This window comes from Homarus americanus, unplaced genomic scaffold (genome assembly GCF_018991925.1).
Source record: "Homarus americanus isolate GMGI-L3 unplaced genomic scaffold, GMGI_Hamer_2.0 scaffold3806, whole genome shotgun sequence".
Classification (NCBI taxonomy): Eukaryota; Metazoa; Arthropoda; class Malacostraca; order Decapoda; family Nephropidae; genus Homarus; species Homarus americanus.
In genome coordinates, this window is record NW_024713295.1 from 1 (window position 1) to 55,359 (window position 55,359).

The window sequence follows — 55,359 nt, forward strand, 5'->3', positions numbered from 1 at the left end:
CACCCAGGAGGTGCTGCACCACACACCCAGGAGGTGCTGCACCACACACCCAGGAGGTGCTGCACCACACACCCAGGAGGTGCTGCACCACACACCCAGGAGGCGCTGCACCACACACCCAGGAGGTGCTGCACCACACACCAGGAGGCTGCACCACACACCCAGGAGGCGGCACCACACACCCAGGAGGCGCTGCACCACACACCCAGAGGCGCTGCACCACACACCCAGGAGGTGCTGCACCACACACCCAGGAGGCGCACCACACACCCAGGAGGCGCTGCACCACACACCCAGGAGGCGCTGCACCACACACCCAGGAGGCGCTGCACCACACACCCAGGAGGCGCTGCACCACACACCCAGGAGGCTGCACCACACACCCAGGAGGCGCTGCACCACACACTAGGGAGGTGTGCACCACACACCCAGGGGTGCTGCACCACACCCAGGAGGCGCACCACACACCCAGGAGGCGACCACACACTCAGGAGGCGCTGCACCACACACCCAGGGAGGCGCTGCACCACACACCCAGGAGGCGCTGCACCACACACCCAGGAGGCGCTGCACCACACACTCCAGGAGGTGCTGCACCACACACCCAGGAGGTGCCACCACACACTCCAGGAGGCGCTGCACCACACACCCAGGAGGCGCTGCACCACACCCAGGAGGTGCTGCACCACACCCAGGAGGCGCTGCACACACACCCAGGAGGCGCTGCACCACACACCGAGGTGCTGCACACACCCAGGAGGCGCTGCACCACACACCCAGGAGGCGCTGCACCACACACCCAGGAGGCGCTGCACCACACACCCAGGAGGGCTGCACTCTCCCAGGAGGTGCTGCACCACACACCCAGGAGGCGCTGCACCACACACCCAGGAGGCGCTGCACCAAACCCAGGAGGTGCTGCACCACACACCCAGGAGGTGCTGCACCACACACCCAGGAGGCGCTGCACCACACCCAGGAGGCGCTGCACCACACACCCAGGGAGGCGCTGCACCACACACCCAGGAGGCGCTGCACCACACACCCAGGAGGCGCTGCACCACACACCCAGGAGGCGCGCTGCACCACACACCCAGGAGGCGCTGCACCACACACCCAGGATGCGATGCAGCACACACCCAGGAGGCGCTGCAGACACACCCAGGAGCTGCACCACACACCCAGAAGGCGCTGCACCACACACCCAGGAGGAGCTGCACCACACAGGAGGCGCTGCACCACACACCCAGGAGGCGCTGCAGCACACACCTGTGGGATGCAGCACACCCAGGAGGCGCTGCAGACACACCAGGAGGCGCTGCACCACACACCCAGAAGGCGCGCACCACACACCCAGGAGGAGCTGCACCACACACCCAGGAGGCGCTGCACCACACACCCAGGATGCGATGCAGCACACACCAGGAGGCGCTGCAGACACACCCAGGAGGCGCTGCACACACACCCAGGATGCGATGGCACACACCCAGGAGGCGCTGCACCACACACCCAGGATGCGATGCAGCACACACCCAGGAGGCGCTGCACCACACACCCAGGAGGTGCTGCACCACACACCCAGGAGGCGCTGCACACACACCCAGGAGTGCTGCACCACACACCAGGAGTGCTGCACCACACACCCAGGAGGCTGCACCACACCCAGGAGGCGCTGCACCACACACCCAGGAGGTGCTGCACCACACACCCAGGAGGCGTGCTGCACCACACCCAGGAGGCGCTGCACCACACACCCAGGAGGCGCTGCACCACACACCCCAGGAGGTGCTGCACCACACACCGAGGGCACCACACACCCAGGAGGCGCGCACCACACACCCAGGAGGCGCTGCACACACCCAGAAGAGCTGCACCACACACCCAGAAGGCGCTGCACCACACACCCAGAAGGAGCTGCAGCACACACCCAGGAGGGCTGCAGACACACCCAGGAGGAGCTGCACCACACCCAGAAGGCGCTGCACCACACACTCCAGGAGGAGCTGCAGCACACACCCAGGAGGCGCTGCAGACACACCCAGAGGAGCTGCACCACACACCCAGAAGGCGCTGCACACACACCCAGGAGGCGCTGCACCACACACCCAGGAGGCGCTGCAGCACATACCCAGGAGGCGCTGCAGCACACACCCAGGAGGCGCTGCACCACACACCCAGGAGGCGCTGCACCACACACCCAGGAGGCTGCACCACACACCCAGGAGGCGCTGCACACACCCAGGAGGCGCTGCACCACACACCCAGGAGGCGCTGCACCACACACCAGGAGGCGCTGCACCACACACCCAGGAGGCGCTGCACCACACACCAGGATGCGATGCAGCACACACCAGGAGGCGCTGCAGACACACCCAGGGAGCTGCACACACACCAGAAGGCGCTGCACCACACACCAGGAGGAGCTGCACCACACCCAGGAGGCGCTGCACCACACACCCAGGAGGCGCTGCAGCACACACCAGGATGCGATGCAGCACACACCCAGGAGGCGCTGCAGACACACCCAGGAGGCGCTGCACCACACACCCAGAAGGCGCTGCACCACACACCCAGGAGGAGCTGCACCACACACCCAGGAGGCGCTGCACCACACACCCAGGATGGATGCAGCACACACCGGAGGCGCTGCAGACACACCCAGGAGGCGCTGCACCACACCCAGGATGCGATGCAGCACACACCCAGGAGGCGCTGCACCACACACCAGGATGCGATGCAGCACACCCAGGAGGCGCTGCACCACACACCCAGGAGGCGCTGCACCACACACCCAGGAGGCGCTGCACCACACACCGGAGTGCACCACACACCCAGGAGGCGCTGCACCACACACCCAGGAGGCGCTGCACCACACACCCAGGAGTGCTGCACCCAGGAGGTGCTGCACCACACACCCAGGAGGTGCTGCACCACACACCCAGGAGGCACCACACACCCAGGAGGCGCTGCACCACACACCCAGGAGGTGCTGCACCACACACCAGGGGCCACAGGGGCTGCACCACACACCCCAGGAGGTGCTGCAGACACACCCAGAAGGAGCTGCACCACACACCCAGAAGGCGCTGCACCACACACAGAAGGAGCTGCAGCACACACCCAGGAGGCGCTGCAGACACACCCAGGAGGGCTGCACCACACACCCAGAAGGCGCTGCACCACACACTCAGGAGGAGCTGCAGCACACACCCAGGAGGCGCTGCAGACACACCCAGGAGGAGAGCTGCACCACACACCCAGAAGGCGCTGCACCACACACAGGAGGCGCTGCACCACACACCCAGGAGGCGCTGCAGCCATCCAGGAGGCGCTGCAGCACACCCGGGAGGCGCTGCACCACACACCCAGATGCGATGCAGCACACACCCAGGAGGCGCTGCAGACACACACCAGGAGGCGCCACCACACACCCAGGATGCGATGCAGCACACACCAGGAGGCGCTGCAGACACACCCAGGAGGCGCTGCACCACACACCCAGGATGCGATGCAGCACACACCCAGGAGGCGCTGCAGACACACCAGAAGGAGCTGCACCACACACCCAGAAGGCTGCACCACACACCCAGAAGGAGCTGCAGCACACCCAGGAGGCGCTGCAGACACACCCAGGAGGAGCTGCACCACACACCCAGAAGGCGCTGCACCACACACCCAGGAGGAGCTGCAGCACACACCCAGGAGGCGCTGCAGACACACCCAGGAGGAGCTGCACCACACACCCAGAAGGCGCGCACCACACACCCAGGAGGCGCTGCACCACACTCCAGGAGGCGCTGCAGCACATACCCAGGAGGCGCTGCAGCACACACCCAGGAGGCGCTGCACCACACACCCAGGAGGCGCTGCACCACACACCCAGGAAGAGCGCAGCACACACCAGAGGAGCTGCACACACACAGGAGGCTGCAGCACACACCCAGGAGGCGCTGCACCACACACTCCAGGAAGAGCTGCAGCACACACCCAGGAGGCGCTGCACCACACACCCAGGAGGCGCGCACCACACACCCAGGAAGAGCTGCAGCACACACCCAGGAGGCGCTGCACCACACCCAGGAGGGCTGCACCACACACCAGGAAGAGCTGCAGCACACACCAGGAGGCGCACCACACACCAGGAGGCTGCAGCACACCCAGGAGGAGCTGCACCACACACAGGAGGCGTGCAGCACACACCCAGGAGTGCTGCAGCACACACCAGGAGGCGCTGCACCACACACCCAGGAGGCGCTGCACCACACACCCAGGAAGGCTGCACACACACCAGGGAGGCTGCAGCACACACCCAGGAGGAGCTGCAGACACCCAGGATGCGCTGCACCACACACCCAGGAGGCGCTGCACCACACACCCAGGAAGAGCTGCAGCACACACCCAGGAGGCGCTGCACCACACACCCAGGAGGCGCTGCACCACACACCGAGGAGAGCTGCAGCACACACCCAGGAGGCGCTGCACCACACACCCAGGAGGCGCTGCACCACACACTCCAGGAAGAGCTGCAGCACACACCCAGGAAGAGCTGCAGCACACACCCAGGAGGCGCTGCACCACACCCAGGATGCGCTGCACCACACACCCAGGAGGCGCTGCACCACACACCCAGGAAGAGCTGCAGCACACACCCAGGAGGCGCTGCACCACACACCCAGGAAGAGCTGCAGCACACACCCAGGAGGAGCTGCACCACACCCAGGAGGCGCTGCACCACACACCCAGGAGGCGCTAGACCTTTACTCCCGCCTCTCACCTGCACTACACTGCTCCTTAAATAATTTATTGTCTTTTCCCAGATAAACTACCACACAAAGTCACTACACAAACAATGATTCGTTGTTCATATTGTTCACATACACTGAACAATACTGGCTTAAGTACTGGGTTTTATAGCGCCATTCTCACCACTTCACTCCTACAGTAAGGTTTTATCCCACAAGAAATAATTACTTTCCATTTGTAAGTATTAGTAATTACTGTAACTTTATGAGTGGACTTGCAACTTAAAATTATTTGTAAGATCTACGAAAAGAAATTGATCAACTCGACATACATTATTTTTCAGAATTACAAGACAACTCTGATTTTTTTTTTGGGGCGGGGGGCGTTTTTTTTGGGGGGGCGTTTCTGTAATTAGGAAACATGAGAGTACCGGGACAAGATGTGTGTCGTATGTGTGATAAATCCTCGCAAGTGACAGCACGAGCCAGCAGTAGTACTTAAACCCATAGTCACATTAATCCTATTATATTATCTTAATGACAGGAAATTCTTTGTTTAGTATGTAATGTTTGCGAACTACCAAGAATTTTTTTTTTTTATGTTTTCAGAGAACGAGGTGGCGCATTTACTTCTGGTGGATGAGTGTAAAATTACAGTCATTGGCAGCCAGGAAAATGTTGTTTCTTGTTTATCTGTTTACAGGGACAGTCGATAGGTGTTGCTGATGTAGTGTTTCGTAGAACTCTCGTCGTTTTGAGGAAAGGAGGATTACCAGAGAGTAGACCAAGATTACCCTCTTAAACCGTTTCTTTGTTTACTGTCGTAGCATTCATACAATAAACACAAAATGTATCTGTATATTTTTTATTATTCATATTATACATTTTCATCACCAACGGAACTAGTTCAGAAGACGGGATCAATATGAAAATTATGTTGACTTTGATACTGTGTTATTCTTCATATAACTTTCACCCTCCCTCAGTGATACACGCCTTGAATAGCTCACCTGTTATTGACTTAAGTTTTGGACAATATGTTTATACTTTTTTTATACCAAACTGGAAATGTTCTGGCTGCCTCCTGAAGCCATGATGGACTTGTTACCTTATATTCGTGATTATGAGTCCTTCTCATTCCTCAAAATCTTCGTTCCTTAGCCAAATAACTTGGTATAAGAGCCACCGAGGGAGCACATCACGTACCATAGCCCGGATGTAAGAGGTAAATATCACCTTTTTTTTCTGATGGATGGAAGCAGAGGCCAGCGGACATTGCCCTCTCCCTCAGTAACCCAAAACCAAATAAACAACTCACTAAACACTCGACAGTCGGCTTTATATTCTCGTGTACACAATTAGCTTACTGTAGAGTCCCTCGTCGCCATCAAGACTGAGGAGGCGGAAGCTGTCTGTCACCCCCCCCAGCAGCTCACACACTAATATACTATGACTTGGAAAATCCCGCTCCGGGTTGATGGTGAAGGTGTGTGTGTGTGTGTGTGTGTGTGCGTCCTTCCCCACACTGACACGTATCAGGTGAACTCCATCACCAGTCTTGTATTTATCAGCTAACCTTTCTTCATATATTTTTCTCATTAATAGATCTATCCATAACACACACACACACACACGACGTTATAAATCTTGCGGGGATATCGTTCACTCTGTCAGACTAATTGTAAATTCTTCAGAAAACCGATGAAGCAATTTCTCATAAGTGTCCATCTGTGCCAGGTGTCATGTCAGGCAGGTGGTGACACAGGAGAGGAATGGTATTAACTTATGTCCTTCATACACCCCCTAAAGGTATATGTTTTCTTCGATGTCATCAGCCGCTGCGTAGTTCACATTGTTGTTGATGGTATGCAGGGTGATGTGACTCAAGGGCTCTTCTCTGTTTGCCTTGATATCACGTTGGTCAAGGAGTGTTCTGTGTTTGTTGGCTTCATAGACTCGGATCTTGAGATTGTTTGAATATAAATCTAAGTTTTTGATTTACCAAAGATATGTGAGTAGCTTCGACGAGTCACAGTTCGAGATAAACTGCATTATTTTAGTATTATGATCACAAGAGATTCCAATTAATTGTATGATAAAATGTTAGTTTGATGTTATGCTGGAGTAATATCTAATAACTGTACATCTGAAGCAAGAACGAATAAATTAAAGTTTGACTCCCCTACAGGTGCTGGTGGGGACGCCGTCGGAAGGTGTACTGCTGAAGGGAGACATCATCACCAAGATCAGTTGCACCGAGACCAAGAACATTACACACCAGCAGGCCGCAGATCTCTTTAATAACGCAGGCAACCAGATCGCCGTCCAGATCAAAAGGTAAGGCGGTCCTGGTGCGGGAGGGAGGAGAGGTGTGATAAGATGGTGTGGGAAGGCAGACTATATACTACTCAGGAAGCCGGCGGTCCTTTCAACTGATTTAATTTATCGAGTCAGTCGCTGGTGAAAGTTACACGTGACAGGGGAGCGGTAAGAGGAGGGATGGGGAATGTAAAGGGAATCAGACACCTTATAAGAGAGCATCTGAACTTTTTGGGGGGGTGGGGGAGGGGGGGGTTGGCTAAAGAGAACAATAGAGAGAAAACGATCAGGTACTTCTTTGTTGACGACGCGAAAGAATGGGAAATATAATGGGAAACTGCCTTTGTTTCTCTTCAGTGGTAAAGGTAACTTATACCTCACTTCTTGGCGAGATATAAGACGACAGACCATCAACGGGAGACAATGATAGGGGCAGCCAATAAGGAATCAACACTAAAGGAAACGAATAAGTGATAGAAGAAAACAAAAGACGAATCAATGATATACGACATAAGGAGTATATACCTATTGTATATCTATTTGTCATTTTGTTACAAGACTCTAGAAAACAAAAGAAGATCTAGTTAACGTAATCAATAGGTGGTTATGAACAGGTAATATAATTATTGGTAACAGTGAAGAATAAACGGCTGGTATACAGATGATATATATATATATATATATATATATATATATATATATATATATATATATATATATATATATATATATATATATATATATATATATATATATATATATATATATATATATGCTCGATAAAACAGGATACAACAGCGTCAGAAATGGGTGTCAGCGGAAGAGGAGGTGTCATAGAGCCAATGTCAGCAGCAGGGGGTATGAGAAAATCCGAGAAATAACACACGAGTCTATTATCAGCAACAGAGGAAGCATGACGTGCACAGTGTCAGCAGCAAGAAGGAGGAATGAGAGGAATATATCAACCGCAGAGGAGAAGTGACAATGACAGTGACAAAATCAGTAGTAAGGGAATGATAAGAGGGAGAGCGTCAAGAAGAGTACCCCCCTTCCCTTCCCTTCACTGTTAATGGTCAAGGAAGGGTTTTCAGTCGTTATTCCGTCCTGCATTAGCGTCTGGGGTGCAGCCAACTCCCTCACCACAGCACGCGCCCGGGTCATGTCATGTTCTCTATATTTTTACGCACTAAAACCCAGAAAACCCAATAATGGTCCTAAGTTTAAGCCCCACACTACGAATGTGCTGGTAAACAGGCCAAGATGGTGCCAACAGGTTCTTCCAAGAATCTCACCTTAAGACGAGGCATTCATATTGATGTGGGAAAATTTAAATTCTTTGCTTGTCCACCGTATAAGATTAACATTTCAATTTAATATTAATGCACACGATTTCTTTCCGCTGGTCTTGTGTATAAAACGCAGAGTTTATATTCAGGTTTAAAGGTCATGTTTTCCTACCAGAGTCCAGAATTTTGTGTCGAAATGTTCTTAAATACGACACTGCTCCGACACATGTCTGCCTTACCCTAGCGACCCTCCTCCTTCTCCTCCTCTTGCCTCTTATTGCTTTGCTTCGTCACAGGTGGCTGGCAGTGGCTAGGACACAAGGGAGATGGTAATGCCTTGTCAGGGCCAGGTTATGGGACACCACGCAGCGGTCCGTGGTAGAGGGGGAGGAGAAGGGAGGGATGAGGTGAGAGGGAGAGGAGAAGGGGGGGGGGGGATGAGGTGAGAGGGGGAGGGGAGGTCGTCATCCACCCCACCACCACACTGTCATAGAAGACGTCATTTGTCAACTTTATCAGGGTGTTCAACATTCGCTTAATTTACAATATTATATTTTTTATACACTCCTTACATATTTCATGCTCTGACTTATGATAAAACACTTATGTTATTTTCGCTTGTCAGTTGTGAAGGCTTAGGTATTGACCTATAATGGTAGTCAATGTGAGGTGGATTGAGACGCAGTTTGCTCCTGACGTTATGAGACGAATTTATTACAGGTGCTTTTAATGGTAGTACGTGAGGACAAGGTTCGGGGTTTAGGAGTAAAGTGCGTAACAGGGGAACGTGACCACCTGCATGCTTAGTGATACGTTCGTTGTCCCTCACGTTCTGAAGCCATGGCCAGCTAAACCACTGAGAAGAAGAATAAGACGCAAAAAAAACTCGCATAACCACTCAAAAATACAAAAGCACTCACAAACAAAAACATAAACAAAGCTTAAACACACACACACACACACACACACACACACACACACACACACAGACACACACATTTTTTTTTAATATCTTACAATTAAATTCAGTACATGGATAATAAACTCTACGGACGTTGCCCACCACGTTTCAGTATTTCCCCCTCGGTATCTGGCTATTAATCGATGAGGAATTAAAAAAAAATAACCAGTTTCATAATCCATGGGAGTTTTCTTTTACTATCGTTAAATAATAATAGAAATAGATAGAACCTTTTGAATCTATATGTATTTGTGTATAAGTGACGTGGCGCAGAACAAAAGAGCATCACAATATGACTTAATCACTTCACGACCAATGTTAAACGTCATGAAGTAAGGGTACTATGAACTTGTCGCGGAGCAGGTGTCTTAAAGAACGAATTATGACGCAAGAATACTGTAAACTGGTTGTGACGCAAGAATACTGTAAACTGGTTGTGACGCAAGAATACTGTAAGCTGGTTGTGACGCAAGAATACTGTAAGCTGGTTGTGAAGCAAGAATACTGTTAACTGGTTGTGACGCAAGAATACTGTAAACTGGTTGTGACCTAAGTGTCTTTGGTAGCTGGTCAGTGACAGAAATGACTTCAGAGTTTGCCATAAATATATTCACACTCTAGTCTTTTTCTGAAACCCAGCGTGTTGACTATCTGCTATGGCCAGTTCTCTCCCCCCCCCCCCTTGAGCCGTCTATCATTGTTTACAAAATACTATTACATTACGCTTCATTTGGTTGCAGCGAGTCTGGTCAAGTACTCGAACCCCTCTGCCTGGCCTCTGACGACAAGATGTGTGACGATGTGTTATTAAAGAAAATTTTAAGAAAAGATTATACAGAACTGAGTCGTCTTTTTGGAGAACATGGATTATCAACTATGGGTTACGCTATAAGAGAGGCATATGCCCTGAACACTGAAGATAAGTTGTAAATAAACACTCGGGTAACACTATGAACCACAGACTCGTTCACACATAGATCATCTTGCTGACTGACCAAGCTCACGCGGCGGGTTAAATAAACTGGTACTATACGTTTCCAGCGTTTTAAAAGACATAAAATGATGATAAGTTTCTTGATAACTGGCTAAGTCTTACAGTCATCTAACACGAAGCAGTTTATGATGTTCAAATATTTGGTTGCCGGTGTTATGGGTGATAAACTCATTTTTAAATTTCTCTCAGTAGCGCATAAACTCAGCTGACTCCTTTCCTCACAGTCTTATGTCGCCAATAAATGTCAGGGAGAGTTACAGGTGAATTAAGACTAGTATGCAGGGAAGAGTTTATCTTCCTGACGAAGTACGTTTGTCTCTTGACCGGTGGTTGATGCATGACGGGAAACAAAAACAAAATGGCAACGGACTTGCTTGTGACAACAGGAGGCCAGCTGGTGTCGAACCTGCTGTATGACTCATCACTATGGTCAGGGGACAACACACAAGTTTATTTCGGCCACCAAATATTCTCCCTGGCTGTGTAGTCGTCACCATATACAGACATACACTTGTGGCTGAGAACGAGAACACTACCTCATATAATACGGTGTGAGGATAATCAACATACAGACGATATAGAGCATAACAGTGTGTCGTGATTACTGACGGGAGTAGTGTAAGTGTAAGTGTAGTTCCTCCTGTCTGTAGCAACCAGGACACTAGCCACTGTCAGCCTTACAGTATATTCAACAAATCACATGAGACGTCCTGCCGAGTACTGTCACCCTTTACCCCACTCGCGTAAACCACATTGATGGGGGCTTGATTAAGACATGTGGCTGAGTGTTTAACTATCAGAATACTAAAACACCATAAAAAATACGACTATACCTAATTACTTATTGGAGGCAGAGATAATACCCCCATAACTTCTAAACAGGTTTTTGGTAACAGAAGTTCAAAGATTCATTTCATAGTGAGAATTTGTGCGTCTGTAGATCTCCAGCCAACACCCGGTATAATCCTCCCACAGATCTTAGGTAAATAAATCTCTTTGCTGTAACCTATGGTGAGCCGGAACACAAAAACAAACCTCAGAGTGACATACCATCTTCATTTTTTGTTACACTGCTCTGTCTTCCTCTCTCTCTCTCTCTCTCTCTACCATAACTCTTGCTTTTTTTGTCTTTATTCCCTCCTTTGTTAAACATTTCTGTCTCTTTCTTGCCTCGTGTTTAGTTGTTATTTATTTCTCTTTGATCATTCTTCTACTCTCTCTATCTCTCTCTCTGTATCTCCTCCTAACTCTTACTTTACCTTATCTTCCCTCTCCCTCATCTCAAACTCCATAACGTAATATATAAACAGATCTAGAATCAAATACCATATACAAATTCTCGCAAAAAAATAAAATAAAATCAATACTTTCTTTACTTTCTATTCTTCTACATTTCTAGGACTTTTGAGACACAATGTATAGATGCCAGGATATATCAGTGATGGTAAAAAGTGTATGATGCTATTGTAATGTGTTCTGATCCAGTTACTTGAATTTATGAATCTGTAATTTCTTCCTGTGTGTGTGTAGGTAAGTTACACCTCAGTACCAGCCTTGTATTAGGTGACAAACAGACCTCCCACACCTTTTCCTCCCACTCCCCCACCCTTCGCCCACGCCCCCTTCCTCCTCCCACATCTCCCTACTCCCATACCTCCTCCTTCCTCCCACGCTTGTGCCATCATCCTCTTTATCCACTGTGCATTTCTTTGACGCCTGTTTCAGTCATTTGTCACATCCTCATCAGATTCCTTTCATGTCAATCCTCCTCCTCCTAAGTTAAATCCACGAACGTCCTGTACCCTTCCTTCCTTTCTTTCTTCTTTCCTTCCTTCCTTCCTTCCTAATAGTCTCATCCATCAGCACCTTCCTTTTTTTTCTACTTTTCTTCATTTCTCCACCCCACTCCTGCCACCTGTTTCGGCTTGGCACTCGTACCATCACCGCCGCCAACGCCACCGTACTGCTTTGTGGACATACGCCATGATTAATGATCTCCGAGCTCCGTCCTAAGCCACCATGTCTATTCCACATCTTCGTATCCAATCCAATCAGTCTTACGCTTTTCTTTTACGCTAATGTCTGTGGGCATATACGCATTTTGACGTGTTCCAGCTACCATGTTGATATCACGACACATAAATATGGTTTGGTTTGTATCCTCACTCACATCCACACCTTCATTTACGCTCACACTCACACCCACACCCACATCTACACCTACCTACGTCTACACTCGTTTCCACAGTAAATCATCCATACTCAATCTAACACCCACCTTGTTTCACACACCTATAACTCTGATCGGTTGTGTTCTGATAGTCCGTGTTTAAGGTGAGGATGTATCAGATTACCAAAAGCTCTGGAGGATCATATCATAGGTGGAGTATGGAGGTGTTAATACTTCTAATTTTCTTTAACAGTATTTTCTAGGGTGAATTTATTTTGTGTATTAATTTCCCACTCTTCCATAGTCGTGGTTCTAAATATTAACCTGACTTACCTTTACATCTACTTTTATCATTACTATCATCCATTACTAATCTTACATTGGATATTTCTAATTTTCTTCAACTTTATTACATTATCAACTCTATATTTACGCTTTCATCACCACTTTCTGCTCTATAACCATCACCAATTTTCTTATGTTTTGTTTTATTCTGTTGTTTTTTGTTTGTGTTTGTGTCTCCGTCATTCCCTCCTCCAGAACTCCTTCTCCTTCACGCCCTTACCTGGCACAACACACCCCTTTACCATCACCCGCTCACGAGTTGCATAATTGGGGGAAAGTGGGAGAGTTGGCAGCGGCACCAGGAAGCCGTGGATGGGGCAGGGCGAGGAGGCGGCGAGGCGGAGTGGGGAAGAGCAGGGTGAAGTGGGGGTTAGGTTAGGAGGAGCAAGGTGGGGTGGGGAGGAGCAGCATGGGGTGGGGAAGAGGAGAATGGGATGGGGTTAAGAGGGGAGCATAGGGTGGCTTTGGGGTCGGAGGGGTGGCAAAGGGTGACGGGGTGGGTCGAAGAGGTGGTAGAGGGTGGCGTAGGGAGGGGGGGGGTGACATGGTGGCGTAGGGGTCAGGGGGTGGCAAAGGGTGGGGTGATACGTGTGCCCGAGGTCGTTCAGGAGGTCGTTCAGGATGTCGTTCAGAGGGCCGTTCAGGAGGTCGTTCAGGATGTCGTTCAGAGGGCGGTTCAGGAGGTCGTTCAGGAGGTCGTTCAGAGATTCGCTCAGAGGGCCGTTCAGGAGGCCGTTCAGAGATTCGTTCAGAGGGCCGTTCTCTCACATAGCAGCTACTTATTCTCTTCTTCTTTTTTCCTACATTGTAATTTATCGTTTTTTTTATTAGGGCTTTTTTTTTTACGTTTCTTCTGGCCATCTCTTTCCTCCCACACCATCACTCCCACTCTTCCCTCCCATATTTCACATTTTATACCTTTTCTCCCCCACATAACTTCCCTCCCTCCCTCCTTCCTTCCTGCTCCCCTTGCCTTCTTTACTACGGTTTTCCTTCTCTTCCATACCTTCCCTCCCTCTCCCACACACTTCTGTACTTTCTCATTCCTCCTCCTACATCTTACATTACACACAGTCTCCTTCTCATACTCCCTCATGCCCTTCCACTCCTCCCAATAACAAACTCCTTCCTCCATCCCACTCTTCCCTCTCTCATCCCTTTCCTTTCTCCCCCTTCCCCTCCAATAAATCCCCTGTTACACCCTTCCTGTCACACCCTCCCTGTTATACTCTACCTGTCACGACCTCCCTCTCACATCCCCATCCAACCACACCTCCTACCCACGCCCTACCACAGTGTAGTATCACAATAACACTGTAAATGCATCAACGAGTGAGCAGTGTTTCCCATGTTTGTGGTCATCACTCGCTTGTTGACGCTAGAAAAAAAACGACCTAAATCCAAGAGCGAAGAATCCGGATTCCTCTCCTTCTTTTTATATATGTATATATATCTGGTTTACGTAAACATTTGAAATTCTCCACACTCGGGAATGCCTGAGAAATGCGTCCAAACGGCATATTGGACCTCAATGATTTTCTAAATATTTCCGCTTTTGAAGAAGGAAATACTAAAACTATTATATTATATTAAATATTATATTATATTATATTATTGTTGATGGACGAACATTTTTACGCGTTTAAAGACCTAAGTAGTTGAAGGGCAATAATAACATTTTTTTTTAACGTCAGCGTCAACACAGTGTATATTATATGTGTAATTATTTTTATAAATTTATATATAATGTATACAGTATATCTTTCTCTCTGTCCTCTTATGTGCGGGTGTGAAAAATATTTACTTGAAATATAATAATATTCTAATTTTCATCTAATACTCGTATCGCATTTTCTAATTTAAGTTCCGTCCTAAAAAAGTCCTTTATAACTACTAACTAAACCCCACGGTATATAATTTATTATCTGAATTAACTTTGGTCATACAAACATCCAAATTCAAATATGTAAACATAATTTTATTTTCTATGCAATATTGTTTAAAAAATTTCATTCAGTTAATTCAGTGTTGAATATTAACATTTACTTAATATGTTTTCTTTATCTGAGTAATATTTTAGTCCGTTAAATTCGCCCATTCAAAAATCGCTAAGAAATATGGTATTAAATTCATTCATTCATTAGACTCATTTATTTCATCTATAATATATCATTAAACTTAACTCCTTTATTTCTTTATGAAAACTTAATAATTCAAAATAATCTCGTTGAAACTGCAACTCAGACGCATACATTAACGTCCGTCAATTTAAGTCCTTTAGTAAATTCCTCGTACTCGCGCGAACTTTAATCCTAACCTTTAATGCGAACTTTAATCCCAATCTTTAACGTGAAGTTTAAACCTTACCGTTTAACTGTACTTTAACACATACTTTAAACCTGACTATTTAAGTTTGCCCCAAAAAACAAAGAAAACGAAACTTTTTGGTAATTAAAGAAAACTGTAAAAAAGTTATTAGATGGATAACTAAAACATTGTGGATCCATTTGCTGTTGACTAACTCGATTACCATTTCTATGAGTTGTCATGTTAGGAAGAATGTTGGTGACTTGTTCAGAAATTTCCATTGTTATTTTTGAGTTTTTACTGAATTTTTAGAGCTTTAATTTACTTTACTTTACTGTTAGTAGTTCCATATGTCTGTCACTCTACAAGAAACACTTATTTTAGATATACTCGTATCTTGTTCAAATTCTTGAATCAAATATTACCTCTTCTAAAAAAAAATATTCGCATCTGATGCGAATACATAATATAACTAAAGTAAATAAATGTGATTCATTATCAAATGTCTCTTCATCACATCAGTCCTGTATACTGGAGGGCCGGGGGAGGCAACTAATATGCACATACACTATTTGAATGAGGCTAAGTAAACACAATCTCAGGATAACACACACAGAGTTTTTTTGTAACACCACTGTCACGTATCCATACCTCAGTCGTGGGTGGGAACCAAAACATGTCACATACTTATGATTGATAGAAAACTTTCTCCAGGTATATAAATTTAAAGGCTAAATTATCGTTTTGTTTTATAAAAACATGAAAACAGTAAAATAACAGAAAAAAAGAGATATGTAAGACAAGACTGACACACGCATTACTCTTCTAACAATTTAAATACCGTACGTGCAATGCTTTAAACATATGCTGGTCTGGACTCTGAATCGTTACCCAACGAAGCCCTCAGCTCGGTTATATTGACAGATCATAAACAACAACTAATATTTTACAAATGAACAGATGCATCTCCAACAACCGCATCAGTCATCACAGAGTCTGGACTAACTATACAAAGGATTTGATTTATGACGAAGAACTTGAGTAACTGATATTACGTATTACATCAAATTTACTTATATTTCATTAATACACAAATTTCTGTTCTCTTACTGGTACAAGTAAATGTACAGGTACAGATATCTGTAGAGGCTAACATTACACACTATATAGGATCAATGTCCACTATTATGTCATATTATCAAATACACGAAGAAAGTATAAGTTCATTAAATTCTTCACGTCGAAATCCACGTCAAAAGACCACCTCCTATTCCGAGGCTTCAACTATCCCTGTACACCCATCATCTAACACTTGAACTGACGGGCGACGTTCAACAGGGTTATTTAAGCCTATTTGTTTTTACCCAGGAAAACACGTCATAAAACTCCCTTTAGCAGTGGGTTTACGCCAGCTGCGTCGAGTGAGAGGCTTCCCCTCAAGGTGTTTACACGAGACTGACCTGAAATGGGTAAAAGGCGAGAGTTAGCGCTCCTGATAGAAAATTAAAATAGTGTAGATGTGACCACCAAGTTGCTCTGCTATTCTAATTATTTTTTTCTCCAACATTTGTTTTTCACTTATTCTCCCCAAGTTATCTTAGATCAAGTTCCACGAATTTTCACAATATCTTAACAGCTTTGTTTTCATGTGTGAGTGACGCTTAAGTAACATTATTATTGCTTCTGTGTCAGCTTTAGCAAGATAGGAGAGAATAAAATAAGTCCTTCTATCAGCCTACAGTTCAGTGTGTTGATATATCACGTTATAGGATATAAAATTTCAAATTACCTCCAGTAGCTCACCATTCACTGGATGAATTTACACTGAGGAGAGAATGTAAAGTTTTTATGCCACGCGCGGGACCATCTGTCTGTTGAGATTTTGTGAACAGCACGTAAACACTGTCAGAGAGACGGGGATCTGTCAACTGTCGTCAGTGTAAACATTTCTAAGTTGGCCTGGGAGGAAGCTGAGAGTCACGGTTCATGTAAACAATGTCACTGGAGAGCATCTGTCTCAGTTTATCCTGTTTACATTACGAGTACTTGAGTGGAGAAGCTGAGTAGCGAGACACCGGCGACGACTCTGGAGGAAGCTATACTTATATATGGTGGCTCTTAAAGTATGGAGATAATATGTCTTAAACAAGGCGATAGACTTTAAATTACCGTAACCCGAAGCTGTGTGCCAGAAGAACGGATACGAGTGTTTTCATGAGGTCCACAAATCACTAGTGTTAGGGATCGATCTACTGGATAAACAAACAATTATATTCGGAACAAGAACACATTGTTTGCCTACACCTGGCGGTCTAGTTTCCCCTAATAGACCGGAAGTAACCACCGCAGTCAAGCCACTAGGACACCTTTTAGAATGTTCTTACTAAAATATACTTAAACTTACTATTAACACTTTAAAATAAACTTCCAGGTTTGAATTAATTCTACATGTAGATTTTATTTTCCATCCACTTTCTGCCGTCATTATGTGTACATCTAAAATGGATTTAGAAGAAAATAAAAATACATTCTATGATAATCTCTTTTTATGAACGATATGACTAATTTATATCACCTTAACAAATACAAGAGAAGAAACCCACAATGGCAAAGGAAAAATTTATTCCAAACAGTTTCGGTGACAACTGTTACCCTCCTCAGGTGAGATATAGGCAAGGACTCTCCAGCCACCCTAGCTAACCTAATCTAACCACAAACCATATTAGTGGGATATCCTCAACACAATCCACCAAAGCCAACCTCCTATATTGCCCGAAGCCCCCTCTCTGCTCACTTACCACCTTACCCACCTTCTACCACGACCCACCAACCTCCTCTACCCACCACCCACCATTGTCCACCACCAACCACTACCCACCGCTCTACTCCCCCACCACCAACATCACCATCAGTTGCATATGACGTGCAGCGCCACCTCCAGGCCAGGATTCATTACTCTAATGTTTTACGACAACAACAACCGTGACAACGAGTGTCAAACCAGGTGTGTGTATGTACAGTATGTATGTATGTATGTATGTATGTATGTATGTATGTATGTATGTATGTATGTATTAAACAACACTTAAGCGTTATTAAGGTTCACAGAGATTCGTAGGCAACTAAATCTCTTTTTGTGTATGTGAATGAACGATACTTAAAAACGAAAGGAATGGAGAGCAGAGACGAGGAATAAAAATCCTACCCAAGAGATCCAGGAAATAGTTATGTTCCAGTGACCAGAGTGTTAAAGGTTCACAAAATGCTGCAAACAAATACAAATATAGTAAACTAAAACACCTACTGTCTCAAAACCGCATCAAAATGACGCTGAAGCTTCAATTACACGTTAAAATTAACTAATGAATAGAATCTTACCAAAAATTATCTATGTTTTATTTTGTCTAATGTTAAGTGAATGTCTTCGATGAAAGTTGTCTCAGTGTTGATTCTGTATTTTGACCCACGAACACATGAGAACCTGTACCCATTACACTCGCTATGCTACACCGAGAAGGAGATAAAGTTCTCTATTTGATATAAAGTAATTGTTTCACTGTGATTTTTATGTGTAAGCAGAATAATCGAGAAAATAAAATAGAAATGAACTCTAAATTTATGGTTGATATAAAATGCATTTCTAAGAGCTATATACTGCTCTGAATGTACTGTACAGGGGCGGATCAAGTGGGGGTGGCTGGGAATCCGGAGGCCCCCCTTTTCACCAGAAAATTCCAAGACTTGTTTTTTAATGAAGTATTGCACTGCGGTGTTTTTGTAATGTAAACAGTAATTACTATTGACCTCAGAATATATCCTCATTTCAAGTGCACATGGCATCAAAATGGCCTCAAAATGCCCATGATATTGATCAGATTTAAAAATAAAATTGTTGAGGGGCTTACTGCTCCCCCCAAGATTCGCCCCAGCTGGTTGGGCTCCCTGTGCTTGCTATGTTCCTCCACCCACAACTTCTTGGACCCCCTCCTTCTGATATTCCTGGATCCGCCCCTGCTAAACGAACCAAGTTATTCTTCTATCACCCAGTCTTAAATGAATAACCGTATGTATATTGTTTACATGTACGGTATGCATACATGCTGAATTTTATACCTCTATTATCTATACACATGTTGAATCATTGTAAACTTTTATGGCGAATACGCAAAAATAAATAAATAAATAAATAAGTTATTAACTGAACTGAATAACAAGGCGAGTCAGGTAGATCTAAGAGAGTATCCCCAAAAACGTGCGAAAACGTGACAAGATTCACATTTTCTCTGGACCATTTTCTCTAGTGGAAGGTTGGCAGGATAAACTTTCTCATGTCATGTAAATGAAATTATAGTGTTTAAAACTATGCTCAAGGCAGAGCATTCATACAACGGATGGTCAAAACGTCGGTATAAGGAGTTTTTAAATGAAGAATATTCCATTTTTCTATTTTTTGAAAATAAACATGACCATAAATAGACTACAATGTAGGATATTTATTGGCCCTACATTATCCTTTTTGCCTGGCAACACAACCTCCTGAACTACTGTAGAAGTATATCCCTGGTCAGTGGATTATATTTATTTACGCAATCTCTGCCAACGAAAGAACCTCTCATGACCACCAATAAAAGTTTAATTCGGTCACGTGAAAGTTGATATTATACAGCGGCTGTCACACTGCTTATTTGCCAAGATAAAGACGTTGGGAGTTTGTGTCAGTGAGGGAAGTGGTCTTTGTTTGTCACTTTGATAAAGGTTATATATTAATGTAGATTCCTTACAGAATAAACATTTAAACTAAATATTCATCTCGGATTTTCCACCTGCATGTTCTTAAAGCAGCGTCAAATGAAGTCTAAGCAGGTGGGTGAGTGGTAGTGAATGTTGCTCTTAAATTTCGCCAGCTTTGTTATCATGTGAGGTATCAGAGGTCGACAAAAGTAGGTTGAAGGGTCCGGCTGGTCCGAGCTCCTCGATTACGTACGCATGGGCATCCTCGACTCGGTCACCAAATTGTAAGTTACATCACGTTATTCGGATCTCTAATACTTATCTTACGTGACAACTTACATAGCCAAGTGCAGTAATAAGCTAATTTCATGTTCAATAAAGTGTTAGTTCTGAAATATATATATATATATATATATATATATATATATATATATATATATATATATATATATATATATATATATATATATAAACAGCTGTGTGTGTTTATCAGCATCACTAGTGCTCCTTTAATCATGCAGACGATACATAATACAATTATGACAACATAAAATCATAAGAATGGAGGAAACTGCAGCGGGCCTATTGGCTCATACCGGGCAATCCCGTTTACACCCAACCCACATCACTCATATATCCATCCAATCTACATTTAAAGCTATCCAGCGTGTTCGAGTTAATAATGATCTATGGTAACTTGATCCACTCTTCCACTACTCTATTTCCAAACCAATGTTTACCTATCTCGCGCCTAAATCTAAATTTGTCTAATTTAAAACCATTGCTACGAGTTCGCTCCTGGTTGGATAATTAAAGTACCTGTGTTATATCACGAGCAGCTTAACTTTACTTTTATAAAGATGGATGTCAACAAATGCGTCATGTTTTATGATATAATTTGTGAGAGTGAATCAGGTGATGGTGAGTGACGCCTGAAGCAGTTTCTGCCTTGTGAGGGGAGAGAGACGAACCCTAATTAGCAAAACCCATGACGGGTGTTGCCCAGTGCTGGCCGGACACACGCTGACGTAGGGCTGGCACCATCACCCCCGGGCTATTAATAACCACAAATGAAGCTAAGAATCTAACCTCCTGTTGTTTCTGTCCCTGGATCTTAACATCTATTGTTTTTTTTTATGTATGTCAAAATTATTAAAGTATTGCTTTATATTTCAATCGTACAGTATATACAAAGTCTGAATCTAACTTTTTATGTTCCTATAAACGTTATTTTTGCAGTAACATTCCTGAGTCACTCGTTCTTCATTTTTCTGGAGCGGACGCCACTATTTCAAGTTTATATCCTGCTCCTCTCTTGGCTACACTCGAGGTTCAGTTTATGGCGAATTTAAGAACCATTTTATGGTCTGTGAAGACGTGCTTAAAATTTCCACTTGGAAGGGTAGGAAAGTAATAAAGAGATAAATGTTTTAATTCTTTTCTCTTCGTATTAACAAACAAGTATTTAATGTAGCTATAAACGTAGGTGTTACTGTTGAATCACGTCACCCTGAAGATGTTTAACTGCTTATGAGTATTTCTTGTATGTCCTCCTACCATCTTCAACCCAAATTCACTTTTTATGAGTTTGCAAGAAGTTGAACACGTTATTAGACTGGTTGGTATTCAGTTCCCAGAAGATCCATCCACCCCTCCAGGAGTTATGACGTGGCGGAGGGCAGGATCCCTTGATATTCCCCAACGCCTTTGGGTATATACAGAGTAATGAACTGATGTGGAAAGTCTTGTGTTAATTAACTGTTATTAATAAGGATACACATATATACAACGTGTAGCTGAGTATTTGGCTTTATGCGTAGCCTATTAACGTCCCATGATTTAAGAAACATCTTTGCTGTCATAACAATTATGTTTTTGCAAGTGTCGCTGATGAATGGGAACAGGTGGCGAGAACATGTACTGGCAGAGGACGGCCAAGTTAGTTCAACTTTAGTAACACTCACTTATGTCTCCAGTGAGGACGTTAATATACTTATAGTGCTGTCTGAGTGTTGGTGAAGTTCTGCCACAAAAAAAGAGATAATGTACACAGATGTTTGATACATGAGTGTTGTGTAAAGATCTAGTCAAACGTCACACACATATACAGACGAACAAACAAAATTACGGAGAATAACCTTATTCGTTCCCTTGGCCCCGGTCATCCATCCCCACCAACATCACAATTCCTGGTAAAGAGAAAAACAACTTTGATCAGCTGTTGTTCATATATTGTGAGGAACCATTCATAAATACTCACACTTTGGAATCATATCCATTTCCATATAAAAATATTATTGCTAGTTTTTTCCGTCTTTACAATTTGAAACGCTGGAGAAAATGTTTTGGTATATCCTCCAACATTGACCGTCTTCCTCCCTTTCTATGCAACAAGATGTAAAGAAAAGGAAATATCTTTAATTCTGTGGAGGAAAATACTTACAAATAACATAATGAAACTTTTATTATTTGTCTTAGAACTTGTGTGTTACCAAAGGTGGACGACTCAACATAAACACCGAATAGTTTTAACTCATTAACAAGGTGTTGTGTAGACCCGCCCCCCTCCCACCCTCTATATCGTCTTGGTAAATGTTGTGTTGTGGTCACGACAGCGTTTATTACCACGAGACTGGAATTTTTGTCAACTAAGTCAAATGTTATTACTTGCGAAGGACTGAAGAGACAAGAAATGATTGGTGTAAGGATTTAGATCTTTTACTATCATAATATAAGATAATGATTTCTGAATGAGGTTAGGTTAAGTTAGGTGGTTTATTATGATTTGAATAAAATATATTACATAATATATCACATTATTTGGCAAAAACGAAGTATGTGTGTGTGAGTGTGTGAGTGTGTGTGTGTGGAGGCCTAACACTGCAGGCTCCACTTATCACACCGTGGCAGCCTCTTTATTTATTGGTCTATTTACCGCCCAGCAGGACACAGCTGAGCCACAGTAAATACTCACGTGCTGGTGACTCATGTACTGTTGTGCTTATATTAACCCTTGAACACACACACACACACACACACACACACACACACACACACACACACACAAACACACTCACACACACACACAGAGAGAAAGAAACACTGTAGCCTTGAGCGTCAGCCACCCTACGCTGACAGGAAGAGTTACTCAGGTCATGTGAAGGAGATGTAGCAACAAGGTTACTACTGTTCCCCAGCCAACACAAGTCTAATGTGTGATGCTGTGTCTGTCATTATCTTTCACCAAGAACACACCGAGGATTGAATTTCATTTCTACAAGTGATATTTCTGTTCAGGACGAATAATGTACAAGAAGAATGAACAATGAACACTGAAGTAAGATAACCCACAATAAAACTTGAGACGATAATCAAATTGAGACCTGGGGGCAGTGGGGGGGAATTATTAATATTAACTAACTCTGAAACGACTTGTACAGTAGCTTTTCAAAGTAACGGGATCCTCGGCCAGTCACCTCCACCCAACTGACACTTTTGGTAATAAATTGTCAGAGAGGTTTTGTTTGTTTGTCAAGCGGAACACCCAGCTGCTACCATCACTAAAGTGTCTAGTCAGTCATTCTAGTGTTAATATGAAAAGTTCAGTTACCGGGGAGTCAGTGACGTGAGCAGTGACGTAGTGACCTTACCCACTCTGAAGAATGACTCACTTCTGTTGTCTTGACTTCCATCCTCAAATAACGGTGAAAATATAACTACACTAAACAATAAACATACATATTTAAATGGGTTTTTTTCTTGTATCAACACCTATTTGACTTTGTAATTGGGTGATATTTTCATGGTAGGAACGGAAACTTTTCATTTAGCCCCAAGGCAGATTATGTTACGCTTTCACAAGGGTTTACGATGTATGTACTTTACCTGAAGAATTTGTTATAATGGGAGATTTTTTTTGTCTCAGTATGACGGAAGAATGTCTTTACTAATGGTGAAACTACGTCCTGGCTAAGGCTTGTCATTCTGATTTTCTTTTCCCGTACACACAACTCACACACTGGCAGCCTGACGTTTTGTAATACAGCATCAACAGTCATAGCTTTTACACACACACACACAACAAGTAGTCAGTCATATTTACGTACACACTCTGCTTTACACACTCACAGGAGACCCTTGTATACATAGGCACTAACAAATACTTATATACATTTATTTGCAAGAGACGACCACGACCACGACACACATACACAACAGCGTCACCATACACCTTGACCACGAGTACTGAAGACCATAATATCACTTACCATTGTTATTCACGCAGTAAATCCCCCCCTTACCCCAACCTCATTGTATCTGAGTCGCAAGGCTTCTCCACACGTCTTGAGGAACATCTCGACACTCTCTGGATTATTTTGCTGTTTAAAACTATTATATCTGACATGAGTGTTTATATATCTGACATGAGTGTTTATATACCTGACATGAGTGTTTATATATCTGACATGAGTGTTAATAATGTCACCCAGAAGGAAAAGAATATCAACAGGGTAAAACTTTATGATGGAATATTTTGTCTCCTGAATCGTTGTTGGCCTCCTCTTCCTCCCTTTAAAAGACTAAAGATACAAATACGTGTTTCCCGTATCTAGGTTGAGTCTATTTTAGCTCGCCAACCCTACAGTGTTTTAATCTCACCCTCCAAGGAAGAAAAAAAAATCGCCTCCTCATGAAATCATAAAATCTTGAAAGATCTTGAAAATTAAGAAAATGTTAAATAAATATTACTTAATTTAAAATGTGAAGTAGTAATACAACATTAAGTAGAAAACAGATAAAATAAATAAGAGTCAAATATATAGAGACAAAAACCTAAACGAACGACCGATGCGTTTTTGTTTGCTTTCACCATTCTTATACAACACAAGTATATTTATGTGTTTCTTTGGTTAGATTCAAGTTATATTTATACTTATTTTTTACTTATACTTGAGGTGTGATCTTTTTTATTACTTGAATATGAGATTGTGGCGTCATCCGTCCACCATGTGCATATATGGGTAAACATCAAAGTGGTTTAGGGTAAATTGGGGCCAGTTCTGATAGGTTTGGGGCGTCGTTATGGCCTCTTGGGGGTGATGGTAGGGTAGGAGTAGTATCTAGAACGATTGGATTCTCTTGGGCCTAGAACCCACTGTACATGAGACTCATTATTAGGATTAGTTCTTCATTCTCACCTCCAAGTACTGTACACACACACACACAGATTTCGCGTAATGTTACCTGGACAGAATGGCTCACCAGGGTAAAGAGACGGGTTTTGTAGCCTAGGTGTATCAGAACTTAGTGTGATCTAAGATATGATTGAAGGCCAAAATATTAAATGGTTACGTATTAAAATCTATGTGTTCTTTTTCGATGACCCTGTATACTGTATATTTCACTGGTATTGTCTGTGTGCCTTAGTGTTTGTTGGGGATTGTTTAAACATATTCATTTATATTAAAGTTGTATTGTAATAGAATAATGATTTTCTCCCTAAAATATATAAAATAAGAGCAAAAAAATAATAATAAACTTGGCTATTTAGAATCACTTCTTAGAATAAAAATTAACAAATGGAATTCAAATATCATCTCATTAACACTGAATTCAATTATAAAAAACCCAGTGGAAAAAACCCCCAAATCAACACATCTCCATATGAAAAAAAAAAATACTAATTTCCCCAATTAGTATTAGTGTAAGGTGAGTGAGTAAGGCAGGGAAGAAGCTAGGAGGAGAGGAGGTGCTGGCACGGGGGACACTCGCTATATATAAACACACCGAATGTCACCCGGCAAGTGTTCCTTCAACCACATCTACAGCCAATCAAAACTCACCTTTTTCTATTTACTTGTTTGTGAGCCGATGATGACACATACATCCTTGTCAATCATGGAGGTATATATATATATATATACTTAGGTTATAGAAATATCTCATGGTTGAATTTTACGTAGTATGTATGTGTGTGTGTGTGTGTGTTTACCTTCATCTGTGCTTGTGTGTTTGTATTCGTGTGTACGTCTGTGCGTGTGTAACTAAGAGAGAGAGAGAGAGAGAGAGAGAGAGAGAGAGATACTTTAACCACCAATCACCTAATACACAATTGCCTCCCTAATCTTCACCCCTATCCCTCCCTCCCTCCCTCCCTTCATTTCCGTATCCCAAACGTCATCTCCCTTCTCCCCACTCCAGTGACGCCTCTTTCCCTCCCTCTCTCTCCTCAATTTCTCCCCCCAAGTGCCATCTCCCTGCTCCTCCACCCAGTGTCACCTCCCTCCACACTCTGTAATGCTTGGCCCATTGTAAATTTCACAGAGCAGAAATTTGACCTTGAACTGTGAGCTCCGTCGCTAAAATAAATGTTTCTCCTGTGGACTATTTCCAACACACACACACACACACACACACACACACACACACACACACACACACACACACACACACACACACAGGATAAGGGCGCCCAGGTAAAGTGACGAGTTAAATTCACCATTCAGGCCTTGTAGATGAGGTAGTGAAGGGGGGAGGGAGGACGGAAGGGGGGAGGGAGGAACGGGAAGGGAAGGGGGGAGGGGCGGGAAGGGAAGGAGGGAGGGAGGAACGGGAAGGGGGAGGGAGGAACGGGAAAGGAAGGGAAGGGAGGAACGGGAAGGGAAGGGAAGGGAAGAAAATATCAGCACCCTGTCAAAACCAAAACAGATGAACAACTATTTATTTACCAACACCAGGGATCACTATACACAAACATCTGGCCTAACCCCATAATAGATGAAGACACAAACTCGTTCCAAGGAAAAGTCATCAAGCTCCTGGGTCTTCCTCTTGCCATTACTCAATTGGCTTCATCAATTCTTGTTTTTAAGATTAACTGAGACGAGATGCGATGAGCCACTACACTCCCAGGAAGTCAAATAATCCAATAGCTGTGAGACTAGCAGGATTGTGTATCGTTTTGTATTGCTTTGATTATAAATTCGAGTACTATTAAAAGTCAGTGGAATTTTGTAAAAAGTAAAAATAAAAAAATAAAAATGTAATCATGAGTTTTTTTTTTTTGTGTACCCGGAAGAATACGATGAATATGTTTGCCTGGTGGTGTGTGGGTTGGATTGAGTATGTCATTGGCAGCCCTCCCCCCCCTCCACCCCCAACCACTCCGGACTTAGCCTCACATCTCTGCTCTCTAAATAAACTTGATTTTAACTCACTTTTTTTTTTTATTAAACTAAACTTCAAACAACATTTTTTATTACGTACCTTTAAGAAATAGAAAGACACAAATATTCTGATTCTGAAGTAATGGAAAAGAAATTGTTGTTGTTCGAATCATTGCTTACTCTCTCGGCTGTGGTTTCAGACATTACGGGAACAAATGACAGTCGCGATCCGCCAGTTAGCAGTTCCAGCAACAAGACACAATAAACCCGCTTTACGCTATGGCTAGAGGGCCGCACACCCACACACAATACGGTAGGCAGTATTATGGTGACCTGAAAAAGAACTACCAAAATATAACAGGTGTGCTCAACCTACACCTGTCATTCTCATTGCCACAGGTGTACTGTTGCCATACGTCATATTATCCCAAATTATACAGGCCATTAACTTCCATTGTGTGTGTGTGTGTGTGTGTGTGTGTGTGTGTGTGTGTGTGTGAGAGAGAGAGAGAGCTGTGTTAGGAATGCCCTCGCTCCCGCGTGACAACAGTTATACCCTTCATACAATAAACACAACTATTTTGTTTATTTCGAGTCTTTACTCCCCAAATTATTATCAGGTAATCTCTCTCATAAGCTCAACCTTCTGTGTGTTTCAGTCGCTCTTCTAGTGGGTCAATCTTCTCTGTTTGTCTTACTTTTTCTTAACCTTTCCCTTATACATATTACTAAAACATTCTCTTAAAAAATTATTTCTTATTTACGGTTTATTTTTAATTAATAAAAAAAAAATCCGAGTGTATAATAATATTTTAGACACGAATAAGATTCCTGGGTAAGTCATTTTATTTCTTCCCTTTGTAATATTCACTAAATAAATGTATCAAAGCTGTGGGTTTATTTAATACATGGGAGTGTGACTTATGAGAGGTAGTCATATCGACACTAGATTTTTGCGCTTCCTGTATCCGGTGATAAGAGCCACACACAGTTACAAATGCCTCCCCCAACACACACACTTCCAGTCACAAATGCCTCCCCCAACACACACACTTCCAGTCACAAATGCCTCCCCCAACACACACACTTCCAGTCACAAATGTCTCCCCTAACACACACATTTCCAGTCACAAATGCCTCCCCCAACACACACACTTCCAGTCACAAATGCCTCCCCCAACACACACATGCACTTATCGTATAATATGCAACTTTGAACATCTGAAAAAATGCAATTATTTCTAAAAAGTAATCAAACTTAATTCTATATATAGTTTATCAAGTGACGTAGCTAGTACAGGTTATAACAAGCTCATCACTACCTGTCATAAAGAGTTATTGGCTCGTTCTTAAGGCGCCCCCAAGTCCACCCAGCTGTAAATGGGTCCCTAACTTTACAACTGGGGACGTGAAAACAATACGCTTCCCCCTTGTGCCCTAATGGGGTAAGAATCCGACTTTTATGGGATATCTGTATCACGATGTTGTATTGGCGAGGGAAGGAAGTGGTAAATGAAGGGGAAGAGGTAGAAGAAGAGAAGAGGGAACGGGAAATAGAGGAGGAGTAAAGGGAAGAGAGGCGGAGGGTAGATGAGAAGGAGACGAAGAGGGAGGAGGGGAAAGGAGAAGAGGGAAGGGGAAGTAGGGAGAAGAAGGGCGGGGGAGGAAGGAAGAGAGAAGGGTAGATGAGGAAGGGAAGAGGGAAGATAAGAGGAAATGAAGAGGAGGATAGGTGAGAATGAGAAGAGAAGAAGAGAGGATAGGAGGGGTTAGAGGAGGGTAGATGAAGAGGGGAAGATGAGAGGAGGGTAAAGGGTGAAGAAGAAGAGGATAGACGAAGAGAATGATAGAACAAACTTCACCTGGTCTCACCTGGTCTGGGCACACAACCCAACTACCCCTCCCGGAAATAGATCGCCTCCTTCCACACTCCCTCCGCTCATCTCCACACCCCCTCCACCCATTTTCACACACCCCCCCACACATCTCCACCCCCCACATATCTCCACACATTCCCACCCCCCCACACATCTCCACACATTCCCTTCACACATCATTAAAACTTATCTCACAAGCAAACGCCCATCACCCGTTTACATCAAAGTTCACAGCACACACAAAAATCTATATATTCTTCATCTGTTTTTCACACGTAATTGTTTTTCACACACTAATTCTACATCACACGTTAACCTTACCATACCAAATAACTGCTGTTTTCATCACAATAAACTGATAAATAACAGTCCAGCATCAAAACAAAAGAAGTCATAATGATACCACTATGAGAAACCACTTTTTTTTAGACAAGAGACCTGACATGGTATAAGCTCTTTGACTAGTCTGTGAGCGTGAGAGAAATAGTGGACACATCTGGCTCTTACCTCAGGCTATGGACGAGGTAAAGTTTCTCCTACTGGATCTTTGCCTTGTACAGTTATAAGACCCGTCTGGCCGACCTCAGTCACTGCACCAAAACAAGGAGTTTATTCAATTTTTTATATGTAAATTTTCAAGTATATATTCTCGACGTGTGATTTATTTATTTGTTTGTTTATTTATTTATTTATTTATTTATTTATAAGTGAGTTTCATTTACTAGACAGGTGATGAAACCGCAGAGACCTTTGCCTTAACCCGAGGACTTTGATGATAACAATACTAGAGTAACCACCACACATCTCACACATCCTTTGCACATCTCACACACCCCCACACATCACTCACACCCTCCCACACATCTCTCACACCCTATACACATCTCACACACTCTCCACACATCTCTCACACCCTATACACATCTCACACACCCCCACAAATCTCACACACCCTCCACACATCTCACACACCCTATACACATCTCACACACCCCCCACAAATCTCACACACCCTGTACACATCTCACACACACACCCTCCTCACATCTCACCATAGTTTCACTGATTTTATTGAAGAGTTAATGTCCCCCCCTAACCAAACCCAACTCCGTCAATCTAAACATGAATTCAATGATAAATCCCGAGTTATAATCCCTTACATATCTGAAATCGCTAAAGGAATCCACCATAAATCACTCTCTAATACACGGTTGGGGGAGTGATGTTGGTAGGAGTCAAGGTAACGTAATTGGAATCCTGTTTGTCTCGTGTATTGGGGAAACTATCCTGGCTAAAAGGAGGTGATAAAGAGTACATGGAAGGAAAGAATGGATGAAAGACACTGAGATAAAGATGAATAAGGATAATAAACAAATACGGTATAATTTTGCTAGTGACTTATTCTTAGAAACATTAAGTACTGGTTTACATTATTTACGTGTCTTTAACTTCTAATACACCTGAGGATGTTGTGTAATATCACCTGTATTTCCTTTACGAAAAATATCAAATTTATTCTTAGCCGTTCTTAAATTTCTTGAATATAAATAAACTCTCTAAAATACTATACACTGTTAATTTAGTTGGTGTTCTTATTGTGTATAAAAAACGTAATTTTCTTCCATATTGTGTCGATAAGCCAATGACATGTTTACATTTTGTCACTTGGGGGAACAAGAAACACGGAGAGAGGTAATGGTAAGTAAGCGTATTACCTGTCCGTGTGTATGCTTGGTCATTCTGTTTATAGTCAGCGGTAACAAGATGAGGCGACAGTCATGGTAAGCGAATTGTAATGTGGGTCACCTCATCATTGCATAAGAGTGAGGAGCGAGGATGTGACAGGGCGAATGGCTGGCTTCGCATGAGGAAGTACGTTGATTAATACATCAGATATTCCAAGGACAAACAATATTACATCTTGTTTTGTAATATGTGAACTGTATATAAAAGAAGGTCACCACTACACAACCTTAATACGCTTTAAAAGACACGAGAATATGTCTTTGATGCGGTGTGAGGTGCAGGTATTTCACCAACTCGAGTTTTGTGTCATACGGCAGTCAGTGTGGTCGGCAAATACACTCTATCATCAATCAACCCTACAGTGGCTTCCCTTACTACGGCGGCACCTGCTGACATTCTCCCACACGTTATTGACCTTGACTCGAGTAAAGTTCCTTACCAACATTAGCCGTACAATACGTGTTATCATTTCAACATTGTAGGGATGTATGTTTTAGTTAGGTCCACAGGTTAATACGTCAGACAAGGCTGGAGGAATGATCACAGACTGTGTACCAAAGATTCGTGTCGCTCCTGATCTTGACAACACACCTGAGTATATACAGTGAACTGTTATGAATGTTTGTAAATCCCCAAGAATGTTAAAAATCCACTTTGTACACTGTGGCCACGCGTTAAAGGCATCGTTCACTGTGTGGGTGTGTTTAATACGTATTCTGGTTCCCTCTCTGTCGCTATCAACACTTGTTATTCACCATTATGCCTATTATCACCTTCTTATATCAGGGTTTCTCTACTTTTTGAATCACCTCACGAATAGCAGGAACATGTAGGTAATTACTTCTTGATCAATACACTTAAAATAATATACACTACAATATATTCTGTAAGTACTTGATAAAAATCCCCTATTTTCCTGTGTCACTACCGGAGACTTTAAACTCGTCCCTTCCACAGATCTAAGTTTTTACACCCAGAAAACACTTTATCATTATATAGAGTTCATTTCCAGAGATAAATTTTAACTGTTGTTTTAGTATCTACTTACCATTGTAGTCTTCTCAAAACAAAAGATGACTTCGCTGTGGAATTCAATACACGTGGCTCATCCTCTCATGTATAAAGAAAAGTTTATATCACACACAGTTTCCTCTTCTGTTGGTCCTCACTTAACGGCAGTAATGAACACCGCCTGTTAGTTGATCACCCTCACACATACTGTCCTGTCTTAGTACTGATCTCTACCTCTGACTTGCTTCAACTTATGACCTTGGATAGTCAGTAGTCAGTCATGATGAAGCCTCAGTTCCGTTGCTTCAAAGAGTTATTCGTTTTCCTGAAGCCTCTTAGATATGGATATTGTTTCTGCATCTTTTAGTTATTGTTGAGGTTAAAGTTATTTACGTTTTATCATATTTACGCTAACGTTGTGTTTACTCGACTTATTCGGGTAACTGTTCTGTCATAGCGTAATTATCCAAGGAGTATTAATGTTGTTGTGAACTACACCTGAGACCTCGAACTACAAGAACGAGTCTCCGAACAATTTGTCTATCCATTGATGGTACTGTTGTATCTCGTCTGAGTTCGGTACAGATTCGAACAAGATGGTATATGAAACACCAATACTCGAGACTACATACACCTGCACGGCCTTGTGCTGGGAGTCACTTCTCACTGAATAAGAATAAAATATAATAATTTACTTTTCGTGAGACATGAGACAGAGGAGGAGGAGAAGGGGCGGGAGAATTATACACAAAGTCGTTGGCAGACCTGACCAACTGCCTCCTCTGGTGACTCACGGGTAATATGAGATTACTGTTTGTTTGTTTGTTTATTTGTTTATTTACCAGGATAACTGTTATATTTGGTTATCACTTGTGTTTAATATTTTTTGATAGATATATTGTTTTAAGTTTCACACACACACACACACACACACACACACACACACAGGTAAGCTTCAGCCGTCACTTCTCATAATTAATTAGTCTACTGTATGTAGTACCTGACCCGCCATTCACTACTTGGCGCCCACCTCCTTATGACTTATGTTCCTCCCAGTGGGTATGAGGAGGATCACTGAGCTAGCGGGCGTGGAGTGTGTGTCACGGGTCCCTCCTGTCAAGTGATACCTGTAGCTTCCCGTGGAGGTAACCTGGTGGGCGGCCTACTCCTCCTCACCTCACGTTGTATAATTTGCTAATACAACAAGTTATCATATACGGGAAGCTCTTTTAAGAGATCCAAGAATCACGGACTAACAAAGAACTTCACTCTTCGACTTTAAACACTAAATTTGTCTGTATAAACATGAAGTATATCTGAGGGAGGCAGCGGGACAATGCTTGTGGTCTAGTGTTAATTAATTTCACAAGTGGGACAATTATTTTAGTTAGGTTTAAGAGTGATCCCTGGCGGAGGTGGAGGTAAGAAGTCTAAAATGTCTGCCAAATATTGTTAAGGTATTCTGAGAAGAGCCGTGCGTCAACCCCCCCCCCCCCACCACCCTAACAACCCGAGCTCAGCTAGACCTAATTATAAAAGCATCACCGTTTGCTGGGGTGAGGCAAACCCTTCCATTACGGCCTATGATATGAGGAGCAGGTGATGAGTCATATTGGCCAATATGTGAGGAATGTGGTGACAGTCTGGTCACTCCCTGGTCCTGGTTGTGAGACTAGTGGGGACCTCGCCGCCGGGGCACACCAGGGATCAGGGGGACATGGATGTAAATTTTCCTTAAAACTGTTATATCAATGTTTATAATATTCACCTGAAACTAATGTGTGTGAGTGGCTGCCTTAAGGGTTGTGTAGTGAAGGATGCTGTAGAGAGGGCGGGTGAGGGCGGGCCAGTACACACACCATCCAATACTTGGCACACATTACCCGGGCTGGTTCTTAATAACTGCCAACTGGCAACCCTCCGCCATACATTCACTCTCCCACAAACAGTTGGTTGACGGACGACTCACACACCAGGTTGACCACGCCCACACTGCTCTCTGAATAATCATAAAAAGAGATTCCATCGATAGATTATCTAATGTTCGGCGGGAGGAGTGAATAATTAATGTTGGTTACTGTTGCAGGGCGGGCGTGCAACCCACTCCGGCGGCAGCATCCACCGCGGCTCCGCTGGTCAACGGCAGCCCGGTTCAGCCTCCCGTCTCAGTGCCAGTCTCAGGCGGCGTGCCACTACCAGGCATCACTAGCAACACAACGGCGCGCCCCGAGGTAAGTGCCACCCACCACACCCTCCTCCTCCACCAACTCTCCACACATCCACTCATACTTAGTGCTTGTTACTATGATTTAGTCCTGATAACTCTTTTTGTTAATTTTATTCCCTTCCTCACCACCCTGAACGCCTCGCCCTGATGCTCCTTAGGTGTAGAGGATGGTGCACCTCCCGTACTTCGCTCCCTCTGTTTACCTCCTCTTGAAAGGTCCCATTCCACTTGCGTTTTACTATACAGGATACAACATCATAGAGCATAAGTGACGAACTGTGGTAGTGAACGATGGTGTGTGAGTCAAAGTCTGATGGAGAATTAATATATTTCTTTCTCTTAAAGTCTTGTACATATGACGAAGGTTTGTTAGTGATGACATATGAAGTCCAGAAAGAAGCTGCAGGACATTCAGCTTATATGAGAAGTTTCTGTAAGAGTTTTCACAACTGTTCCAGCACAGTCCTGCCTGAGGGAACGAGACACTGTACTAATGTAATACACAACCCAAAGAACCGTGATAACATGACCCCACTTTCATCATAATTGATAATATCTATGACAATCATCCTTCACGGCCACCATTATGGTAGAGTTAGTTTTTAGTTTAACAAATTTTAGGAATAAATTTCTATAAGGCATAAATCAGTGTTTTAGCAACAAGCCTGCAGTCCATGGCCGAGTGGAAGTCACAGCAGTTGTTGCCTGTGATTAAAATCACAGTTTCTAGTGTTTACAACTACGCGGGCAATTACTTACGGATGATGCACATGTTGATGTAGAATGTGAAATATATGTCATTATTTTGTTTCTCATAATAATCTGTTCGATCGTTGGAACTGATTATTATAATATGATCAAGCTTCACTGAGCTGGACAGTGAGGGTGAGGTGTGTGGTGGTGATGTGTGTAGCAGCAGAGACACTGAGCAGTATGAATGTACTACAGATAATTTCCTGAAATATACAGTACATTGTGCCATTTGTTCCACTTTATTTTGGGGATCATACAAGTACAGTCTAACAGTAGTGGAGACTCAGGCTGACACCTGGACCGACCATGTCTTTGTCCCACTGTTATAAATCTTGCACGTGCCTCTACCACAGAACAGTTGCTTGTCCCTCTCCCCCACCCCCCAACAACCTGACGTCAGTCTTGCATTTCACCTTCAATTGGGTCAGTCCCCCCTCTTTAAATTTGCAACTTCTGGCCCCCTTTCTCGCCCCGCCCCCAGTGACTTAAAACTGCTAGTTCAGACCAATAGTCACCTTCTTCAGGTGGCGCCCCCTGCCTGTGGTCCCCCCGCGGGTATTCTTGATCCCTATGACTCACCCTCTTGTGTACTCCCTGCCAGAACCCGGCCGTGAGATCCCTTCCCAAGACCCAGTTCGTTCTGAAGTCTGACCTCCCTCGGCCGCAGAAACAGCCCACCAACAACATGGAGACCTTGTCCATCCAGAGCCAGGTACACTGACGGTGGCTGCGACGCTGCTCCTCACTCACTCTACAGAGAGAGGGGCACATCTTATATCTACCTTGGGGGCATTTACCCCTCCTTCCTTTAGATGACGCTCAGGCTCTGTGAGAGTGTCTGTGGCTGCTAGACATCTTAGTACTTGCAGTAATGTCACACCATTATTGACTCAGCGACGCCGTTTGACTATCAACATACTCTAGCTATTGCATGAGAAAGTTGTAACATTTTAGCTTGTCCCGGCATGTCACAGTACTAGATCTCTATGACCACAAGTGTATTATCCTTATGACAACTCACAGTTACAGTGTAAATGTAGTAAAAGTTGAAGAAACTTTAGCATTGTCAAGTTTTGCATTCTTATTATGTCTGTGAGACATTTTTCTTAATATTAAGCAGTTACTGGTAGAACTATTATACAGTATATTGATAGTTAGCTATTCAGGTAATAATTGATATAAAACTATTGTGAGATTGCCTATTCAAACACCAGAAGTACATCTGACGTGTACATCCAGATGGGTGACACATGATAAACTAAGTCCCTTCTTCTCATTTCTCTCTGCATATACTTCTCACCTCTGGCCCGCCAAGGCCAGCTGCATGCTTCACTTCAGTAATACAATTGTAAGTGCTGGTGTTTGGGGGCCTCAATGTTATATAGTAAGGCATGAGTTTTGGTGTTACACAGGACAGGTGTTGCACTGTAAGTAAGGGACTCTCAACAGCGCCCGACCCGGGTGTTGTTGATGGGTGCTGAGTGTGTGGGTGAGGTGTTGCGAGCACTCATGTGGTGTGTGTTGTGTCGTGCAGCCCTACCGCACGCTGCCTCTCGTGCAGCCTTCCGCTAAGGTGCGTGCGGACCTGGGCGTGGGTAGCATCTCTCACCTCAAGATGCAGGACGACCACATCTCGGGGGTGAAGGAGCCACAGTTTGTGCCACAGTCTCAGGCCGTGGCGGCCAAAGCCAAGCACGACGAGATAATCATGAAGCAGAAGGTACGGAGGCCGTCCGAGGCCGCCCTGGGGAGTGTGGACGTTCGGATAGGGGGAGAGGAGGAGGGGGAGGCCACGCCATGGGGAGGTATCGTACCTGAGGCAAGACGTTCCATTCAGGGGGAGAGGGCAGGGAGCTGGAAGCGGACAGTAGCACCAACGCGAGACTGTAAGGAAGACAAGACGCAGAGCAATAAAAAGGAAAACCTCAATAGTGATTTCATGAAGATAAACAAAACTACATTTAAAGTCGGAGGCGAGATAGTTCAGCTGAAAAAGCCTCAGAAGAATCGTACTGTCGTTCACAAACTTGTCCCCAAGCCTCAGTTGAGGAAAAGAAGTGCCGGTAATTTCCTGACGGTGGAGGAATATGAGCGGCAGGAAGATTTGTACAGAGCAAGTCGGGCGGCGGCAGGCAGGAGCAGGTCCCTAGGGTATAGCGTCCATACCAACAGGTTGGAGGAATTCAGTGACCACTACTTGTTGGCGGCGGGGACTGTTCAAAACCTCGACTATTATGTGGACGCAGAAAGTCAAAACCAAGAAGCTGAGTTTACAGTTGAATTAGAGGCTCCTGCTGCAGAGCCACCGGTTAGTGTTGTGGAGGTAGAGGAAACGATCAAATTAGCTGTACCTGTTCCTCCCAGGCCACAAGTTTGTACCGTTGACGTGGCCCAGACGGTCAGGATCAAGAGGGATTATTATTACTATTAACTTATCTTTTTTGGTGTTATGTAAACGAACTTTTACAGTGAAATATTGTTATCACGCCGACCATAATGGCATAAATGATCTTAGATTATGTTCAGAGGTCGATTTTCAAGTGCTCTACTATGTTGCCAACCGAATCCCACTTTGTAATTGTATCTCTGCGATCTTTTAGTCTGGTCCCAAAGCGTAACTGTCTGATTCCTTTCATGGGAATAATTATTTTCATCACTGGGTTATTTTACTGGGAAGTACCGGGAGTGAATATCTTGTCATATATGTATGGGGTTTCTTATATATACAGCTAATGGTCAAATATGTCAAATTGTCTTAGTAAAGGAATTCTTTGGTTCTTACTGTCAGTTACTGAGTCTTCTCCCGCTGCAAAGTTTATGAAAGACTTCACGCGGCGATAAAGTCACTATAAGTCCTTACAAACAGAAGTCAGATAGTTAGGATGAGTTTAATGGTGATGGAGTGTAGTGTGGGTGATCGTCTACTGCACCACGGTCAAGTGTCACGGAGATGCGCATTTGGACGGCCCATTAGTCATCTTATTAATAACACGCCGGAGACCCGACTACGACGCGGTTGTGACGTAATGGGGCAAGCTAGGGTACTGGTAGCATGGGGTGGGCGTGCCAGGGGCGTGGGTGATGTGTGAAAGGCGCGCGAAATGCTTGAGTAAGGGGAGGGTTGTTAATGGGCGTGGTGCCTCCTCTCCCTCTGATGATTGGCGTATTTCTGTTGACACCAACTTGTTCAGTTCCGCAATACCTAACCTACTGATTTGTCCCTGACAAACTGGCACCCTTTGGTCCCTCCAGTATGTCCAACAGTATATTGTGTATGTAATGCTGAGTGTCATATAGTGCGCCATACTTAGAGTGACATACTAAGCCTAATACTAAGCCTATCATTGTATACATAACGGTGAAGCAGAGTGTATCACGCTGAGTGTGGCGGCTGCTACTGAACTTGGCATACGTAACATCATATTGTGTGTGGCATACTTCTTACTATACTGGTTGTGGCAAACTTATATATAAATATATATCTATATGTTTTTGAGTTCCGCATACTATTGATCACGTTGAGTGAGGCACACTTTGTATAATACCCGGCGAGGCTGCTGGCTGGTGTCCCTCGTCTTGGTGATCGTGACACACGTCACTTGGTGGTCTACAATGAACCTCACAAGACGCAATGTTCTGTGGTAACCGTCATATACTCTGGCACTGTTTTATTCCGGTGTTACAGATGCCAAGTAGGGCGGCACACTGCCCTACTGAGCTGAGCTACCCAAGTAATACTCAAAGGGGAGCAGCGCTCAACCCTCGAATTTACTGATACTCATATATATATATATATATATATATATATATATATATATATATATATATATATATATATATATATATATATATATAAACAGCAGTACCGTGGTCAATATCCGCTGAATCGTTGATCCGCTGTAATACAAAAAATTCAGTATTCCATCACACTCACTGTACACCAACTACAGTATCGCCACACTGACCCGCACACTCACTGCTATGCAAAATGCAAAATGATAATCTGGGTATTATACAAAGTAACACAGTTCTGTGCCGCACTGTATAGCATGTACTGTACTGCCATACCGTGGGGGGCGGCTGCCTCACGAGACACCATTCCCAGGGTGCTGGGGGGCGGGACCACGCGGGGCTGCTCCTGTTGCTGCTGCTACTACTCCTTCTACTGCTACTGTTGCTGAAGTATCATCTGAGTAACTTATTCAAACAGAGGCTACAAGCAGTGTTAGCCCGGTGTGAGTTTAATAAACAAAGCAAAGCTGTCCATTAATATATTCTTTCTGGTATATAGTAACGAGACGTTTGTTGGAGAAACACTTCACTTCACCGGAAGTTTAACGTTGTCGTGGCTGGAACACAGCGGGTGTCTCTATCGTTACAGTAGAACTCTATCGTGTAAATATAGCCTCTTGCTCGTCACAGTTACGGAGGTTCCTGCCAAAATGGTAAACTTTACTGTTGTTGATTCATTGGACCACGATACAACTCATGTGGCTAAATGACGTCAGAGAGGTAAGGGGGTGGGGGGGGGGGAGGTTGTTTCAGCGGTGGATATTAGTATAGAATATTTTACTGAAGGATACCAGGGAGTCCTACGCACACACACACATCATCAACAGGAGACGACACGTAGGATACAAAAGTTTAGTGGCGGGAAATAGGTATGTGGTGTGTGAGGGTATTAGTGAGCTATGGAGGGGAGGGCGGCAGGGCTCAAGGCAGATATAGGTGGGTGGCGGCTAGCCAAGAATGTCTTCATCCTGTGTTGCGTGTTCTTGTGGCGTAACACCAGCCACTTGTGTTGCCGAAAGGACAACACCCCAGACACGTTGTGTTGTAGGATGTGGGTAGAGCCGCCAGGGTCAGTCCCGTCAACGACGTAAACGGAGTAAGACGTTGAAATATTATATTATTATTTATGTATCACATTGTAAAATCAACTGCGTTGACAACAAGACGCCCACAGCAGCAGCAGCAGCAGCAGCAGCACCACTAGGCAGCACCCCGCCCCAGCTCCCACAACACTCATCATTGCTTACTAACGGGGAGAAAACTCCAACCTAAACTCATCTAAGTCTTAATTAAATGTTTAATAAAAATATTTTGGCTTTACCCTTTTGAATAACTCTTAAAACATATCAAATTATACATTATTCAGTTTACATATATACTGTATACATACTGTATATATGCAGTATTCATTTTTTTATGAAACCAAACTTATCTATCAGCTATTTAGATTCTGTGGTAACTAGAGTACTCGAGTTTATTTATTTATTTTTTGGGGGAACCTCTTTAATTTGTCATATAAACGGCGAAGGGCAAGCAGAACTGGTACCCTCCCCCCCCTCCATCCTTCTCTCCTTACCTCCGCTGTTAAAAGAGTCTAAGAGTAAATATTAATCTATTTATACCGTCGAGCCTCCTAGCCACCCCACGAACATATGTTGTGGACCAATAATGTTACACACACACACAAGCACCCCGCCCCCATCATGCTCCCCCACCCCCTCAAACAGCCTGCCTTTCGCCGTATGATATTTTTCTTTTGTTTTTTATTTTTTCTGGATTTTTATGAGTCTGATTCATAGCTTTTGACTGTGTTCTCTTCCCCTCCTCCCTCTGGCTCCCTTTGCTGTTTTCTAAATTGGTAAGTGTGAGTCTAGTGCACAATTGGCTGTCGCTGACCTTCCCCTCACGCCTGCCAGCCTGCCACAATAACCCCTCTCCCCCCTACCTCCCCTCCATAACAACACCTGTAGTGCTCTCTGTGGCGACTCTCTCAACCTCTTGTTTCCTCTCTCCTGCTCCTCTCTCTCTCTCTCTCTCTTTTTCTCTCTGTTTCTCTTCTCTCTTAAACATCTTTCTCACTCTCTCGTTACTCCTTTCTCACTCTCTCGTTACTCCTTTCTCACTCTCTCGTTACTCCACCTCTTTCATTACTTTATCTTTCTCTCTATTGGTGCCATGTGATGATTAATTATTTGGTTGTGAATGTTTTTGTCTAACTTGGGTTTCATGTGGTATTACCTTTATGTTATTAACTTTGGTGTAAACTGTATCTGTCAAGCCTTTGTTTGGATCTCGACCACCGGGAGAGGATAACAGCGGTAGCGGGGTAGTTTTCTGATTCACACTTGCCGTTTTTTTTTTTTTTTTTTTTTTTTTTTTGGGTTAGATTTGTGTATATACATCACTGTGGTGTCTTCTGTATGCTTTGTCAATAAAAGCTTTTAGCCAACTACTCCATAAAAGTTTAATTCAGGTCGGACCTTGAGACCCCCGCTGAGCTCACCAACTCACAGTATGATAAACACAATTCTTTTGAGTTATTATTTGTTTTCATCTTCAACGGAGGCTGTGAGCTGAGACCTGACCTGGTGAAATAATAAGTCAGATTATATGATCACTTTTGCTCTCAGTTCGTCATTAGTCACCAGGTCAGTAGGTCCCTTCAACCCGCAGCCATCGTGAAGGATCCCCAGCCCTCAGTGTGACCACGAAGGATGCTGTCGTCCTACTGTGGCTGGTCTATCCTTCCCCAGTGTCCCCCCGCCACAGAGGCCGCAGGAGGTAGATGATAATGCTAAAATAACATCCCCTCACCCTCCCTCAACCTCAAAATAATAAGTAAAGTGATGGCTGCCGGAGAGGCGACCTTGATGGGTGGGCGTCACATACAACAGGTAATACTGTCTAGCCCCGCCCACCTTCACGCCCACCTTCACGCCCACCTTTACGTCTACCTTCATGCCCACCTTTACGTCCACCTTCACGCCCACCTTTACGTCCACCTTCACGCCCATCCTCCACCTTCACGTCGTCCACCTTCGCCACCTTCACGCCCACCTTCGTCCACCTTCACGCCCACCTTTACGTCCACCTTCCGCCCACCTTCACGCCCACCTTTACGTCACCTTCACGCCCACCTATACGTCACCTTCACGCCCACCTTTACGTCCACCTTCACGCCCACCTCCACCTTCCGCCCACCTTCACGCCCACCTTCGCCCACCTTCGCCCACCTTTACGTCCACCTTCACGCCCACCTTTACGTCCAACCTTCACGCCCACCTTCACGCCCACATCAAGCGACACCAGTAAAAATCACAACTCTTTTCCAACTACATAACACCAGTAGAATGACCAGCTCGTCTACACTTCATAACACCATCACTACCATCACCCTTGTTACCAATACTTTCTATGTATTTACTTACGGCATTACACATTAATCCCCGTCACAGTTGTTATGTCACAGACTCTATACACTAACACGTACAGTCACAAACAATAGATCCTTCACTACATTGAGATTCCGATCTGTTTGTTTACCTATAGATGATTCAGTATTATCTCACATGGGTTCGGTACAGTTTCGAACAAGAGTGTAATGGAGCTTCTATTCGTAGTTATTCCATCTGATAGTACCATGATCACTACACTGTTTCCTGCTTCTCACCACAGTAAGTCACTATTACCACCACACATCTCTTCTCACCACAGCACATCACTATTACTACCACACTTCTCCTCTCACCACAGCACATCACTATTACCACCATACTTCTCCTCTCACCACAGCACATCACTATTACCACCACACATCTCTTCTCACCACAGCACATCACTATTACTACCGCACTTCTCCTCTCACCACAGCACATCACTATTACCACCACACATCTCTTCTCAACACAGCACATCACTATTACTACCACACATCTCATTTAGTAATTAAATCCAATGTTACGGACACAAGACCTTTGATCGACTCCACATAACGTCACACAATTCCTTGATGAAATACCCTCTGACAGTCTCTTTCCTCCCACCACTTACAGAGTTATCAACGCCATCTACTTACCTTCTCAAAACACGATACCAAGGTGACTAACACAACACACGTCTCCACACCTTACGTATATATGAGACTGAAGCCGGTGGTATTCCCCCTCCTCCCTCACACGACCTGAAAGATAGTTAGTGTGTTTCTGTCGTCGAGCAAAAATTATCCCACTACATAACAAGTCAACCATCTTCCTCCTCCTTCCACAGGACAACCATCTTCCTCATCCTTCCACGGGACAACCACCTTCCTCCTCCCACTCCTCTCATCCCTCATACCTCCCTCTACATCCTCCCCCACCCCTCCCTTACCTCACCCCTCCCCCACCCTTCCCCTACCTCACCCCCCAGAGTATATGCTTTCTTTTCTCATTCCCCTTACAGGTCAGGCTTTCTCCTCCTATCCCACCTTTCCCTCACGCCAAGTTTCCTCCCATCCCTTCTACAGGACAAACTAGTCCTACCCCTCCTACCCTTCCCACAGGGCAGAGTTCCTTATTTCATCCCACCCACAGGACAAATTTTCTCTCACCCCTCCTACAGGCTAAGCCTCCTCCTCCCCCCACACCCCTCCTACAGGTCAGGCTTCCTCCACCCCTCACACTCCTCTTACAGATCACTTCCTCCTCCTCTCCCACCCATCCCTTCCCCTCTTGGACAACACCGATCTCGGCGGCACCAACATCACAGGGCGGATGACGGGAACAAAATGCACTCCGAGTTCCAAAAAATACAATCTGAATTTGATCAGAATAACAAGGCAGGTTGTGCCATGCAGCTCATTTAGGTTAAGTGAGATGTTACGACTTCAGGACACGAGACACTTACCATTATCACCAATGTACTGCACAAAGATGATAACGATGATAATGATGGGGGTCTTATATGTTGAAGTCTTTCATATTTTAGTTCACGTTTTGTCCTCGGTCAAGTTATTCAAGGGATGCTAGAAAGGTTATTCGTCATCAACTATGAAAGTGTTAACTCGAGAAATATAAACAGACTTCGAAGGAAGTTATAATGTGGATAAAACTTATCATTGTCTCGGATGACGTCAATAATCACTATTTACTCTCGTTACTTTAGGGGAAGTATAACCACAGTCATTTGTCTAGTTGTAGGAGGCACTGTACTCCCGCCACACTACACTGTTTGGGGTAACTCTCTCCGGCGGGGACCTGAGTCTACCGGGTCTTGGGTCACTGAGCTATGAGCATGTACAGTAATGGGATAACTTGAGTAAAAAAACAATTATATTTTGAACTAAATTATATCTACTAAAGACTCACTTACCTCCTCATGTATTATCAGGAAATAAATCGGTGATGTGCGTGATGTCATGTCTTAAATGTCTAATCGATTACACAGTCAAAAGCCATTGTCATTTGGGAAAGTTAAATGTAAAAAAAAAAAACTACTGAAGCTAACGTGATTCCTTACACCTGAGTACAGCGATGACTGGTGAACCTCACAAACAAACACACATCATCACATCATAATAAACCGGTGTGTTGTTTGTCATGTGCTGCCTAAAGACGACAAATTGTTTCATGTACAGAGTGCATTTAATTCCCATATTTTTTTTTGCATGATCTATACAAATTTATGTGCGCACACTCATGGTACACATATGTATAACATGTAGGGGCATGGTACACATAAGTCTGATACGCACATGGTTATGACACATGCATGACTCACCTTCATAGTTACCTGTGTGACAAAGATGGTAGGTTGGTTGCCTGCTCACAATGCAATGCTTTAAGATTTTTTTTATGTTAATTTCTTTGCCATTTGCTACAGTTTATAATTATAATATATTCAGCTCACCAAATATGTTGTTGTTTTATTATTTGTTAATATAAAGTAGACTTGTAGAGAACTAATGCATCAAGAACAATCCCACTGAGTCAATCCGGCCGTCACACAGCTGCAGTCATCTCAAACTTGACTTAGATCATACAAAAAATTGAGTTCTTGTAATCTCACAACATGTCCAGTTCTTAGTATTGATTAATACAATAATTTGTTGACTTCCATGTCTCTGTCAGTTATCCTAAAAGTCCTTAATCAAGCAGATATCTCCCCTAGACATAACTGTACCTTGCGTTATCACCAGTGAACTGTGCCTAACGTTCTCTCTGTCCTTCAGGTTACCGGTACCTTGCAACAAATCCAACAGACACAGCAGTCTCTCACCACAGCAACACAAGCGTCAAACCCTACCCTAGTTACTAAGCAGTACAACAGCCCTCTACCACTCTACTCCCAGGAGAATGTGCAAGAGGCAATGAGGATGCAGACGTCCCCCAGCCACACACCGACCATCAACCCGTGAGTATCGATCGCCCTCCCTCGCCACCCAACTCAGGGCATGTGTACTGTACAAGTTAGAACTGTGTTGTTACTCTAGGAACTTATATCTGGATGTACTCTTAGTATGCTTTACTACTCAACAACTTTATGATTTGTTTTTACAAGTTAATATGTGGTAATAAGTTCGGTAGGCAGGGAGGTCAGTTGTTAGGCAGGTAAGGTCACATCTCAGCCACAGTAATGAATAGGGATTTGAAATGCCCTTGTCTTTTTCCATTTTTTTTAATGAATAAAATTGATGAATATTGTAAGGTTATGAAAATAGTTTAATTCATTTTGATATTATAAATATATCGATAGTTTAAAAAGGTTAGATTAAAATCACCTGATCGAAATGACAGACAACACTTGTGGCTGAATCAACAAGCGCTTTTAAGGTTTTTTTTTTAGATAATTTTCCTCAGACACAAACCAAACCCTTGCGGCTTCTTAGTTACGTGTGGACTGTCATCTTCATCACTTGGTTCATTTAACAAGACTATGACACTCCCAACAGCCACTTGGAGGTAGGATGCGATGTAGGAATTCGTCAGGGAATTCTACCCAGCCTCGGTTCCTTTACATCTTGATAGTCCATGAAAATTTATTTAGGACATAATTCTAAAATTCGAGTGTGTCTTTATGATGCTATTCATAGTTGTTTTAGGGAGTGGAAGCCAGACACATGTTGCACCGCTGGGGGAGTTTCTCGTGTCTTGTGGAATGTTAGTTCTCATCTCACCACGTCCAAACTTTTGAAGGGGGTGAAGTTGTCGGAAACAGAGGTTCATTTTTCTCTAATTTTCTTAAGTTTCCAGATTTTTTTAAACTAATAAACTTAGATCTTCAAAAGTAATTCACTTGTCCTGTAAAAAAAATGGAAATAAATTTTTGTTGAATCGAATTGTAAACACAAGAGATCAGATTCCATCCAGGACAGGCAAGAGCTGGTCACCTTATGGCCACCCTCTCGCCTGGTGCCGGTAGAGGGAACAGTAGGCTGGTGGGTGGTGGACACTACCTCCAGCTCTGGTATCCGGGCGTTACCAACCTACCCTGCACGTTGTCTCTTACACCAGCCTTCTATACACAGTTTAAAGGTTTTGTCTGTAATCTCTTATTTTACTGTCTTTTTCATTCTGTTTTTATTTTTCTGAAACTAAGTTTCTTTTATTTTTCGCCTAATGCTACGAATGTACTGGGCAGCAGCTTTGTTAACAATGTGTTTAGTATAAGCAGTAGACGTAACAGCTAAGCTAATCTTGGCCTCGCTGCCGTCTGAAATTCTCAGGGTTGCTTCTTCTGCTGCTGCTGATGCCGCCAAGGCCCTTAGAAAAGTGAGGCAAGTGGACTAAATTTTCCCGTGCACTGAATGATCAGGAATGATTAGACTTGTAGGAATAGTTTAGCCAAACTAACTTTGGGAACAACTGTTTACAGAGATTCCAGAGAAAATCAAATGCTTGTATTTCTTCCGCTTTAATGAAGTCGATGTCCTAGCATAGCTTTGAAGACGTGAGTTAAACCTCAACAAAGATTTGAGCTTTTCCAGCAAAATGGGTTGTGCCCATCACCTCTCTGTGGAGTCTCTGCAACTTTCTGCTGTTAATAGACACAGTTAAGCTGTTTTTCCCTGAGCAAGTCAGAGACAAAGTAAATATTGGGAGAAACAAGACCGTTTCGCCGCTAAGGAGGGTCACGGCGAGCACTTGTGACAGTGATCGCTGGAAAGCTTAACATCTTTTGCTGTGGTGTTGAGAATGTTGTCAACAGTCCTGCTTACTGACCACTGTGTACAGTCCTGTTGTCTGTCCGTCTAATAACTCCTGCTGTTAAGACTTTCACTAAACTTTTATTTTATTCCCTGACACTATTTGAACCTAAAATATATTTACCTCATATTTTATGTTTTGCGAATTGAGTCAACATGAGTGTTAGACTATCAAGAGAGATCCTCACCTGCTTGTAGCTCGGTAAGATGCAGCCCCTGTCTGTTCACTGCCTGAGATGCGACACAAATGGCGGGCAGTAAAAATAGCCCCATTTTTTATACACACAATTAATACTTTTTTGTGTATCCATACTGTATCAACACAGATTTTCTCGAAGTACATATTTTATTTCTCTATTATTTTTCTTCTTCTTAGCAGTACTCTGAATATCAACTGAAACCGTAAGTCTTATGTTTGTGTCGAAATATAACATCTGTCTCGTTATTCCCCTTAACTCAAGAACCATGTTAAGTAAAACCCTACGTCACTTTTCTACCCCTGTAAGATATAGATAAACATATTTTCGACGTACTAGATAAATAAATAGCAAGCTTAATGACCCCGTGTTGTTTGCTGCTGTACCCTTAACAGATGTCCACACTTACCTTAATAAGTTGTGACAAATTATTCAGTTTGTTCCTCCTTCAAGTGTTCCCACCCTACCCCAGCCAACCCCGAGAGACGAGTGTTTTGTTGTTGTTTCTCCAACGCCTGTGTGCTTGACTGGGTGTTTTGACATTATTCACTGGCGTCTTGTCCTACTTACCGTTAACGAAGGTGCTCCTATTCAGATTTGATTTTCTAATAATAAGGTTAAATTCTATTCTATATTATTGCTGCCTTTAACATGCTGAGTGGGAAGGCACTTAGTTCCTGGTTAAGTTATACTGTAAGATATTTTCTTTTTTACAGGACACTAAATAATCTTCAGAAACAGTGACCATAATCGATAACAAAAAAATGTATTAAAATAGTGAAAGAGAATTATGAATGGAATTAAAGATAGAGTTACGTAGCCAGCACCTCCTCTCTCAAGACAACAGGTGTGAACAAACGTAAAATATATCTATTATCTTAATACTTTCATCACTGAGTCACCTGTTACGTGATATAAATTAACATTCTCATTATAGACTCTCTCTCTCTCTCTCTCTCTCTCCTTCACGAACACAAATACTGATTATGTTGGAGTCATAATGCTTAGCTGGACGGCTGGAGTAATTAACGTGTTGTCATAACTAACTGATACTAGCTACGTGTTCTCAAAGTATTAATTATTTTTATTTTTACCGTTATGTCACTCTTATTATTCTATATCTTTATTCTTCTATTCTTGCCTTCCGTTTTGTTCTATTATCCAATTGATTAAATTTACTCTCATTTAGCCAACTAATATATATATATATGACTTTATTTCAATGGTTATGTTAAATGAAACTCACTTAAGTTACTCTAATATGAGGCATCTTCAGTATATATACCATCTCTATGCTGACTGTTGGTATGTCATGTCTACCTGATACACCTGTTACACCTCTTCGTTAATGCGAGTGTTAATTATTACCTTCATTAACTACTATGAAGAAAGTGTCACCATCAACTTCCTTTATTGTTCACGAGAATTTTATCTTTGACTTGTGTTCTCTGAGGTCACTGAGAGGTCGTTAGGCGTGTGTCTGGACGTATGGTAAAATAATTAATCTATGTTTAATAAGCAAATTACTGTTTTAATATTATTTATCCCATTTATTATTATTATTATTATTTTGGTTCTTATCTCTAACACGAGGCTTTTATTTGAACCTCTGTTTTCACGTGTTTCAGTGAGGTAGTGAGGGTATGGTTATCCTAGGTGGAGTATGTTGTAGACCCTAGGCTGTGTATGTACTGTATGTGTTATCAACTACCCAGTCCACCTGATCAGTTTCATTGGTCTTTACAGCCCTGGTAGTGGACTAGAGCTCTGGTGGGGTTGAGTGGTTCAGTAGGGCATGTTAGTCCTCCATCGTGTGCTTCTAGTTCCCCCAAACGCCACAGTGATCGTCTACATGTGTAGATATTGTTAGATATAACCTTGAGAACTTTAGGAATGTTTTATCTGCTCAGTGTATAGGACTTACACTGTTCTCACGACTGTTAGGGCATAATGTACATGTATATGGCCAACAAAACTAGTTTGTGTCATAATGATTAAAGAGGAATGCATTTTGATTTTGTGGCAAGGTTAGTGTGGCTTATGTTCAGGAGCTTAGTTCTCAACATTCTCCTTCCCGCCCATCAACCAGAAGGGAATGTGAGTCTCAGACACCCTGAACCTAATACACATAACACTTGCCACATAAGTAGATTTTTCAGCACTTCCCGCTTGCAGCTGTAGCTCAACTCACTAATCTTCTGTCACTCTCTATTTCCTCCTCGGTGGCTGACGGATGTTGTAACACCGTCAACCGCAACAACTTGTGTCAACCTCGGCCGCCCTCGCCACCACTACGCCACGCTCGTCATGGTCCACATCCACGTCTTACACTTAACCCTGTGTGATCCTCTTCGCTTGATGACTTAACCTTCCCTGCCTCGCCTGTCATATTGTCTGATTCGTGGCTACATCTTGTTCGTTTTGGCTGGGCTTGCATGTTGGGTAATGGCCCATGCTTCCTTGCTGTTTATAACCAATAATAATTCCCATCTTTATATTTTGGATGGACTCTCTATTTTTTCGTGTTATTTTACAACGCGGGTCAACGTGTGGTGCTCCTCTACCTGCCCCTCCCTGCTCTCAACACTGTGTGTCTGGCTCACATTTCCGATGCTCACCACTGCCTGTGCGATACACTGTTGACACCTGCACATGTTATATGACCCCTCGTTAAACGACGCACGCCGGCCTCTACATTTTCTTGGCTTTTGTGGCTGTTTGTCTGCCTGCTGTCTGCCGTGGCTGCTTCCCCGCTGTCTGCCGTGGCTGCCTTTCCTGCTGTGTCTGGTGTTGGATATGCAGTGTGAATAAGCCCCAGAAGCATATGGGACTCCGCGGGATGCCCCTGACGTATGACCCGGAGCAGAGCGCCACCTGGCAGATCATCCACGAGGAAGAGAACTGTCAGCTCATCACTGAGCATGGCCCCACTGAATCCAAAGTCTACTCCATCTAATCTGCCTCCCCGCTCCCCTCACCTTGCACCGCACCCACACTTCCCTAACCACTAAAGCATGCTAATATATAGATGTCTATAAAGCCATTTACGCTGCACTGTGTAACCCACGTCACACCCCTAGGAAGGCGCAGCTGCGCACGCGCCGACCCCTACTTGACACTAATTGTCAATTTGATTTTAATCTTCCCTTGGAGATAATGACTAGAGCGATGATTGTCAGATGATCCCTAAGTCACCAAGTTTATAACCAAATATATTAATGGATCTTTGTCTTTGAACGTAATGTCTCAAGTTTAATGTACTGTCCTGACTCAATGGTGAGCATTTCGTTGCATGCTAACCCGTGCATAATTCCCGCCTTTTTTCTTCCCGCCTAGCTCCCCCACCCCCGCAAACAAGCCCGTGCAGGTGATCCTCACCCCTTCCAAAGAATATAACCCTCAGTCGAGTGCCACCTGGCGCGCGCTTCAGGAGACTGACGCCCCCATCGACCCCGAGAAGGTAGCAAACTACTCAGCCCTGAAGGAACATGATCCTATCTACTCCGAGGTGTACACAGCTCCCGTAGCTCCTAAACCAGGCCAGCGGCCACCAGCCAGAACCAATGCGCTACCGGGGCCCCGGTCGCCGGTGTCCGAGCTCCTGCCACCACCCATGAGACCTGCCAACGAGGTGATGGCGGACAGCGAGACGCGGAGTTTTCTGAGTCCTCCCAAGACGGGCCCTTCTGCTGTCCTCTCCGCCGCCTTGGCTGAGAGTAAACCTGTCGACCAGATGACCACCGATCGTGTTAAGATTCCAATATACGAGGTGAGTTCTCGTTTAGTCTTGTTAACATGTACATCGTTACTTCACTTAATAATATATATAATGTATATAACTAGTCAGTATATTCAGACATGTGAACTCTACATGTTGTTCGTCCCAGTATTGTTAACTATTTACGGTATCTTATATTTAAATATATTTGTCTTTGAAGTAAGTTTTATTAATATGAACAAAGCTGTTGTGGTTAAACTACAGTTTGTGTAAAGTTAGGGTTTAGTGATGAAGCCTTGATGATATAGTTTTAAGATTTGTCAAAGTGATAAAGGAGACATTCGATATTGAAGAATAAACTGAGATATGAAAACTAAACTGAATATTATCGGTAAGTTGTGGTCTTGATGGGGAATTTACAAAGTTTAAGTGAAACAGTTATGTGTTAGTTACGGGCAAATGATAATAACAATGAATTTAGGGAAACTTTCACACACAGGAAATTATTGCACAATATTCATCATGAAGTCTGAGTTTGTTCCCCAAACAACTGCCTCATTGCCCCTCAAGTTACAATGCAATGTGACGTTTCATCAGTTATTATGGTGGAAAAAGAAAGAAACCTCTTCCTTATGTTCTTCTTTCGAAATGGCGACAGAATTGGGGAGTGAAATCTGTCAAGTATTTTATCTACAAGTGTCCTCACAATATACTCCATTACCTCGGTCTCTCCCCCCAGATATAATTAATAGTACAACATCGTCTGTATACAGTAATAATGACGACTTCCACAGTCACCCATTTCTATTTTTATGTGATACACCATCAATAAAAACATTACATAACCAGGGTGATGACACACTCCCCTGACGTACTCCTCCAGTTATTTCAGTTCACTTACTCACACCATCGTTGACACACACACACACACACACACACACTTGATGCCTTCAGTAAACTCCTTGAAGTTATTAACCTTATGAGTTAAAGTATTTGTGGGGTGAGGCAGGGAGTAGCAGGTGTTTTGTACAGAGGAGGTGAGTGTAGGTGGTCGAGGAGCTTTGACCAGCTTACCCCTCCCTCAGGATGACTACGCCCTTCTACAGGAGACGTACAACCCACCACGTAGACCAGGAGGCCCTAAGGTCTGTCCTCCCAACCCCCTCCACTATATATAATGCTGCACTTGCTGGTGCCACTTACCAACGAAATTTGTGAACTTGTTGGTGGTATCACTTGCTGGTGTCACTTGCTAGTGTCACTTGCTGGTGCCACTTACCAATGAAATTTGTGAACCTGTTGGTACCACTTGCTGGTGTCACTTGCTGGCGTCACTTACTGATATCACTTGATGGAGTAATTTGCTCTTGTCACTTATTGCATTCATCTACTGAAGTCGGTTATTGGTTCATTTGAATCCATTGTTACTGTTGCTAGCGTCACCTACTGCTTTCACTGTCAACCTATTGGTGGCCACACGGAGGTAACACCACCAGGTAGATCCAGCAACCATTAGCAAGGAGTATCACCACACCTTCCACACTTTCACCTCCGCTATGCTCGCCCATAGTCCCAGTAGCTCGGTGTGTTCGCCAGTAGGCCGTGCAGTCTGTTGGGGAGGCTCACGTCTTCTCTTGCTCATATATACTTTATTATTTTTTTGTGGTTTATAGTTGGATTTAAGTTTAATGCTTCATTCGCTTTAGTTCTTTCAGGTTGTTTTAGTAGAACTTATGATTTATTTTTCAGGTTAACTTACCAGAGTGGATAAACTGTTTATTTTTGTTGTAGTCTTGTATTAATACTTAGTGCATAGTACAGAGTATTTGGACTATGTTATATTTGACCTCTTATAGTGTGTATAGTGTATCAGGGAATAATTAATTCGAACAGGATCTCAACACACTCTTAGTTGTTACTCACGATGATATTCACAAAGGTGCCCAAACCTTTCATTTATTTCACGAATATAAACACACTTATGATAAATATTTAACAGTGATTATGTCCGAGACTTCTTACACACACTTATTGTTAACCGATCACCAGACATATTGTAGATAAATTTGTAATTTAAATTGTGATGAGATAAAAACATAATTGTCTAAACTTTGCTCCTCACATACACTAGGCCAGTTGGTGGAGGGACACTGGGCTAGTTCTCGCGGTCCCGCGTCTGCCGGTGTCAAGAGAGAGTCCATTTACCTGTTAGGAAGACCTCATATGCCATTCATCTGTCACTGCTGGTGTTCTTAATGTTGGTACTCTTACAGACAAATGCTATCGGTGGGAGGAAGAAGATTGCGCAAACGGCTTTCTTCAACAAGCTGATGATGGACGTGCTGGGCGAGTGAGCTGCTTCCCACTGTCAACACACCCACCTCACCGCCCTAGGACTATGCTCTCATCACGTCTGTAATATAACGAACTGCTTTGCCTTTAAAACGAAGCGATTTGCCTGTAAGGACTTTGCCTTAACGAACAATTTTTAAGGTTGACTTCGACAGCATTTATTGGTTCTCCTGGATAACGCATATCATGAGCTCCGCTTCTCGGTGGACTGGGCGAGTGATCAACTCCATGGTGGATGGTAGAGGGGAAGGATCACCCGCAGTTGCTGGAAGACTTTATAATTTAGGTTATAATTATCCCCAAGAATGCTTGTCCGTTATATTCTTTGTGTTCAGGTGGATAACATTGTACTGTTGAAATATATTTTTGCGAATTAATGCTAGCCAAGAATGTCTGACAGAATAGCATATTATCAAACTGAATTTTAAGAAAATGTTTAAGAAATTATTGTGACAAAGTTTTTGTCCTCCTGTAGATGATAGTGAGGTACTGTAGGTATGATTATTCTGTATTAAAGGAGTTTATGTAGCCAAGTCAAGGAGACGCTTCGAGCCGGGTCAGAGGACACACTCAAGGTCCCTCCACACGAGGACCAGCCCTGTCTGGGTGCTGCATGAAGCCAGTTGTATCTCCGAGGTTCAGCTGCTGAAGATGCTCTTAGACTTTTTTTGTGGAGTTTACACTCACCGGCACAACTGACAACAACTGCCAACAGCTACCAACATTTGGTCTTTAGTGTTAGTCTTACCTTGAGTGTCTCTGGTGACCACGGTCCCATGTGTACCTCCGCCAGGGTCCTCCTGAGTGCCCGACACTCGGGTCCTGGCGCGCTACACCCGGAGTATGACAGGGAACGCTCTTCATATTTTCAGTCTCGATCTGTCTTGTGGTTCTCAGTTTTGAGTTACGTGAGTTAGATGGAACATTCGAGGAGGAATTTTCAAAGTACATATCTGAGGTTGTTATGTCTTACTGGCTTGGAAGCCTCGACTATTTTGATGGTGTTTTGTCCGCTGACGTCTGAAGATGTTGAGGCAGAAAGTGTCAAGAAATAACTGAACAATTTTGGTACATGTAACACGCATCATTTGTCAGCATCATAGCATCAAATTTGTTTTGTTTCTTGCCAGCATTTTCACTTGGGAAAATAATGCCATTTTTAACATTTTTGTAAAAATATGTCATTGTCCGAATAGACAAAGTAGCATTGCATCATTGCCAGCATTTTGACGCCAAAAATAAGACCAGAACAGAAGGTTCTGTAATTTGGCAAGATAAATTTGTTTGGCTGTTAGCAGCGTGACACCAGATAATGGTGGTACCGTGAGCGCCCTTCTCTCACCTCTTGTCTGTTATTATTTTTGTGTTACTCTAGGCAGCTGGTCTCTTACTGCTTCGTCACGTCTAGTTATAATATTAGACTGAATTTTAATTTTGTATCCTCATATATATTTACTTAGGTTTTCCCTGCTCTACTGATGCACCATTTTCAAGGATTGTAATGCCAGAGTTCTGGACGGCCTTGATGACCGCTGCCGGTGTGTGAGTTTATTACACCTTCTATAACCCACCATGCCAGAAACAGACAACATATTGTAGACAATATGTACTGTATAACATGTTCAAGTAACATGTCAAACAAAACAAGTTTTAAACTGTATATATATATATATTTATATATGCATGAGAAAACAACATATAGTAGACAAAGTGTCTTGCACAATAGGGCTCATAAATCATATCTCAGGCACCATGTCTCGGGCAGCGTGTAGCAGGCAACAGACCCGGGTAACACGCGGCTCCTCGGGTGTGGCCTGAGAGGTCCAAGAACTGCTGGTATTGCGCGTCACGTGACTAGCACACATGAACTTAATATTCAGACTACTTTGGGAATGTTCTTTCCAGGATGACCATATTTTAGCTATTTTGAGAACTGTACAGTTAATGAGTGTGAATAAATGATAATCACAGTCATAATGTGGAGTTGTTATTACCCCCTGACCGAGAACAGTTAGTCTGGCATGCAATAAAGAGTTCACCCCATCATCTCTGTGTTATAAATACGATGGATAACGTCTGGTGTTGTTGCTGTTCTTTGTCCAGTCAGATGCTTCAACTACCAGGCTCATTCCCAAGGCCTTAGTTCCTATGACAAACAGATACCAAGAAATTGAAGATATTATTGACTCTTTAAAACTCATCTCTAATTTACTCTCATACATCAACAGATTAATAAAAGTTCTCTATTTTCATCAAATACTTGGTAAGAAAAGTGGCAAAGCATTTTCTTAAGGATATTTGAAGGCAGAAAGGTAATTCATTAATGTGTATTCATGGTCAGGTAAGTAGTTCAGTAATTCGTTATTGTGGTTTCTCTGACCACCCAGTTCCTTATTGTGATCAGTGTGTGTGTGTGTGTGTGTGTGTGTTGCGCCTTACAACCCTCACCATTGGTAGATCGAGGTATAGTAGAGAAAGCGCCG

The 55,359-nt window shown here is 43.6% G+C and overlaps 1 protein-coding gene across 9 annotated transcripts; it reads left to right on the forward strand.

The window, feature by feature from the left end:
• Positions 1-6,930: 6,930 nt before the first annotated feature.
• LOC121871621 (PDZ and LIM domain protein 3-like) lies at positions 6,931-54,853 on the forward strand (the record flags this gene model as incomplete). 9 transcript variants are annotated; one of them, XM_042374036.1, is given in 9 exon segments in its annotated part: positions 6,931-7,079; positions 33,742-33,886; positions 35,237-35,347; positions 36,170-36,355; positions 44,636-44,817; positions 46,130-46,180; positions 50,143-50,575; positions 51,610-51,669; positions 52,798-54,853. In XM_042374036.1, coding segments are annotated over 9 exon segments (1,398 nt in total), but the record flags the coding sequence as incomplete, so codon positions are not given.
• Positions 54,854-55,359: the final 506 nt, after the last annotated feature.